Below are 70,247 nucleotides of genomic sequence, written 5' to 3' on the forward strand. Positions count from 1 at the left end.
ATAGCATATTTTAGTAACTACTAGCAAAATTGTTACTAGTATTTTATACCATAACAACTTGGTACTTATGGTCTACCTGAAATTTATCCAGTTTGTGACAGCAATGAATTACTCAAAAGGGCAACCACAAAGTCTTTCTGCAGAATTCGGCTCTAGAAGAAAACCGAAAAGCCATTTACCTTATTAAATAAACTAGTAATCACAGGGACATATTTATATTCCCTATAACCCATTCTACAAAGGAAACATAGTATAGATATTATTTAAATACAGAAGGAATTAACAAAGGCAATTGCAAAGTATAGGCTTCTCTGGTGATGAGCAGTTTTGAGTCACATACCAACTACCAATTCCCTGAAGAAGAAAAATATTAAATGAAATTTTTTTTGTTTCACTTATAACAAGAATTAATATAATGTCTCTTTTTCTTTAATTTTTTTTCACAAAAAACTGTCACCTTATTCTCTATCTTCAAACATATCTGAATACCGTACTTTCAAAATAGCACCAGTATTTCCCAAAGCCTTCGTGCTACAGAGTGTATTCTACTGCCCTCTGCTGGAAGAGGAAGTGAGTTATCATTCATCAACGGGATTGCTGGAGCAAGTGAAGGAAAAAGTTGCTCCCATATCCATTCAACAACTAGTTATTTATCACCTACCAGCCAATGTACCAGATAAGTGATAGATCAATAGATAGACTGATCTATCAATCTACAGATTCAGAATATTATTCAGAGACAAGATTGGTTCTCTGTGCTCTACAACTATGTTAGATCTATTTATAGAACAAAGTTGAACTTCCTCAAACCTGCAAAGTAAAAATAGGACAATATTTTTAAAATAACAAGTGACAAGCATGTAATGAGTGGGGAATATGGAAGGATTAATCCTAACTAATGTGCAGATAATTAATAAAATGAAGCTTCTTAGTAAAGGGAAGGATCTAGGTTAGAAAACAGGAGAATTGGTGTCAGATAAATAAAGAAGGAATAAATGGATAGGTAACTGAAGACCTTATCATAACATTATAATTCTTTATTACATTTCTGTGTCCATTTATGAGCCCTTCTGGACTGTAAAGTCTATGAGAGCACTTAATGCAACGTTCAGTAAATGATTTCACTGCTCTGTGCTGTGGTTCTCTTATCTTTAAAGTAGAAATTTTTCCTCCAACCCTACAAGCATATTGAGGGTGACAAATAAACACTGTGTGTTATTTTGTACGTGTGTGTGTATGTGAATTTTCTTACAGTATGGATGTTATGTTTAATCTCATAACTTTATTTGAATCATGGATTTAATTCAAAGTTTCCAGAAGGTTTATGTGAAATATAATGGCTTAAAATCTTAATTGGTCCCAGTTTGGGAACATGTTGTATCCTTCCTTGCCAGTTACTTTTGACATTCATTTTTGAGTCTAAATGATGCATCTTGACTCACTGAATCTTTATTTGGACTCAAACACACTGGCTCAGCAATGTGGTTTCAATCACTGGGCTAAGAACTAGCATGGGTTTCATATTCAAACAGACTTGGATTCAAATCTCAGCTCTAACAAAATATTTAATAACTGTCAGAGCAAACACTTGCATAACGTGTACCATATATAGCAACCCCATGAGGGAAAAACTGTTATAATTCTCATTTTACAAATGAGAAAACTAAGCCATGGAGATTGTTCAATAACTTTTACATACTTAGTCATATAGTTATTGAGTGGTGGAGTCAGGATTCAGGCCCAGGTCTAAAGGCTCTAGAACTCTTGTTCTTAAACCTTACATTGCGCTGCCTATCTTCCCCGAATCATATTTTCCTAATACATAAAATGATAGCAGAGAAACCAAACTGAATTCAGGGAAGGATTGGGGCAAATGCATATGAAGCATAAAGCAGAGATCCTGGTACACAGAAGGTGCTGAATAAAATTGTTGCTAGTATTTTAAGGCTTAACAACTTGATACTCAAAGACTACCTGACCTTCATCCAATTTCTGACAGCAATGAATTACTCAAAAAGGCAACCACAAAGTCTTTCTGGAGAATTCAGCTCTAGAAGTGAACCAAAAGGCCATCTTTCCCACACTCTTCATTTTAGAGGTAAGAATCATGATGCCCAAAGAACTTCAGAGGTTTACCCAAAGAAGCACCAAAACCGGATCCCGGAGTCCCTCATGGTCAAATGGGTTTGCCATTTCCATCATGCTGTGTTTTCTTCTGATATAGCTTGCCATCTGCTTAGCCTCACTTCTGGAAAGTTTTGTGAGAAATTCTAGACTGCCTTTTATGTGAACTCAGATGATGGTACACCTCATCAAATCACATACATCGCTTGAAAAAGCACAACAGAAAAATAACTATGGTACATCTTCCCTATTAGATTATTAGATATCATGGCAGCACACAGATACAAAATATTTTCAATTTCCTTCCATGACTCATACATGTTTTATTTTTCCTTTGTCCAAGTAATCAACCCTGGATTTCTAGCATGGCCACATTTATTCAAAAGGAAATTTTATACACACACACCACCCCCTACAAAGTTTCACAGGACCACTTGAATCTGAATTTTCTGAAGTCTTTAGTAAAATGAAAATCCCTAGACTCTACTCCTGATTTACAGAATAAACTGAATCAGTATTTCTGAAGGTGGAGACTTAGAAATTGTATTAAATTCATACCCCCCATTAAAGCATCCTAAAGCTTGAAAACTACCACCTTAGGGCAGAAAACTATGGTTGAGCACAGAGGAAAGCACATTATACATCTTAAGCCCACATTCCCAGGACCGAGTTTGATTTTTTGATTTTATTTTCTGCTCCCACTCCCTCCCCGATGCCCATCGTGTGTTTCTCTCTTCCTTTCTCTCTCTCTATCCCTCTCTCTCTCTCTCCATCCCTGCCTCTCTCTCTCTTTCTCTCTCTCTCTGTTTCTTTCTCTTTCTCTTTTGCCTTTTGCCTTCTTGGTAAAAATGGGATCTGTATAGGCTAGAAGATGCTTATGAATTTCAGATCAGTATTTATGGTTATGTATACGTGTGTGCCAAGGACTGTTGGCTTTAATCACATTTCTTAATTTATTTATTGCAGCATATTTAAATTCAATATCAAAATTTATTTCTGACACTGGCAAAAATCTCCATGGAAATAACTAGGCAGTTCACCCCTAAATAACAACTCATTTGGGGTGAGCTAATCACACAGAATAAGGTCGCTTCAGGACTTTGTGGGGCTAGTGGGTTTCAAGGACCTCTCTTTGGCCAGTCTGCTGAGAAAATGAATCAGGGGAGAGAAAGAGGCATGAAAAAGCACACCCACCTCCTTCAGGTAGCTCAAGCACTACCAGAGTCCAGGCTAACCGAAGGATGGAGGGGCAGGAGACCGGAAGGCTAATTGATAGGAAGGTGGAGGCCCATAAAAATGTGACCAGCTGGGAGAAAATGGAGTCCCCATGGAGCTTTGGAAAGGAGAGAAAAATACCCTTTTCTTCACTGAATAACCTTTTCTTTCCCATGGCTTTCCCAGGCTTCTTTTCTCTCGCCTATCCACGGCCAGGTGGGTTTGATGGAGCCCTAAGTTGGCTTCCCCTTTCCCTACTGGACTGATATTGTGTGCACAACTAGAGTGGGTGTTAGGGTGAGATTTTTCTACCTCCCACTCTTACATCTTAAGTAATGGGGCAACCCCATTATCTACATAATTCTGGGCCTAGAATCTACATGTACACAATGCACAGAATAGTTCAAAATGAATATATTCTCATGGATCATTATTTAGAAGCAATATCAGACCCAGAGACCACAGTGTATTACAGTTGTCATTCCTGACTTACAGAGTTTTCTTGGGCAATACAAGATGTCCTCCCTGAAGTTTCAATGGTATTAGGAATGAAGTCTTTTGTTTCCCTCTCCTCAACCCACAGAACGTCTTCAGCCCCTATTAGCCCCTTAACCATTCCATAATGTGACCTCCAGTACAGAATATTTACACCCTTGGTTGCCTCAAAAGCTTGATGTGGTTCCTCCAAAGGATCAAAATATTCTTCAGATCTTTCTTCACGTGTCTGCTGCTTCTACCTGTGTAAGTAAATAGCAAATGGGAAGGTGTCATTACTATACATTACTTATGAGCCACAAAATTCTATAGTTCATTCATAAACCATCTGGTAAAATAGGCTTGTACGACTTTAAGTTGGAACATTTGAGGGGAATTCCAGTTAGCTTCAAGTCAGTTTCCACAGCACTAATTGGTACATTCCAGCTGCATGTGATATCTTAAAAAAAAAAAAAAGCTCTAAGCCTGGCACAGGGCTCACGCCTGTAATCCTAGCACTTTGGGAGGCCAAGGTGGGCGGATCACAAGGTCAGGAGCTCGAGATCAGCATGGCCAATATGGTGAAACCCCATCTCTACTAAAAATACAAAGAAACTAGCTGGGCGTCGGGGCTCGTGCCTGTAGTCCCAGCTACTTGGGAGGCTGAGGAAGGAGAATCACTTGAACCCAGGAGGTGGAGGTTGCAGTGAGCCAAGATTATGCCACTGCACTCCAGCCTGGGCAATAGAGGGAGACTCCATCTCAAAAAAAAAAAAAAAGAAAGAAAGAAAAAAAAGAAAAAGAAAAAAAAAGCACCGAATTCCTACCCCTGTTAATATTTCCATCTAGGAGTTCCACCATCTATCAATAACGATCAATTATTAATGTACATACTGTTGTTAACTATAGTTTGCCATGGTACACTAGAACTTATTCCTTCTATCTAACTGTAAGACACTTTCTTGAAGATATGGGAAAATCAGCTTATATATCTATGGTCTTTTATAATAAAGGGCAAAATTTATTGTCTAGCCTCTAAAGCCCTCATTTAGTTATTTAATAAATATGTATTGAGGACCTAGTAGGTGCCATGCAGTCTTCTAGATACTGGGGATATATCAACAAAAACAACAACATCAGCAAACCTAGACTGTGACCTCACTGAGCTTACATTCTAACTTGTGTTGCTTAACAGGAAGAGAAATAGCTGGGAAAAAAGAAGATTTTGGTTCTAATCTTTATCTTCTAACTTATTTCCTGTTACCCATTTTACTTATTTTGACCTCACAGCTTTCCTTCCTGTTAAATGATTGTTTAAAACGAAAATAGGCTGGATGCAGTGGCTCATGTCTTTAATCCCAGAACTTTGAGAAGCCAAGGTGGGAAGATCACTTGAGACCAGGAGTTCAAGAACAGCCTGGGCAACATAGCAAGACCTTGTCTCTACAAAAAACAAAAATAAAAAATTAGCCAGGTTTGGTGGCCTGCACTTGTAGTCTCAGATACTTGAGAGGCTGAGTCGGGAGGATCAACGGAGCCCAGGAGTTCAAGGCTGCAGTAAGCTACGATCACACTGCTGCAGGGCAGTCCAGGTTCAAAGTTAGGTTTAGCCCATGAGGGTTCTTGGTAGCGGGATGAGGGAGAGTGGGGATGAATGAGGATGGTTAATGGGTGCAAAAATATAGTTTGAATGAATAAGGTCTAGTATTTGATCATGCAAAGGGGTAACTAACTGTAGTCAACAATAATTTATTGCATATTTTAAAATAACTAAGGGAGTGAGATTGAAATGTTCCTCAAACAAAGAAATAAATGCTAGAGGTGACAGACACCCAATTACCCAATATCATTGAATGCCTATACCAAAAATCACATGTACCCCATACATACATATATACACCTAGTATGTGCCCATAATAATTAAAAACCTAAAATTAAAAAAAATACCTTTTACTTGCCTCATTTAGGTGGATTGAAATTTGATAAAGCAGCATAGACACAGAACATCATATACACAAAAGCATGCAAGAGACATCCATGAGATATACTGAGGATGAGCCTCAAAGAAGTCTTAATCTTGCTCAAGGAGATGGCTGTGCTGTGAAACATACAGTGATGATTAATTACCAAGCTGTATGCTGTTGACTCCAGCTTGTAGTCAGAGAAATCAATGAGCACCTGAGTAATGAGAGGGTGATTTAAGAAAAACGTAAAACTTGAACTTATTCCCAAGTAATATTAAGGTTAGGCAGAGTAAGAAAAGTATAGCGATGGGAATTGATACATAACTGGTGTACAATGATGAGGACTGTTTAATAAGAAATGGAAGAAATAATGCACCAAGTAAAAGGCGTGAAAAAACATCTGGGTGGCTTTAAAGTCCTAAGAGAAGTTTTGATGTAACAGAGAGCCAGTGGAGGGCTCAAGCATGAAAGAGAGATGCTGACAGTCCTGTCTTTGGAGAGTGTATACTAGATGCTGATTTTCTGCTATAAATTTCTCTTATGAATAAGCATGTCCTGACATGGTCAGCCTCCTCCAATGATAAGAAGCCTTCCCTTTATAGACCTAGCAAAATCCTAAAGTCTTGGAAGAAGGGGAGAAACGTATGTATGCTCTGAAGAAACCTGTCATCACCACACCACTGGATCCTCCATCTCTACCTATTTGGGAAGACCCTAAAAGTAAAGCAAAACTTTTGATTCAACTTTCCTCTTTCAGGCCAAAGAAGAATAGCTTGGTCTTCAATCATGGTCATTCCATAAAGCAGTCCAAACTCGGAAGACTGGGAAAATACAATTAATATACTTTTGATACCTAAATGTAGTAGGTGGCTGGAGAAACTATCTTACTGTGTTAAGACTCTCAGAGTAATGTCGTCAATGAGTTAAGAATAGGTTTAACGGCCGGGCGCGGTGGCTCACGCCTGTAATCCCAGCACTTTGGGAGGCCGAGGCGGGCGGATCACGAGGTCAGGAGATCGAGACCATCCTGGCTAACACGGTGAAACCCCGTCTCTACTAAAAATACAAAAAATTAGCCGGGCGTAGTGGCGGGCGCCTGTAGTCCCAGCTACTCGGGAGGCTGAGGCAGGAGAATGGCGTGAACCCGGGAGGCGGAGCTTGCAGTGAGCCGAGATCGCGCCACTGCACTCCAGCCTGGGCGACAGAGCGAGACTCCGTCTCAAAAAAAAAAAAAAAAAGAATAGGTTTAACAGGAAATCCAAAATCAAAATGGCTTGCATGAGAAAAAGTTTATTTCTCTCTTATATAAAAGAAGTACAGAAGCAGGCAGTCCAGGGTTGGTGTAGTGACTTCACTCATCAGTAGTCCAGGCCTCTTTCTGTCCTTCAGCTCCACTATCTGAACACAAGCTTCCATCTTTAAGTTTCAATACATGGCATCGTCATGCCTACACTGCAGACAAGAGGAATGAGAAAGAGACAAAGAACTAAATGTACCCGTCTCAGATGAGTTGCTCCCTTTGAACAGCCTTCCTAGAGCCTCACACCACATTGCACTTACAGTTCACTGGTTATGTGACCATATGACCATCAGAGGCTGGAAAAGACAATCTTTCAGCAAGTTTTATTCCTAGTAAAAATGAATTCACTAAGGCTATAAAGAAACTGAATTTCAAAGTCTGAATATAAATTCATTACAAATGGGAACAGAACAAAGTGAAAAATGGTGATAGTGATAGTTAAAGAACAAGATCTAAGTATTTTTCCCAGGATTAGACAAGAAATCAAAACAAGAACCAGCTGTCACAACTGGGTCTTTTCTTTGGCCTTATAAATTGCTGAAGAGTGTGTTAACATACACTTCACTCAGATTCTCTAAATATTAACATTCTACCTAAATTGCTTTATATATCCATTTGAGAATAAATCACAGACATAACACTTCTTTACCCCAAAATATTTCAGTGTGTGTTTCCTAAATTCAAATACATTTTTATATAGCCACACCCTAATTTTCAAAATCAGAAACATAGTATTAATAAAATATTACTTATAATTTACAAACTTGTTTAGATTTCTCCAAATATACCAATAATATATTTTACAGCAAAAGAAAATATCAGATTATATCTTGCATTCAGTTGTCATCTTTTTAATCTCCTTCAATATAGAATAGTTTCTCAGTCCTCCTTTTATGATTATTAACAGGTATTTTGTAGTGTATCTCTGATATTGTATTAGTTCTGTGCTTCCTCCCCACAGAGGAAAAAGAATGACTTTATAATGGAGATACCTAGCAGACACTATGTTAACGAAGCAATCAACATTAATAGCACCAGCAATGGCACAGGTTTACATCATTTGCCTTTGATATGATGCAGTTGACAACACATAATTCCAAGCTATCCCTACCAAAAATGCATAACAGAATCTAATTTCATGTTTATTTCTTGTAATATGCTAAAACTATTCAAGCAAAAACATTTTTTCCTTACACTATTATTGTAATTGAGTGATGAACCATGTGTGTTTCTATTTCAGGCACTAAATTAAACCATCTTATTTACTTCAAGATCTAGATTGTTTGCAAGAAAAAGGTGAGTCCTATTAAGAAAATGATGCCAGGTATTTTTTTTCACTCATTATCATATCCGCATTTCTAGGCTTCCATAATTTCCTCCACTTTTTGTATCTAACCAGTTGTGTTCTCACTCTTTCTTTGTATATAAAAGCGTAAACCCAGAATCTGGTGAGCTAAAGGGGAAACTTAGTTCCCATCCAATGTTCTAGATTTTGAAAGAGAGAACATTGCTCATTATGTTATTTTTTTAACCACCTCCTAAAGTTGCTTTGTGTTTCTTCACTCTAATCAAAAGATAAAAAAAGATTTTAAAGTATTTGTTAAAATTAATCTTGTCTCTTTTCCCATGAATGCCCAAAGTATAGTATTGCCATTATTTGCATAGAGAATGAAAGCTAAAATGTTCCCATGGTCTAATAGCAAACTATGCCAAAATTTAAATTTTCAGAGCCATTCCCCATTCCTCATGAAACCCAAGCTACCTAAGTAATGAAAAGAATCATGTTTTATTTATCACCACTTATTGTTTATCTTCATTCACCATATTTCATTTATCTTGTTTCATTTTATAACAGAGGTTAATCTGGAATGTCTGATTTTAATTACAGATTAACTTTATACAGAACTTTTAAAGTATGATTTTTAATATAATTTCTTACTGACCTCAAATCCCTTGGACAGGAAATGTCAAAAACTTCTAATAATGTTCTTTTAAAGATTACTTTAATAATGATCCAATGAATGGGGCAAGTGAGACCCACTAAAAAAAAAAAATCAAAGAGGTAAAAGCCAAGAGCCAGCATATATCAGTAAGTAAAAATAGAGTCAGGCTTTCTTTCAAAACAGCATAATGTACAAATTATGCCTCTTATTCCGTGGACCCAAAATAGTCTCTTAACCATGCCATTCTTTCTGTTTTCTCTACAAAGCAACAATTACAAGCAAGCCTCTGCTGGATTTGTTCAACTAGATGTAGACCCTCTCCCCAAAACTGTTCTGATTGATCAGTAGAATATATAATATATTATATACATGTTTATTTTAGGTTCCAGGATACATGTGCAGAAAGTGCAGGTTTGTTACATAGGTAAATGTGGGCCATGGGGGTTTGCTCCACCTATCAACCCATCACCTAGGTATTAAGCCCCAAATGCATTAGCTATTTTTCCTAATGCTCCCCCTTCCCCCACATCCTACCCACTGCCAGGCCCCAGTGTGTGTTGTTCCCCTCCCTGTGTCCATGTGTTCTAATTGTTCAGCTCCCACTTCAAAGTGAGAACATGTGGTGTTTGGTTTTCTGTTCCTGTGTTAATTTACTGAGGATAATAGCTTCCAGCTCCATCCATGTCCCTGCAAAGGACATGATCTCATTCCTTTTTATGGCTGCGTGGTATTCTATGATGTATATGTACCACATTTTTTTAATCCAGTCTATCATTGATGGGCATTTGGATTGATTCCATGTCTTTGCTATTGTGAATAGTGCTGCAACAAACATATGCATGAATATGTCTTTGTAATAGAATGATTTATATCCAGTAGTGGAATTGCTGGGTCAAATGGTATTTCTGGTTCTAGATCTTTGAGAAATTGTCACACCATCTTCCACAATGGTTGAATTAATTTACATTCCCACCAGCAGTGTAAAAACATTCCTATTTCTCCACAACCTTTCCAGCATCTATTGTTTCTTTTTTTTTCTTTTTTTTTTTCTGAGACGGAGTTTCACTCTTGTAGCCCAGGCTGGGGTGCAATGGCAGGATCTCGGCTCACTGCAACCTCCACCTCCTGTGTTCAAGCGATTCTCCTGCCTCAGCCTCCTGAGTAGCTGGGATTACAGGCGCCCGCCACCATGCCCAGTTAATTTTTTGTATTTTTATTAGAGACGGGGTTTCACCATGTTGGCCAGGCTGGTCTTGAACTCGTGACCTCAGGTGATCCACCCACCTCGGCCTCCCAAAGTGCTGAGATTACAGGCATGAGCCACTGCGCCTGGCTTATTGTTTCTTGACTTTGTAATAATCACCATGAGATGGCATGAGATGGTATCTCATTGTGGTTTTGATTTGCCTTACTCTAATGACCAGTGATGTTGAGCTTCTTTTCATGTTTGTTGGCTGCATAAATGTCTTCTTTTGAGATGTGTCTGTTCATGTCCTTTGCCTACTTTTTAATGGTGTTTTTTTTTTCTTGTAAATTTAAGTGGTAGAATAATTTTTAACATATCTGTAGTCAACCACATATGAAATTTTTATATCTAGGCTTTAGGATTTTATTACAATTCCTCTAAAACATTATTTTAGAATAATAAACTGATATTAAAACAAAGGTGGTATTATTGCTGCTTTTTTTTTTTTTTTTTTTTGAGACGGAGTCTTGCTCTGTCGCCCAGGCCGGACTGCGGACTGCAGTGGCGCAATCTCGGCTCACTGCAAGCTCCGCTTCCCGGGTTCACGCCATTCTCCTGCCTCAGCCTCCCGAGTAGCTGGGACTACAGGCGCCCGCCACCGCGCCCGGCTAATTTTTTTTTTTTTTTGTATTTTTAGTAGAGACGGGGTTTCACCTTGTTAGCCAGGATGGTCTCGATCTCCTGACCTCATGATCCACCCGCCTCGGCCTCCCAAAGTGCTGGGATTACAGGCGTGAGCCACCGCGCCCAGCCTATTGCTGCTTTTTTATCACCTCACTCTATACATAATATTTGAGTGAGTTGCACCTCTGAACAAGAAATATTTGACTATATCAGTGAGTGAATTAATCTATCATCCTATACACCTTTCCAGTTACCCAGGAAAATAAATAGTGGTTTGTTGTTGTTGTTTTTATCTCCCACCAAATGAAATTGTTGGCTAGCTGAAGAGACAGACTACTACATGCCTTTTGGAAGTGTGAGCTAACTCCTTAGAAGCAGCCTGGAGGGAAAAATAACATTCATTTTCACACTCAGGAAGAACCCCGGATCCTCTGCTTGGATCCCCTCCCAGTTCTGGGAAGCTTCCCTTCTGGCTTGCAGATAAAGGCTTCAGGTATCATGTTAAGGTAGGTCAAGTTGAATTCAATTCACCTTGAGTCATTTAATTAGTTTTAGAACTTTGCCTTAGAATATAACTATGAAAAAATAGCAGTTAAACAAACACATATTACAATATCATTAATATGGTTTCTCAGTTGCAGTTAGAAAAGGGTTCTTTATACTTTCACAATTCCTGACACCCAATCCTCCTGTGCCTCTCTGTTTTCCCTCTCTTCTGCTTCCTTTCAGTTTTAGTTGTACATCTACCTTCTCCCAGAAACCCTCTCTGATTAAAATCATGCTCTTACTAATAGTAGCTTTATCTCCTATTGGTTTTCCTTTTAGGCTTCATCAGACATTTCTATGTACAAGTAGGCATCAGCCTCACATGCATTGCTTCTCTAATTAAATACATATTCTCAAAAGATAGAGGATTTGGCCTTTAGTTTCTTGTCATCTCCAGATCCTACCATGGTTAGTACAGTACATGAGTTAATACACATAACACATACACTTACACCATTGCTTGGCACAGAGAATCACTTAAGTGTTAGCTGTCACTGCCACAATCTGAGGTGCTCAACACAAGCAGTTGGCATCTAATAAATATTTGTATATTAATGCATAGTTCATTCATGTATCTGATTTTAATTTTTGTGCTTTATTTTCCCATGCTTAAGTTACACTGATGAGAAAGACATATTTGAAAACTGCATTAAATTAAGAGAAATGGTGAATTCAAAGTGTTACTACTACTGTGAGTTACAAAGGCTTGGCAACTATCATCATGGCAAAATTATAGTCTGATTTAATCAAATGCAGTACTTTCTTATCATTACCTTTCTTTCCCCAGAAGAAAGAGGGGATATTGTATTAACTATTACAAAACTTTGAAAGGAATCTGTAAGTTGTTATGTCTGAGTGTCAGGGTTTGTGCACGCGTCTTGTGTGCTTTTAACAAATAGACCTGATAAGTTAAAGAAAAAGATGCTTAAGTCATTTCTGATGGTTAGTGTTAGTAGTAAATTGCAGAACCAAGTTTGATAGAGGGAAAGAACTGAGAATTAGAAGGTTGAAGAACTGGGGTTTTGTCTCAACCCAGCCATCTATGGCCTTAGGCAAGTCACTTCATTTTTCTGAGCCCTGACTCCCTCCTTTGTAAAATGACAGGCCTGGTATAATGGTTCCTTATGGTCCTCTCTCTTCCAACACTGGGATTTTGAAGTCCTCACAGAGGAGAGTTAGAACTGATTATTCAACCCCATTCTGCTTCCTTAGAGTTCACTGACATTAAATTGCAATTTATATTGAGTAACATATTCAATTTGTATTAAAAATATGAAGTGTGCCACTCTAAAACTACATTATAGAATTTTTTCTCAGATATTGCAGGGAAACAAAAGAATTTACCAGTACTAAGTCTTCTTTCATATTCTTTTATATCCTAGATGATGAAGATCTCATTTCTCTCTCCAAAATGTCCTTTTTTAATGATTGGTGTTTGCTAGGGGAGGTTGGACAAGCAAACCCTAGACCAGAGTTTCTCAACCTCAGTACTATTGACATACTGATAATTCCTTTTTGTAGAAGCTATTCTATGCATTGCTTAATGTTTATCAGCATTGTTGGCCTCTGCCCACTAAATGCCAGAAGCAGCACCACCTTCCATGCCAACTGAGAATTTAAAAATGTCCCCAGACATTTCCAGATATGCTCAGGGGATCAAGATTACCCACCTGCATGTTGAGTACCACTATTCAGAGAATCAGCAGCCTACTACATGCTGTGTCTGTTTTCTTCTCTTTCTTTAAAATTTTACACTTTCTCTATTCATCTTTCTTTCCTTTCCTCTATTTGATTTCTCTTTCCTCCTTCTTTTATTCTACTTTTTTCTTCTGTCTCTCTTATATGGGATCTGGTTTTGCCATCGTCCAAACCACTGGCCTGTGGAAGTCAAAGTAAAGCTGACTCTGAGCCTTGAAAGTTTACACCGCTAAGGAGTCAGGTTTGCAGTCAAATTTAGGCTCAAATCCTATTTCTGTCATTTAAAAGTTCTATAAAAATTGATGAAATTTACTTAATCCCTTTGGGCTTGGTTTCCTTATCTGAAAAACTCAAGTAAGAGTGCATTTTTCATACACCCTGTGAAGATGAAATTAAGTGAGCAAAGTAAAGTACTGTGCTTCATTTAGGGCAGGAGACATGGTGAGGTCTCAATAGGTGGCAGCTATTAGTTAATACTGTTAGGCTACTAGACAGAAGGAAGCAATTTCGAGAGTAGAAAAGACCATAATAAAAAGTAAAGCAGTGTTGCTGTTGTCAAAACAGGTAGAATCCTAATCAGTGTACATAAAATAAATGTGGAGTAAAGGGCAGAGTTAATGATGGTGGTCCTTTGTGTCTTTCTGCCCAGTTAAATCCACAAATTACTAATTTAATTGAAGTGCCTATAATGTGACCATTTCACATAGGAGTAATTGCATTTATTCTCAAATATAAGTTGATGGTATAGGGTATATTAATATAATAATCACTCCAAAATAAATGGTGTTCTTCTTCCTTTGAAGAAAAAAATAAGTGTTGGTTGGAAATAATAGTTTAAGGCACTAGATAATATTTGGATAAAAGGCTAGAGCTGGTATGCTGCTTCTTTTCAGATCTCATGTGACTTGGAGGGCCCTGGAACTCTGGTCTCTCTTTTTAGCCAAAGTCATTTTTTTTTTCTTTTGAGTTGCTTAGGTACAAGGTCACTTTGGAGCCACTGTCATCACATTCTCTAAAATTGTGTTAATCATTTTCTAGGACCGTCCCTCTAGTTAGAACTGAAATAAAAAGTATTTGCAAAAACAATATCAAGGTCATTAATAAGAAAGACCCGTTGCCCCAAAACACCAGGTTAAGGAGAAACCATAGTCAGACTTCCATTATGGATTTGTGAAAACCAGAAAAGTTGCTTCCAAGTAAAGCTGTATATCCTAGATCATTTCTATCATCTCCAATTACTAGTTGTTGTCTGATCTGCTCTCTCCCTGAGCTGTATTTCCACAGAAGAAAGGCTTAGAAAAGCTGTCATTCAATATGCTTGAACAATCACTCACAACATCTAGCTTCTGGATTCTGAGGTAAAAGACCAGGCAAGTCTAGGTAGTGCGTGGAGTCGAGGCCAAGGCTAGCCTTCACATTGGTTCATAGACCAATGCTCTTTGCTTTCCTTGGACCAAGAGCCAAAACCTAAGAGGTGGTAAAAGATGTGACCCTGGAGATAGGCTTCCATTGGCAAGTGTACAAATCAAGATTTAGAAATGCTCAGAGTGAAACTTCATGGGAGAAAGTCACCACTAGCAGAATATGGAAGAGTTTCTCCTAAGAAATGCAGAATCTCAGAGCCTGAAATGAAGCAAATAGAAACCCCTATTGATATGGTTTGGCTGTGTCCCCACCAAAATCTCATCTTGAATTGCAGCTCCCATAATTCCCACTTGTTGTGAGAGGGCCCAGGTGGGAGATAATTGAGTCATGAGGGTGGTTTCCCTTATACTGTTCTCATGGTGGTGAATAAGTCTCGCAAGTTCTCATGGTTTTGTAAGGGGTTTCCCCTTCCACTTGGTTCTCTTTTCTCTCTTGTCTGCTGCCATGTAAGATGTGCCTTTCACCTTCTGCCATGATTGGGAGGCCTCCCCAGACACGTGGAACTGTGAGTCCATTAAATTTCCTTTTCTTTATAAATTAGTCTCGGATATGTCTTCATCAGCAACATGAAAATGAACTAATCCATACACACACACACACACACACACACACACACACACATATATATGTATTTAATTTACCAATCACTAATCACAATTTTTATTTTTAAAAAACTTTCTGGCCGGTCTCAGTGGCTCACGCCTGTAATCCCAACACTTTGGGAGGCCAAGGCGGGCGGATCACCTGAGGCCGGGAGTTTGAGACTAGCCTGACCAACATGGAGAAACCCCGCCTCTACTAAAAATACAAAATTAGCCAGGCATGGTGGCACATGCCTGTAATCCCAGCTACTCGGGAGGCTGAGGCAGGAGAATTGCTTGAATCCAGGAGGCAGAGGTTACAGTGCATTGTCCAAAATTATCAAGACAGCCAGTAAGAAAGAGCATGAAAAAGTGACTGCCCATGCTTAGTTGGGTCTTAAAATATTTTTTAAATTTAATTTAGGTTGTAATGATGGAGTTAATAAAAATATTTTATAATACAGCAGGAAAAGAACACTCTTCATACTTTCTTTGTAAATACTAGTGAAAGTTTTATAAAGAGTTTTCACATTCCTTTGCAATTAAGGAGGGACTTGGAAAGAATTGCTTCTCTTTACTTGTGTGCTTATGTAAATCACTTAAAGGTTTTTGAAACTCCCTCAAAGGGAGCCTGGCTTTGAGTGTGTTCATTGGAGAAATGTTCTGCAAAGCATTTATTTCTTTTAGGGATCAAACAACTGTTCCTCAAAAATTATTGCAAATAAAGGCCTAAAAGGCCCTTCATCCATACCCTAAATAAATAAATTTGCTTTTCTTCATTCTATAAAGCCACCCACATAAATCCTATTAAATATGGAAAAAAGTGATAATGACAAAAGCAAAACAATCAGACTGACAGACCAATAAAGCTGTTGAGTATAATTACTGTGATGTTGTTTCTACTAATTGATATCAGATAACTTATGCATTACAAGGAAACATGGGCTCAGAAATGTGTACAATTCCCCAATCAGATAATACTTTTACAGATGCAGAAATAATGGAATCTTCCACATGTATCTCTCAATGCCAGTCCTTTACAATGATTAATCTGCTGAACTCACAATGCAATATCAAGCTGAGCACCTGTAGTAGAATCCCAGCATCTTGGTGTTGCAAAGGACCTCCTGCCCAGTGTTATATAGATAGACCTCCTGCCCCAGCATTACCCCATTCTAGACTGAGGTCGTACAAACTCTGCCTGCATCCTACGGAGCCTGACAGTTCACCATAATCAAAGATGCTTTTTCTAGTGCTTGAAATTTTTAGAAATTTTTTTCCCACAGTGAGTTATATCTGCCTCCTAGTAGAATCTCCCTATTGATCTTATTCTGTATCTTTAGAGCAAAAGAGAATTATTTTGCCTAAAATGCTTTGAACACATTTGAGCCAGCCACTTTGCTATACACTGGCAATATAGCAGTGAACGAGACAAATGACAATTTTTTCCTCAGTCTAGTTCTCCTTCCCCAAGACCATCATCAAATATTGAAAGACAGCATTCACATTCCCAAGTTTTCTCTGTGTTAGTGTAAAAATTCAGTTTTCTCAACTCTTTCTCCCTTGGCATGACTTTCAGAACTTTTTAAAATCTGATTGCTTTCTTGTTTTTGTTTTTGTTTTGAGATATGGTCTTATTCTGTCACCCAGGTTGGAGTGCAATGGTGCAATTTTGACTGAGTGCAATGGTGTAATTTTGACTCACTGCAACCTCTACTTCTTGGGATCAAGTGATCCTCCCACCTCAGCCTCCTGAGTAGTTGGAACTACAGGCACAAGCCACCATGCCCAGCTAAGTTTTCTTTATTTTTTGTAGAAAAAAAAGTGTCACTATGTTGCCTAGACTGGTCTTGAACTCCTGGGCTCAAGCAATCCTCCTGCCTCCGACTCCCAAAGTGCTGACATTATAGTCACTGTACCTAGCCTGAGTGCTTTCTGAGACATTTTAGTTTATCAGTGATAGTCATAGCGCAAGCCACTCCAGTTGGACACAAGTCCTGAAATGCAGTTTTACCAACATAAAAAAACTGTAGGATTGCAACTTTTCTGCGCTTAAACCAAGTTTACTAATGCAACCTGGGATCTCACTTACTCTATAGATTTTTCATTCTCAGTAAGTTGTTGGGCATGATGCTGATGTGGTTACTACAGTCCAGAAACCATAAGGGCCCTGAGTGGCAAAAATCTGTGGGTATTTTCATGTCTTCCTCTGTCGGTCTATGAGGCCCCCACTTCTTGCTCATATTTTTGTTATTTTTATCTTTGCTAAATTATAGCTTTTGGGATTTGTTCCAGAGTATTGGCCTGTTAAAATATTTGCGAATCCTCATTCTGTAATCCAGTGTACTATTTTCCCTGATGTTTAGCACCTAGAAAGTAACTAACATGTCTTGTAAATATTCTTCAAGTCTTTTATATTAGCAAGAATGAGACTAAGGACAAAGTCCTGTGGCAAACTAACTATTAAAGCTACTGTCTTAAATTGTTTATTATTAATCAATTAATCTCTTTGGGAGATAATTATTCAAATAACTGCAAATCTGAGATGGAAACAGTAGATACAACACATACTGAGTGGTTTCCTTATACTGGAGGTCATGAAAAGCATTTTATATGTATTATCTCAATTAATCATGATGACTATTCCCACACAATGGCTATTGTCATGCACATATTTCATGTAGGAAATATGTTTAATAAGGAAATATGTATCATACATAGCAATTGAGGCTCAGGGAGGTTAGGTAATTTTCTTTTTTTTTTTCAGATTTTTTTTTTTAGTATTTATTGATCATTCTTGGGTGTTTCTCGCAGAGGGGGATTTGGCAGGGTCATAGGACAATAGTGGAGGGAAAGTCAGCAGATAAACAAGTGAACAAGGGTCTCTGGTTTTCCTAGGCAGAGGACCCTGCGGCCTTCTGCAGTGTTTGTGTCCCTGGGTACTTGAGATTAGGGAGTGGTGATGACGATGAAGCATGCTGCCTTCAAGCATCTGTTTAACAAAGCACATCTTGCACCGCCCTTAATCCATTTAACCCTGAGTGGACACAGCAGATGTTTCAGAGAGCATGGGGTTGGGGGTAAGGTTATAGATTAACAGCATCCCAAGGCAGAAGAATTTTTCTTAGTACAGAACAAAATGGAGTCTCCTATATCTACTTCTTTCTACACAGACACAGCAACCATCTGATTTCTCTATCTTTTCCCCACATTTCCCCCTTTTCTATTCGACGAAACCGCCATCGTCATCATGGCCCGTTCTCAATGAGCTGTTGGGTACACCTCCCAGATGGGGTGGCGGCCGGGCAGAGGGGCTCCTCACTTCCCAGAAGGGGCGGCTGCCAGGCGGAGGGGCTCCTCATTTCTCAGACAGGGTGGCTGCCAGGCAGAGGGGCTCCTCACTTCTCAGATGGGGCGGCCAGGCAGAGATGCTCCTCACCTCCCAAACAGGGTCACGGCCAGGCAGAGGCGCTCCTCACATCCCAGACGGGGTGGTGGGGCAGAGGCACTCCCCACATCTCAGACGATGGGCTGCCGGGCAGAGACGCTCCTCACTTCCTAGACAGGATGGCGGCCGGGAAGAGGCGCTCCTCACTTACCAGACTGGGCAGCCAGGCAGAGGGGCTTCTCACATCCCAGACGATGGGCAGCCAGGCAGAGATGCTACTCACTTCCCAGACGGGATGGCGGCCGGGCAGAGGCTGCAATCTCGGCACTTTGGGAGGCCAAGGCAGGCGGCTGGGAGGTGGAGGTTGTAGGGAGCCGAGATCAGGCCACTGCACTCCAGCCTGGGCAACATTGAGCACTGAGTGAATGAGACTCCGTCTGCAATCCCAGCACCTCGGGAGGCCGAGGCTGGCAGCTCACTCGCAGTTAGGAGCTGGAAACCAGCCCGGCCAACACAGCGAAACCCCATCTCCACCAAAAAAATACGAAAACCAATCAGGCGTGGCAGCGCGCACCTGCAATCCCAGGCACTCGGCAGGCTGAAGCAGGAGAATCAGGCAGGGAGGTTGCAGTGAGCCGAGATGGCGGCAGTACAGTCCAGCTTCGGCTCGGCATCAGAGGGAGACCGTGGAGAGAGAGGCAGGGGCAGGGGCAGGGGCAGGGGCAGGGGCAGGGGCAGAGGCAGAGGCAGAGGCAGAGGCAATTTTCTTAATGTCCAAGATAGTAAGTAGCAGATCTGGAATTCACACACATCTGTCCTACTCCAAAGCTCATATCCTTCATCAGAGAGAAAGACAGTCTCCAAATACCATAACATCACTCAACCCAGATAATGGAGCCAATGAAAAACCTTTGAAATGTCTTCATGAGCTCCAGATACACTGTGTCTCCAATATTCAGTCTAGTGAATTTTTAGCAAAAGGAAATTAGAACATAAGGAATTATCTGTTCTTCCTGAATCCATGCTAGTTCTGAGATCTCTTCATTCCCTTCCAGAATTGACTAACTGCACTTTGACAAACTAAACTATCATTTTCTTAGGGAAACAATAGTATGATTCCCCATCTGTAGTTTCTAGTATCCATCTAGTATCACCGTTTTTTGTTGTTTTTTTTTTAGACCGAGACTCACTCCGTCGCCCAGGCTGGAGTGCTGTGGAATGATCTTGGCTCACTGCAACCCCCACCCCTTGAGTTTGAGCAACTCTCATGCTTCAGCCTCCCAAGTAGCTGGAAAGCTGGAATTACAGGTGGGCACCACCTCACCTGGCTAATTTTTGTATTTTTGTATTTTTAGCAGAAACAGGGTTTCACCATGTTGGTCAAGCTAGTCTCCAACTCCGGACCTCCAACTCCAGACCTCGCCTGCCTCAGCCTCCCACAGTGCTGGAATTATAGGCATAAGCCACTGAGCCTGGCCTTAGTATCGCTCTTTCTGAAGAATGAAGTGTTTTCCAGCCTTTGCTATTGGACATTGGTTTCACTCTGCATACTTTATCAAAGATTACTAACCATAATTGTCAAGATTATAACTGCAAATTCTTTTAGTACATTAGATGTTATTCTTGTAGACATACATCCTTGAATTTTTCAAAGTGCCTATTAAGTACTAGTTATTAAAATAATATTCTCTTCCCTCAAGCTATATCTATGGTCTGAATGTATGTGTCCCTCCAGAATTCATATGTTGAAATCCAACTCTTAATGTGTTGGCATTAAGAAACGAGGCCTTTGGGAGGTGACCAGGTCAGGAGGGCAGAGTCCTGGTGAATGGGATTAGCGCCCTTATAAAAGAAGCCTGAGGGCTAGGTACGGTGGCTCATGCCTGTAATCCCAGCAGTTTGAGAGAGCGAGGCAGGTGGATCACCTAAGGTTGAGAGTTCGAGACCAGCCTGGTGAACATGGTGAAACCCTGTCTCTGCTAAAAAAAAAAAAAAAATATATATATATATATATAAGAAATTAGCTGGGCATAGTGGCAGGCACCTTCAGTCCTGCTAGTCAAGGTGGCTGAGGAGGAGAATCGCTTGAACCCAGGAGGTGAAGGTTGCAGTGAGCTGAGATCGCGCGACCGCACTCCAGCCTGGGTGACAGAGCAAGACTCCATCAAAAAAAAAAAAAAAAAAGCGTGAGAGCTTGTTTGCCCCTTTTGCCTTTCCACCATGTGAGGTAACCATCTATTGGAACAGGCCCTCACCAAACACTGAATCTACTGGTTAACTAATCTTGGTCTTCCCAACCTCTAGAACTGTGAGCAATAAAATGGTGCTGTTTATAAACTACCCATTCTAAGGTATTCTTTTTGGCCATACATAAAAACTTATTTTTATTGCAAACAAACAAAAAAGAAGAAGAGAAAGAGAGAAAATGGTCAGAAATACAACACATAAGATTAGGAATTTAACAGCATCCTACATTCTGTCCTAATGGCAGCATAATTAATAGGAATGAATGGTCATGTTGCTTCCTGCCACAGCTGGGAAGTATTTTTTTTATAGCAGCTCCTACAAATTAAGACACGGTTTTCTTATCCTTTCTTTGTTTGCTTTCTTCTAAGATCGTATTCCTAAAAAATTTTTGTGATTATCATTTACTAAAAGATTGGAACCAATTATTTTAAACTCTCTCACAGAGGGCTCCAGAAAGATGAGGCTTGCTGCAACATGCTCAGAAAGAACACTTTCATTTAAATTTTTTTGGCTGGTCCCAGTGGCTCACATCTGTAATCTCAGTGCTTTGGGAGACTGAGGAAGGATTGCTTGAGGTCAGGAGTTCAAGACAAACCTGGTCAACATAGCAAGACCCCGTTTCTACAAAAATAAAAATAGAAATTAGCTAGGTGTGGTGGCATGCACCTGTAGTCCCAGCTACTGGGGAGGCTGAGGTGGGAGGATTTATTGAGCCCAGGAGGGTGACGCTGCAGTGTTCATGTGATCACGCTACTGCACTCCAGCCTGGACAACAGGGTGAGACCCTGTCTCAAAAGAGTAATATTTAAAATAAAAAAATTAATTAATTACTACTTGATGCTTTTATCAGTTTCATAAAGTCCATTCCTATGGAAGAAGCTTGCATATCACCTAGTAAATTCTCCTTTTTTTTTTTTTTTTGAGACGGAATTTTGTTCTTATCCCCCAGGCTGGAGTGCAATGGCGTGATCTTGGCTCACTGCAACCACCACCTCCTAGATTCAAGCGATTCTCCTGCCTCAGCTTCCCAAGTAGCTGGGATTACAGGCGTGCGCTACCATGCCCATGTAATTTTGTACTTTTAGTAGAGACGGGGTTTCACCATGTTAGCCAGGCTATTCTCAAACTCCTGACCTCAGGTGAAACACCCACCTCAGCCTCCCGAAGTGCTAGGATTGCAGGCATGAGCTTCTGGCCGAATTCTCCTCATTTTATCAACGAGAAAACTGAGATCTGGAAAGGTCAGAGGACTTGCCAAAGGGAATATAACTGGTAAGTGAAAAACTCATCTTATGTCAAAGAAATAAAAAAGAGGCATAAAATGAAGATCCTTCCCTATTTTTATCAGAATGTCAAATCGTGAATTTTAGGAAGTAGTTCCAATATAATGCTAATTTCTCCCAAATGTCCCTTGTATTTATGAGACACTTCAGCTCTGATGCTATACATTGTATGTGTTTATTCATGCTTTAAAGGTTATATTTCTGCTCTACATCTTTCAAAGTCTTTATTTGCAAATTTTTTTCCTCACAGATGTGTACTGGTCTACTGGTTGCATTTTGAAACCAAATTGTTTAGTATTCTCACCCTTCAAGATTTCTCCTTCTTAAAGCAATAATATGGAAAACATCCACAATGATGAAAGTACCTGTCCTCCTGCATTAGTCATGGCAGAGGAGACACACACCTCTCACATTTTGAATGTGAAATGCCCATTGGTGTTGAAAACAATTGTTGCATGGCTGTTTGCATCATTTGCTTCAGCCCCTCATCTTCCTTTCCTTAACCTCTTTACCTCCAAGAGATAGGAATTTCAAAACTGTCCCCTTAGCCACTTCATACCCCCGTAGTTAAACAGAAAAGCTTAAGGGGATCAGGACATCTAAAATCTATAATGAAATTACTATTGCTCCTCAAAAGTCCCAGGGAAAGGGTGAGTTTTCACAGTTACAGTTATTTTTATTCTCACAAGTGATTTCAACTCAGTATCTTTTACAAATTTACAAATGTACCATCAACTAAATATTATGATTAAAGTAAGAAATGCTCTTTCCTGTTTAGTGCTTGCCTCAATCTCGATAATTATGAAGAGTCAGTCTAAAGATAACCCCACCCACATTTCATTTTTTAAAAACACTCCTGTGCAAACATTAGTCCCTCCTATTTTGTTTCCTCATACCAAGTCACTGAAACCTATATGGTATCAAAGCCCTAGAAATCTGAAGGCAGGTGCTTAAATTGTAGTTTCAGACATTCAACAGTATTTTGTTTCCAAATTGATGATAAAAACACCTACTGAATCTTCCCCAAAAATATAATCATGAGAAAGCTTAAGACAGAAACATGGTAGGAAAATTAGGAGCCAGACTGCAACAGTAAAAAATGGAGCTGTCATGTTTTATCATTTTTTAACTTATCAAGATCTGTTATATGGATGTCGTGTCTTATTATTCAACTCAGCAGACAATAATGCTTCTGATGGGTAAGAGGTGGGGCAATATCTGAGGATGCTGAAGTAAGACAGTTTTTCCTTCCTCTCTTCTTTCCTTTGCCTACTTATAAATCCAGGACTATAAAAAATAACCCTGGACATACTCAATGATCCAAAAATACTGTCTTCTTAACTTCAGAAGGAAAGAAGTAAGACAGCATCATGAGACTGTGGGCAAAGCGTTGAGTACACAGTCTGAAGACCTATATTGGGTTTCCCACCTCCACTTTCTAACCAGGAGTTTATTGCAAATCCCTGGTTTTTAGAAGCCTCCACTTTCCTGACCCCCCGCTAAGTGTTTTGAGACAATGATGATAAGTTAAATTGTTTATGAAGCAATAGTACCACATATATTTACCCACAGATACTATTTTAATAAATTTTCACAATCATTTCCATTTTGTAGTTCAGTGCACTGAACCTCAGGCTATTAAATAGCCTGCCCCACCGCCTAGAATGAGAAAGGCCAGGGTGCAAACTTGGCACAATAATTCTAATTCTTGACTTTTCTAATTTTATTATTTTTGTGCGTTGGGTAGATGGAAAGGGGAAACCCAGGGAGACTGTGTAATGGAAAAAGAAAAGGTGGTACAGTGGGCATCTGCAAAGGAAGATAGTTCATGGAGTGTTAACCCACAGGTGCAAAGGTGAGGGCTAGTGGAAGGAAGGAAGTCAAATAAATTTAGATAATTCATAATTAGATTTTTAGAAGAAAGATGAAAGAAGACATGAAAGTGCTCCTAGTTGACCTTGATTTAATAATGATATTTTTCTGTACATTTTTTAAAAAACAGTCCTGAACATACTTCGAAAATCACCAGCAGAGGGCTTCATGCTGGGTGCATTTGCTTTTAATTATAGACTCCGACATTTACTGAATAATATTCCCTCTATATGAGGCTGAAAAAAAAAGAGGGTATGAATAATTCTTTTCTTTGCTGTTTTAAACTGAAATAAATGCAAATGAAAGAGGAAAGTACGAGTGTTAACTATCTGGGATGTCTCAAGTGCGGTTCCACCTAGGAGAGCATGTGCGTAACCTGAAAAAGAAATATGGACATAAGGCAAGATAAAATAACGAGGAAAATGCATATTTTACTCGTTTAATTTCCTTCAAATCCAGAGTTTGTTTTGCCTTTGTGTTTCCATTTACTGAGTTCTTGCGGGAATAGTTTCCCTACGTCATGTGATTGAGTGATAACGCGAAAGGTAATAGAAAGTAAAAGCAAGAGAGGTAGGTTCAAGTTAGGAAAAATTTTCTCCGTAGCGGCTGAGCTTTTATTGTGCGTTTCTTCGGGCGTTTGAACTTTTTAGATGCTGGAACGATCGTTTCTAAAATTAGTAAATATCATAAGAAGTGAACTTTAAAAATGTTCCTCTCAATACCAGGTTTTCAAGAACGGAAAGAAACCTTTGCCGAAAAAGAAATCAAGGAGACTTGCAGGGTTTGCGTCTATAAAATTCCGACAGAGGGCGCTGTTGCCCGTTCAATGACAGGGAACGGTCCGTGGGAACGGTTTACCTTGCAATGTCTAGGACTTTTCGAATAACGCCCACGTTAAAAAAAATAACTAGGATTTTAATTATGGTTATGTATTTTGAAGGTATTTCTCTATATATATGTGTATATTTTTAGGTTTATGCTTCATTCTTAATAAAACCAGATTTGTTATTTTTCAGGTTTCCTAAAGAACTTAAATTTTAACCAAATATCTCAAGATATTTCCACTTTAAAAAATACCTAATACTAGCATAAAATAAAATTACACATAAAAAGTTTGAAATTATTCATATATAAGGCTATAAAATAGTTATACTAACACAATACCTTATATTATTTTAATTTATGTGTAAAATTATCTCTTGCAGGTTTTGTTTTGTTAAATCTCAGAGTTTATTTATTTTAGACTAGGCAATAATATACCAAAAAGATATTAAAAGGTGTTAAAAGCATTTAGAGAAAAAAAGTGAGATTTTTCCAAATGCATTTTATTTGGGTTGTAATGATCTTTAGGTAATAACAATGACAGAATTATTGATTTGAAAGGGAGAAAACAATTATTTCCATTAATTAAATGTCTTGTGCCTGGAGAATCTGAACTTCCAAGTCTATAATATTTATCTTTCAGATTATTGATCTGGCACTGATTTTAGTTCTAGAAGTCAGGGGGTGTGGAACCCGTTTCAAGTCCCACCACACAATAAGATTAAGAAAAATCCCTTCTCATCTCCTAACTAGCTCTGGAAGCAAAGAAGAAAATCTTTGCTGATGCTCCTAGTGAAAAATCTGTATAGATTGTGTATGATTTAAGGTTAACATTTAAAGGGGAAGAAAGGAATGGAGAGAGAAAGGAAGGAACGAAAAGGGAAATGAAGGAAAGAAAAAAGGAAAACAAAAAGGAGGAAGAGGAGAAAAGGAAAGACGAAACATAAAAAATTCAACCGGAAATAAGGGGTTTATTTCTGAAGTTCCTTCTGAAGCACCTTCTTTGTGTTCTTTTCCTTTGACTTATCTTTAAAAATTAAATTAAAAATCTGCAGAATTGTTTATTCTGCAGTTCATGAAGCTTCTCCTTGGTTTTGATTGAATCGACGTCCAACAAGGTTGTCCGGAGCCCTGTACTCAAACAGCGTCCATCCCTGTTCGCGCAGAGCTGCACACAGCAGTCCTGGATTTAAAGACAATCACCCTTTGCAGATTCACTCTCACCAGGCTTAATAACTTCCACCCCAAATTGCCCCATCCCTCCTCGGTCCCTCCTGGCATTTCTTTTCTGTCCCAGGCGCAGAGATCCTCTTCTGGGCGTCTGTTCCGGCTATGAGAAGCTCTCCGCACCCTGAAAGGGAGTAGAAAAACAGAGGGGATGGGAAAGGGGGAACAGGGGAACAGATGAGTATTCATTTCATGATAAAATTCAGAATCCCTGCGCCTTAAATGGTGCCCATTTTCTAAGTCTGGTTAATATTGTTCTTGTTGCTGATGATGTTTTCCTTTTTAAAAACTATATGAATCATCTTATTAAGAAAAATTATACAAAAAAAAGAAGAAACTCCACATGCACTAAAATATTTTTCACTATCTCTTTGAAGACATTCTGCTTAAACCTTTTCAAAGATTCGGGTGGCCCTTTCTTGACTCTCCATGATTAAAACCACTTACAAGTCATACACAACAGATGCAAATATAAAATGTCCTTGGCCTCTGCAAAAAAGGCTCAAAATTAACCTTGTCTGAACGTGTGCGTACGTTGCTTCCAACATCTGAAAAAAACTTGATAAAATGGAGACTCCAGCCAAGAGGAATGGTGCATGGAATCCGTTGAAAATGCATACAAACAACACCTAAAATAACAAGCAGCACAAACTGAGGTGTATTTAAGTTTCCAAAGGTTTTAGGTAAAATGACCAGAAAATATTAGAAATGGTCATCAACGGTGGCTAGCTTTTTTGTTCTATGGTGACAGAGATAAAGTTAAAAAAAAAAAAGTTGTGTAGCCATCAACACAGAGATAGTCCTTAAAATCCCCCATATCCAGCCTTTCAAAATACTCTCTTCCGGAACATACATGAATAGGAGGGAGCTTTTGTGTTTAAAAATCTTGGTAAGTGTCCCCCTTTAAAATCTACATAGAAAATAGGGGACTGATGGCCCCTGGTTTCTCATTATGAATTGCAAAGACTTCAGTTAGTGGCTACAATGATGTGTCATTTTCGATATAGAAGTTATAAAATGTATATATTATATTAATCACCCTGAACAACTCTTTGTTAAATGCACATTTGGAGTCTGCAGACTGTGTGACCCAGAGGTGCTTATATAACTATATGTGGGTGTCTGGGTGTAAATACGGGTTTATGATTTTTATAGTATATATGTCTGTGGGTTGCATCTAACTCCTGTGTGTGCAATAATGTTTTTTCTCTTTGCTGAGGCTTACTTGTCCAGCCTATTGTTTGAGACAACAGATATAAGTTGCGATGGGAGAGGAGCGTCGGATTTGGTGTGTATCCCCCATTTCCAATTATAGATGGATCATTACAGACAGCGGAGTCCTGAGAAGCCAGACATCTGCTCCTCACATGAATGCACTCACCTCCTAGAGACCAGGCTGCCATCATGCTCTGGAAGCTTGTGGAGAATGTCAAGTACGAAGATATCTATGAGGTGAGTCGACACCCCCAGATGCACCTTAGAGCTTTGCAGATAGAGAATTTGAGCTTCTTGATACCCCAAATGATATATATTTTTAAGCTATTTACTCGTAGATTTCCGGTCGGTTTTCTCAGCTTTTTTTAACTTTTAGAAAAGCTGGCTAGGGAAGACTTCGCTGCTCTGAAAAGGGACTTTAAGGCTGAAATCTGACAACTTTAATTTAGGAATGTTTTTATTTATTTTATTTTTCTTTCCCTTTTCCTCGCCTCCCCCCACCCCACCCCACCCTTTTAAGCTCTGATGGGGAATGTGGTGCTACTGAATGTGGGCACGCTCTCAGAGAAAATCGAGATTCTGATAAAGTCAGGGGCTTTTCTCGTTTTAAGTGTGGAAGAGAATTGGGTTTTCAAGCCTCATTTGTAACAGACTCGGGCTTTTAATTTTTATTTTCAATAAAATTTCTGAAATTGATAACAAATGGTTCCAAGTAGAGGACAGAGAATTAGCGGGAAAGAAGTAGATGGCTGGAGATATGGATGGATAGAGCAAAATAGAAGTCGTAGCAGTTTATTAGTTTCTGTTTTCTTGTGTTTTGCTTCCTTGAGGGTCACTGCGTCCGAACAGAAATCGCAGCCGCCTCCTGTGTGGGCATCTTTCACGGAAATTTCTGCCCACGTTCAATGCGTACGGGTCTCTAGCACTGAGGCTAGCTCAACTCTTCGGGGCAGGAGAAGTTGCGCCCAGCCAGGAGGACGCCAGCCGCCTCCGGGGCCCGGACCGCGCTCGCCAAAGCCCTTTTCCGGCTCGGGCGAGGGCTGACGCGGCCAGACGGCTCCGCTACTCGCGGGCGAGGCGGACTAGGCGGACGAGGCGGCCGAGGCGGGCGAGGTGGGAGAGGCGGGCGAGGTGGGAGAGGCGGCCGAGGCGGGCGAGGCGCGGGGCGCGCGGCGGGCCAGGCTGGGGACCGGGAAGCCCGCGGAGCCTCGCTTTTAAGCGGAATGGTCTGGGACAGCCCCAGGTGGTTGCCAGGGGAAGGGAGGAAGGGAAGGTTCTGCTGAGACGTCGAGGTTGGAAATAAAAACTTCGGAAAGGCGAAGCGGATTTAGAAAAGGAGGGAAGTCGAGGCGGGCGAAGCGGGCCATGGAGATTGCTAAGAGGAAAAGTTGGAGAGAAAAGGAAGGAAGAGAAGCAGACTCCCGGGTGGCGGGCGCGGGCCGCTAGGTCAGACGAAAGGTGGAGGGATGCAGAGGCTCCCCAAAGAGCCGAGAAAGACACGCGACCCCTCCGGATCGGGACAGCTCCTGAAAGCCCGGCGCAGAGCCGCCTCGAAGATCCTAAGAGTGGGCGACTCACAGGCGCGGCCGGCAAGCTCCTGGGGGACTCGGGCTCGGACGAGCGCCCACAGGCAGCGCCTGGCGCCCACACCTCCTGCCCCCCCCCGAATCCTAATGTTGGGGTGTGTGTATGTGTGGAGGTATGTAGGAGAGAGGAGGAGGAGATAAGAGAGGAGAGGGAGAAAAGCAGGAGAGAGCGCGAGAGAGCAGAGAGGAGAGAGATTGGTCTTGTTGCTGAATGATGCTTGGGGTTTTCCTTTTCTCTTTGTGGTTGTGTATCGACTGTAACGAAGAGCCGCGCCTACGCGCCTGGTGGGGATTGTTTCGGTTCGGCCTCCTTTTCTTTCCTTAACAGGCGGGATAATGGTAAAGTCCAAGGCGCTAGAACTGTCCTAAAGAATATTAGCGCCCAAAGTGGGCATGACATTAGCAAGCACGGGGCCATGGTGAAAACAGCTCAAGCTATATGCATGCAGAGGCATTTCAGTGGGTTCTAAAAAGTAACCAGGGTAACATTCGTTCTTTACAGAAAGTAAAGTAGCTAAATGGAAAAGGAAGGAGGGAGAGAAGAAAGGAGGGAGGGAGAGAGGAAGAGGGAGGGGTGGAGTGGAAGGGAGGGAAGAGAGAAGAGAAAAGAGGGGAGGGAGAGAGAGAAAGAGAAATAAACAGGGAGAGAGAGGGAATATTACAGGTGGTCCTATCTGCCTAAATTTTCTGCTCAAAAAACAGAATCCGCAGCTCGGTGGAAGGAGCCTATTTAAGTCTGGACTAAGGTTGAACTTTAACAGAAATGGCAGTCAGGCCAGTTGAACGGGTTCCTGAAACATCCAAAAAGGTTTTCTGTTGCCCCTGGCTTTGCCTGGAAAGGATAAGTTTAGTGTATTTGAAGATTGATGGCGTATGTTTTAAATTGAGGTAAAAATCGCAAACTATGTGAGCACTAAACAGGAAAAGGCTGCACAGGAATGAAAAGCCTCCATCTCGCTTCTGTCCTTTAACAAATGAGCATAATCTTCCACATTTAGCAAAAGTCTGCAAAAGTCACTGTAAATAACCAGGCCCACCAATTTGCCTTTCTCTCGCCTCCAAATGATGAAGCAACCCTTTTTATTTTGTTTTTGTAATCCTCACACAAAGCACCCAAGGCGACCAAGTCCTCCGGATTAGGGAAGTCTCTCTCCAGGTAGGAGGACACCTCCATTCTATACAACCTCCCAGCACTGTTCTCCCTCACTGCCTTATCCAAAGGAGCAGGGGCTGCTTTACTCGTGTCCCCGGCACAGTTAATTGAAGTTCTGCCTCTTTCCTGCTAAACTTTTTCCCCAGTCTGCCTTTGCCAGCCCCCTCGTCTGATTACATCTAGTAATTCTCCACTGAATGAACGTCATTTACAATAGTAGGGGAGCTCTGCGCTCGCTGCTGCTTCACGCTCCATTTGTCCTCTATTCTCCCTTTAAAGTACTCGTGTAATATTAATAGTCATGAATATCAATTATTATGAGGCGGTGTAGGCAAGCGGAGGGAGGAAGGGGCGGCCGAGCAGTCTGAGCCCAGCTTCGGGTGAAAGAGGACTGCATCTGGAGCCCCGAAGAACGGCAGAAGAAAAGAGGCCAAAAAGACAGCAAAGAGACAGATGAATAGTTCTGTCTGTGTGTGACAGGCATCGCCAATCTTGTTGGGGTGGGGGGCGGGTGTAATTTTTTTTTTTTTTTTTTGATGGCTTGTCCTGGAAACACATCAAGCTCAGCTCCTGTGTCCAGCTCGCTTCTCTGCTGGACTCCTTGATTTTTTTTTTAATCATTGTTTGATTTTGAGCAGTAACCAGGCTTTTTTTTCCAGATGTTAGTCCACACCTATTCATCCATGGTGAGTTTGGATTCACGTGTTACCAGAATTGCATGCTCCCTCCTCTCACTGTCTCTCTGTCTCTGCGTCTCTGTGTGTGTGTGTGTCTCACACTCTCTGTCTCTCTCTGTCTTCCTTTGAGCGCCTTTGGCTTGGTAATTTAGCACCATAATTGGACGAGGCTGCAGCTGCTTCTCTCTGCATTGTGTGTTCTCCGTCTGAGCTCCATGAGTCAGCTGGGAGGGGAGAGGCCGAAAAGAAAAACTTTTTATTTGCCATTGCTGTTTGGAAATTTAGGTGACTATTTCTGCAAAAAGAACCATGGGGAGTTTACCATGATGTTTCCAGAGAAGAGAGGGAGAAACAAAGTCCACCTCCCTCATATACACACCTCCCCCTTCTTCTTTCACTTAGTTCACACTCCAGATAGGACCAGGAATAAGTTGTCTGGGCTTTTATTTCCCCCCACCCCAACTTTAGTTCCTTCATTTTCACATCCTGAGTATAACAGCATTAGATATAGAAAAACAGTCTTAGAAATAACTCCTATGAACCACAACTCAACTTAATTCATCATTGGCTTAGGATATGATTTCGAATGAGATCCATTTCAATGAAACACTATTTAAGTTATTTAATTTCTCCTGGAGAGGGAGGAGTGACTGGGAACTCAGACCAGGTGGATTCCTTGGAGCTCTTGGAATGATCAGGTTGTGTGGAAAGCTCCTCCTAATCAGCCAGCTGCATTTCCAGCGAAGGCAGAAGTTGGTTTTTAATCAGGGGGAGCAGCACAGCAAATACTATGAAGTTTTATTTGTTGTGATTTGTACCTCTGGAAGAGTTAGAAAAAAGTAGTTAAAAACACCCAGAGGAGCAAACACCATATGTAAGACTCCTACAATTTTAATTAAGGCATTTAGAATCTCCCTCCATACACACTGTTCCTGTACCCCTGCCTTTTGCCTGCTTTGCACTCCCCAAAAAGCGGCTAAAATGTTATAGTTAAGTGGGTGATTCCTTTCCCATTTTCTCCCCAAGCCTGGGGTTTGAAATTGCTGAAATCATGTGGCCCTCTGAGTCAACTTGGGGGTCTAAGTTTCAGATCCTTGCTTCCCTTGTCCCGGGAAGAGCGTACAAAAGCCGGGCTTCTCCATTTGTCACTTGTATTTTTTTTCTTCCTCTCTGTACTCTCTGTCTCTCTCTGCCTCTATCTCTCTTTCTCTGTCTCCTTCTCTGGCTCTCTTCCCCTTCCTCTCTCCGCTCCCAGGACCGGCACGATGGTGTCCCGAGCCACAGCTCGCGGCTCTCCCAGCTGGGCTCGGTGTCCCAAGGACCCTACTCGAGCGCCCCGCCGCTGTCCCACACCCCGTCGTCGGACTTCCAGCCGCCCTACTTCCCACCCCCCTACCAGCCGCTCCCCTACCACCAGAGCCAGGACCCCTACTCCCACGTCAACGACCCCTACTCCCTGAACCCACTGCACCAGCCCCAGCAACATCCCTGGGGGCAACGGCAGCGGCAAGAAGTGGGTTCGGAAGCCGGCTCTCTCCTGCCCCAGCCTCGGGCCGCCTTGCCCCAGCTCTCGGGCCTTGACCCCCGGAGGGACTACCACTCGGTCCGCCGGCCGGACGTGCTGCTGCATTCGGCGCACCACGGCCTGGACGCGGGCATGGGTGACAGCCTCTCGCTGCACGGCCTCGGCCATCCCGGAATGGAAGACGTCCAGGTAACCACAAACAAACAAACAAACAAACAAAAAAGACCACGAATAAGGAATGCTTCTGGAGGGGGGGAGGTCAGGAGAGGGCAGCTCTGTCTCTTTTTGGGGAGTTTGTTCCCATGTTTAGAACAGGACTAGACAGTCATATAGAACTGTTTATGTGTGTCTGTATGTATGGCTCTATAGTGGCGATTTCCAGAGGTCTAATTATGATCATCCAAACCACGAGAAATTAAATCTTGAAGAAGAAAAATATGTATTTGCTTTGATACCTTAAGATTATTAGAATAAAGGCGAATGCTTTTGTCCTGCCTCAGCTACCATCTCCTGCATATTCTCTAGTGCTTTGTGGAAGCCAGCTTGGTACCCCTTCTTTACCAACACACACACCCCATAGTGGGGCTGTCCTGCTGACTTGGCAGGTGAAGACCTGGCTGCCTAGAGGCTAGAGCTTCAGAATGAAGTTCCAGGGGCCTCTGTATGCTCCAGAGGTTGCTGCTGAATTTGCAAAGATTTTGCTAAGCATGACAATGAGCTCTGATCATCTAAGCCAGGTCTTGCTTTGAATGTCTCATAAGCCACAGAGCTTTTTTCCAAGAGATAGTTGCAGTCCTCATCTGAGAAATAGAATATATGTGAAGGAGAAACTCAGAACGCCATAATTCAGGAGTCCATGATGGTAGATACCATTTTGGAAATTCTTTTCACTTTTTGGTTCATTAAGTGACTGTAGTGTAATATTCTCCACCTCCCTCTCCTGGCCTCCGCCTATATTAACACTCTTCTCTCCCCACTGCCATCATCCCAGTTGAGAGGCATCACGTGTTTATTTCTTAAAACAAAAGGCTCAAAACACTCCCCCTACCCACCCACTATCCCATCTGCAGTCTACACAATGGAGCCTGATTTGGTTGAGAATACTTGGTTAAACTAAACAAAGAAACATCAAAGAAATGATTCCTAAAAACTGTTTGGGTGATTCTGAGCAGGTCTGCTTTTTCACCCTAAGTTAAATAGTTGGCAGAAAAGATAAATATAGTTTACAGGTATGTAATTGACACTTCAGTTTCATTGGCATAGTTGTATTTATTATGCATCCTTTGACATACCTCTGAAGCAAAGGAAAATAAAATGGGAAAGAGAAGAGGGTGCAAGAGTCATTCTTCTGTACCTTGCTGAAAAAAAATAGTTTTAAACAGTTAAAATGTGGTGACAGCATCAAATGCTGTCTGTGTGTGGTCTATGATTGTTTATTGTTTTAAAAGAAATTCAGTTATTTATTTTTTTAAAAAAGACGGAATTACCTGATTTGTGCCTGGATTTACTGATAGTAATAAGAGTGATGATGGTTTTGTTGATTTAACTGAGCTTGACTGTTCCTGGCTAGAGATATTGCTCATTTCTGAATATCATATGAAAAAGGAAGTATTTAATAGTTTTTTTTTTAATGCATTGGGGTAATATGTGTCTCGAGGGGAAAAGTTTTTAAATTAACCTTTCTGAGTATGGTTCAAAGTGCTGGATAATGAAAGTGGATCAACTCATCACCATTACTGTTGATGATGCTAATGCCGGCCCTGTTACCACCACCCTACAGGCCAAGTGACTCTAGCGAAGGAACTCAGAAATTTTTCCCCCAAAAGAAGGAGCAGTTTTCTTTAGTTAAATGTTTTTAAAGAAATAATTGAGAGAGGTCTTTTTGTGTTTGGTGAAATTCAAAGTCTGAGAGAAAAACAGGGCCAGATCAGTGCACATTTGGGAGAATAGTCTTGTCAAAGCGTCGGAAAGGATTTAGTGTTTATGTGAACGGAGCACCTCGGGGCCAAGTTGTTGCTGTCGGGAATACAGACCACAGAGGTAGAGAGCTGAAAGGAGAAAAGCAGCAGGCAGCACACCGGAGCCACTTGCAGGCTCTCCACTCACCCAACCCCCACCCTGTTCCTCCCCTGCTTTATCTCATTTCGTCACCTGCCGGGAGGCCCACGGGACCTTCTTGGGACGACCCCTATAGTGCAAGGGACACACCCTGCTCCTGTCCCTAGAGGGAAACAGCAAAGACAGGGACGGTCTCTGCCTCCGCGGTGATGACAGACCTCCCAAGGCCAGGGTGAAGTTGACTGATGCAGGGCAGGTGACAAAGACCAGGGGTTATGTTTCCAGGACCACAGCCTCGAATCCGAAGGCTTCCAATCATCTGCTCAACACAGAAGGATCCACTTCCGAGTTAGGAAGCTGGGGTGCGGGGGCTAAAGTTACACAAGCAGGTTGGGATTTCAACGCTCTCCCTACAGCTATCGAATGGGTGGCCTGCACTGGTCCAGTCTTTAAAAGGGCCTGCACTGGTCCAGTCTTTAAAAGGACCAGAGAGTGCCTAGGCCTGGACCTTAAAGTCACTTGTTCCGATCTCAAGGACCTCGTGTGTGTTCCAGATCCCCTTGAGCCAGGGAGCTGGCAGACACTGAGGGTGCTGCCCTGCCTATGGGTCGAGGGTTTTGTTGTGTGACCCAGATGCACCACACTCAGGGCCACAGCCCCCACCATGAGAGAAGAGAAAGAGGAGAGCTAATTCACCAAATGCTTCTAATATTTTTTTAAATGAAACTATAAAACCCTGTCAATTTCTATTTCAATTTACTCACAGGGGCTATTAAACTAGCAAATCGCTGTTTGGGTTCTGGGTATGCTACATTTCACCCATTGTGCATGAGCGCGCGCGCGCGCGCGCGCGTGTGTGTGTGTGTCTAGTTGGGGAGGGGGCTACAAGTGTTAAAAACTCAGGAAAACACCTACAGAGAGAGAGACAGAGGGAGTGAAAGGACACCTAGTTTGGGATTTGTTTAGTTGTCATGTACACCTCTTTTCTTCTTCCCACCTTTGCTCTCTTACCTCCCATCACCTCTACCACCCATGAATATAAACATATAAGGATGTTAAGCCAACTCCCCCCAAACACATACACACACTCAAACACACCCGAGTGTCTTAAAGCAACCCCTGGTATCACTTTTAACTAAAGAAGTCTAGTAATTACGAGTCTGAGTTGTTTTTCTGCGCTTCCGCATGCAGTCCTAATTAAATCTTTACGATCCTCCCTGTGACGATTAAGCGCCAGCATGCTGCGTGAATATCCTGTACAAAAACCCAGCAGGCGGCCGTAATTAGATAGAAAATCAGACAAGAGCCTTCTCATTAACTACCACAACTACCCCACGTCGCTGATGAGGCGTTTATACATATTTACGTACAAGAGTGAGGGTAAGGTGTGAGGGCTCCCGGGTCCAGGCCAGTGTAAGTCAGGGTCTGGCTGCCCAAGGCACAGGAGAATATTTCTGTCCTGCCTGGACACATTGTCACTGTATACACATGATCATAGAAAGGTGTGAATCGTGTGTGTTTGTGTGTGGCAGGGTCCCCTGAGGAGTTATGAACAAGTTACATGAAATATTTTTAAAACACCTTTTTACTATTTCCTAAGATGTGCATGGCATGTTGCAGCAAGGATAACAATTCCTATGGAGAATAACAATTTTGCTCACTTTTCTGAGAACAAAAGAGTGACTATTAAAAATGAAAAGAAACAAATTAACATGCCCCCTGTACGATTAGATCATCTCATTTCTAAAGTTTTGCTTGTTTGGGGTAGACAGTCTTTTTCTTGTGATGAACTCACACTGTGAGGATGCAGCATGAGTCGGTGTGAGTGCTGTGAAAACAGCTCCTCACTCTCAAGCCCTTTGCTTTTTACTTCTCTATAAAGTGGGTAACAATTTGGTCCCAACTTAGGTTTTGAAGGGTCAAGAAAGTAGTTGTAGATTTTAGAAAGACCTAGCATTTATTTTCTTGGTAGGGAGAGAAAGGGAATCTACTGCTTTTGGACGCCCTGGGATGCACAGCCAGAACTGTTCATGTGTATTCTGACAGTAAGAAACTTGCTCCAACAGCTATTTCCTCTCAGAAGTGCTACCAGTGCTCAGAGTTGAAACTTTCCTTCTCTGGAATGAAACTGTGGCACAGAAGATGAACATTCCTTGCGATTACCTAGGTGCTGACTGGGAGGATCTAGACCTTTGTGTGTGTCTGCTTGTCTGTAGTTACTGCCTTCCTAACAGGTGTGCTCCTTGCTGGGAAGCAGCATCAGCAGGACTGGGAGGGAGGGTAAATTGTGAAGGTTCCTCCAAGAGACTGTCATTGTGCAGCAAGAAGCTCATAGTTTACAGGAACGTGTATGGGCTGTAATGGGTGTGCAGTCCTAGAGGCTTGCAAACATGTTCCTATGTGTTGCTGTTTGCATTCCATTCCAAATTGCTCAGACTTTAATTAAAATCCCATAATGTAAACTATTATGTATTTGTAAAATGGCTCTGGGGTTAAGATGCACTGGGATAGAATGGAAAACACAAATTGCTCTTACTAATATTGGTGAAAATCTGTCAGCTGTTGCCAAATTTTTACAATTCATAAGAGCAAATAATATAAAGGTTTATCTGTCTAATATCTATGTTTTATATAATAACTAAACCAATGTTGCATCCCAGATGTCTCTCAAAGTTTTCTTTCTCCACTTCTTCCATTGGAAAAATTTATAATTTGAGTAAATTTCATTTCTATGTCTATTTGGAGGTAATAATAATAATAAAACAGCCCTTTGTGAATTAATATAAATGGAAATAACAGAAACTCCAGTTTGGAATAACATGATTTATGTGTGCAATTCTTTAATATCCTGTCAATTTGAATAGTGATGTTTTTATATTCACAGTCAGTTGAAGATGCCAATAACAGCGGCATGAATCTATTGGACCAGTCTGTCATTAAAAAAGGTATGGATAATTCCCCCCAAAAAGTAAGCAAAGTTCTCTCATGCATTAACGTCTTTATGATGAATTTTCACTTTGGGGGAATTCATTATTTGACAAGACATAAATGTTTGTTCACAATTATAGGACAATGGCTGTCAGATTAGGGGAAAGGGCATGTTGGGAAGATGGAAGTTGGGCAAGGGAGAATGAAAACATCAGACACAAATTCAGATGAGTGAGACAGACTGTTGCAATTTTTCTCATGGCATATTTGGTAGCCATTCTTGATACATCTTAAATAATTGAGCTATCATCATGTGTGGAATTGGCTGGTAAACACTGGTTTCAAGAAGGTGCTACAATTATTTCAATGATAACTGGAGTTTGCTGAGTTAAAGCTTATGTTATTGAGATAGCTCTTTCTTCGTTTTGTATTTGATTTTTTTGGTGATAATTTTGTTCCCAGTTCTCTATGTTTTATGAGTTGTTTTTATTTATTTATTTTTTCATTGTGCCAAATTTGTTGCTAAATATGCGCATCCTGAGAAGCTGAGACAGCCTATGCACATTTCTAAATCTTCCTACATATGCATTCATGATTTAGTGTGACTGTGGAATCACCCCATACTGTTAAAGGGCATGTGATATTAACAAATGTTTGCAGTCTCTTGTACAGCTGTAAGCAAAATAATTAACTAATTAAACTAATTAAATGTAATTACAATAACTCATTTTGGGTGTATTGCAGCTGCTTAATTTTTTCTGCTTTTCTCTGACAGTCACTGAGAGAATGCCTGGCGATTAGTGTAGCTGCTAAAAGGCCTGAATGTCACTCAAATGCCACAAATTTAGGAGTTTAAATGTGTAAACAGTGCAATCTTTAATTATCACAGGAACTGGCATTTGACGATACAATTTTAATACTGTAACCCTTTCTCATGGATGTCGAAGAAATTCTGTCTCTATATTTAGTGTCAACAATCCTCAGCTTTCAATCATTTATGATTCACTTGAGCCACTTGACATTCAACAAAAACAATTAAAAGAAAAAATTCTTTGGGAAGTAATTCATCCAGACTCAAATGGGATAGTAGGAGGGTTGTGGAATAAGGATTCCAAACAGGGTGAGGTATTCTAAATTGTCTTCTTTTACAAAGTCAGGAAGAGTAGCTTTGAAAGGTGGGTGGGGGAAGCTGTACTTGCAATGATGCCATTTGGCCTTGGAATGAATATCCTAAAGTATAGTAAGGTTTGGGGCATAACTATTTATTTTAGTGGTTGCTTCAAACATCTCTCTCTCTCTCTCTCTCATCTTCAAATAATATTGTTTTGGCTTTTAATGCCAGCTTTTGGGTTTGCTAGGATACCCAGGCTCGGTGCTTAAATTTGCAACTGTGCTGACTGACAGCTCACTTTTCCTGTTTTCTCTTGGGTCTCCTCTTTCGGTTAATTGCTGGTTGATTAGGGTGGGGTCGGGGAGGAGCTTCTCCATTGGCTTTTTTCAGTTTGTTTTAGTTCCTCCTCCCTTTTCATGGAAAGCTAGAACCACTTAGCTCAGGGTTCTGTATCCTAGCAACATCATTTGGGCTGGCAGGGGAACATGCCCAACAGATGACCAATCAGAAATGTTATTAATAGCCAGTCCAATAAAAATATTTGTAACTTAGCTTGCCTAGCAAAACAGAGCTGAAGATTTTCTTAGATGTGGGATGCTTTGGTTTCAGAGCTTGTATATGTTTGTCAGTGAAATGTGAATATTTATGTGCAAGGTTGTCTCCAGGAATAAGAAAAAGAGAATAATGACTAAAGTTGATGGTTCTGTTTTTGGAAACAGAAGAGTACATTTTATGTCCCCCCAAATGTACAGCTTTTTAAAAAATGTGCAGCTTAAAATATTTAAGTAGCATCCCAGTTACTTTAATTGATTCAGAGGGTGTGGTATGAATATGATGAAATGGTAGGTCAGTTGCATTATTTAATATTTGACATATTTGCTTTATTACATGAAGAAAAGATCCTATGTCTTTTTTCTTTAGAGAGCCATAGGCAAAATAAGAATACGAGGTTGATTTACTTTTCTAACTCAGTATAAGCCACTTAAAGTTGTGGTGAGTTCATTAGCCCCTTCCCCTGCACCCTAGTCTCTTTGCTCACCATCTCCCCAATTATGAGAGATGTTTCCAAGAGATGAATTTTGTAAAAGAGGTGAGAAAGTCTTGTGAACTAAATATTCTAAATTTCAACACCTAGAAGAAGGCTTAGTTTCTTAATATATTTTCTAATGGGCTTTTAGGCAGATAAAAAAAAATTCTACCTCATTAGTAACAGATTGGCAAGTGGTCTAGGTTTGGGGGTCTCTGAGTCTGTGTTTATGAAGCTAGAAGACTTAGGCATAAATGATGCATGTCTCTATCTCTATGTCTCTTTCTCCAGTTATGGTAAGGCCCCTTCTAAAATTTAACCAATCTAATTTTTCACCTGTGTTTATGTCACCCCATAGATTATGGGCTCCCTCTCTTGTTATGTTTGCTATCTGGGCTTAGCTGACATTTCTGAAGTAATTTAGTTAAGAGGAAATGAGTTGTTCCCAGTAGAGAGAGCAAACGAGTGGAGTGAAGGTAGCCAGCGTGATAAATGGCTCTTTCATTTGAAGATCTCCAGAGCTCGTTTACGGCTAATTTTCTGTATTGGCCCCCTTTGAGCTATTAATGCAATCTGCAGGGACCGTGGCCCCTCTCCTCTTAGCTGCCCCATTAGAGCTCCCATTAAGCTGCCTAGTCTCAACTCCATGGCGGGAGTGGGCGGGGGGAGTAATGAAAGGTGCTTTTTAAACTCTCCTAATCTAAACCGGCAGAGGGTGGTTAATACGATTTGAAGGGGGCTGGTCAATGAGCAATCAATAAAGTAATAATGAGAAGGATTCGGTACATTAACAGTCTAAAAATCCAACGAGACATTAAAAAATCATTCTTAACTCTCAGTTCCATTAAGATTAGAAATCTGGGGGGAGGAAGAGGGTGTACCCAGCTAATAAAAATGATCACTGCCACCATCATGTTGCTTAACTCAAAAAAAGGCTCACCTAAACTTTAAGAAAAAGTTTTTGGTGCAATAAGAAGCCAATATGCAATCTGTTTAACACCTTAGACAGCAGAAAATATTCTGGGATTTCTTGGAAAGGCTAGCGTGGCTGGAATCCAAGGTTCAAATGTTGTGACTGTGGGGCATTTTCATTGGTCTTAGGGATATCCTGTTTGGTTAGTTTCAGTTCATCCTCCATTCTCTCCCACTTTCTTTCCCGTTAGTTCTGGCCCCTTCCCCACATAAACACTTTGACTGGTGTGGATTTTCTTTCATGGGAAATAAAGAAATTGCCAAATTTCTATTACAATTGATTCTGTTGGGATTCTTCTGACCTAGAAGGTAAAATGCTCTGAGAGTCTGTCAGAGTCTCTGAACGGTATGAGTTTCCTCTCAAAAGGAAGAAGTTCCCATTTCCAGGTTGGACTTGGATCCCAATAGCTATTTATCAACTAGAGACCCTGAGAAACACTGCAGCCACTCTTTCAAAGTCAGGTAGGTTAGACATTCTTCTTCAACACTCCAAGTGCTGAAACTGAGAGAGACAATAAATGACTTTCTCAAGGTCCTATACACCATGTAAGTGATGAGACTCAACTCAGTTTCCAGCCTTTTAGCCTTCTAGACTCTGTCCCTATAAGATGCCAATACTGGATGTTTGAGTTTTTTAATATCCCTGCTTTATTTGTGGAAATTATTTTTTTCCCCACAATTTCAGTCCCCACACTTATACATGCACTATAGTTGTGGAATAAAATTTTACACTCAGGTACATGAGGAAGTGTTTAGATCTGAGGAAAGGGTGCTTTGCTGGTGAGAAAAAGAGTGCTAACTTTTAGGGGCCACTTTGAGTCAGTGCTAAGCCTCCTGGTTGTTTCCCAATGTCATTTACATCTTTAGGTCAAGAGTGCCTTTCGAAGGTACTTACCTTATGAATCTATAAGATAGGTTCATTTCTTCCCTTCTCCTCACCAGCAGATAGAATCAAATACAAAGTTCTCAAAACTATAATTTCACACTTAAGTTTAAAGAGTAGAGATTAAAAACTAGCCTATTAACACTTTAGCTCTTCTATAGTCAACTAATGAATAGTATTTTCTCTAATCATTTTTCTTTCCTCTCTTTTAAATAAAACTCCAGCCATGTTAATGAAATATTGATCTGTTTTTAGCCTTTTTTTACTTCTCCCCAGCATAATGCAGCAAAAAAGGGAGGGGAATGAGTTTTGTGGGTGTTACATCCAGAACTTGGCCTTGACACCCAACTGGGAACTGAAGAGGAAAAAAATACTTCTAATGTATGCACAGAAAATTGTAAACATGTAAAGAACTGAAAGCTTCATGCTGAGTTTTGCCATGCCCCATTTCCTTACTATTTCCTGCTGTCGCTTTAAACCTATCTCAGTCATCTCTGGGTTCCATGAGCAGGAACAGTGTGCTCATAATTACTAACAAATCAACCAGGCCCTGTTGAGCTCTGGGTTTATTGATAAACTGGAAGAAAGCAGAAGGGAAAAGACAAAGAAAGTAAAATATGGGGTTAATCAGGTGAACTAAGCAGGTGTGAAAGTGGAAGGGAAAGTAGATTATGATGGAGTTATGGATCTAAAGGAAAGTTGGGACAAGAAATGTGTCAGATCTGGTCTAGGGGACCAATACTAAGGAGAGAGGTTTAGAACATGAGGATAGGAGGCTGGGAACACAATTGTGATACTTAAATTAGAAAATGGAAATATAGTCCAAAGCACATCTTCTGACATTGTCCTTGCTTTGACTGGAAGGGGAAAAAACAAAAACAAAAACAAAAACAAAAACCTTCCCAGAGAGGGCAGTGTACTGACAGAAGCTGATTGGATTGGGGGTATGCAGGTGATAATGTATATGCAGAAAGGTACTCAACCCATGGCAGGGAGCAATATACATTCCCCAAAGGAAATAGCTCTTGTCGGGTGAATCAGGCAATTAACAATAGTGAAATTACAGGGTGGTTTATAACATTTCTTTAAAGGCCCGGCTTTTCCAGAGGTTTAGCTTCTGGGACAGGGAGAAGCAGGTAAGATTCCAATACTCAGTGGGTATTTGGTTATCCACTGTGGGAAGCAGGAAGTGAATTTAGTACTTTCAGCTTAGTGGAGTTGGTTGTTATTTAAAAAAATATTCTAAATAGTATTTAGAGATAAATATGTTGCTAAGTATAGAGGTGAGATTTTTATCTAATTTATTTCTATAATTCATATCATGTTAAAATTACAAAGGGCCATCTATATTTTGGAAAATAAGTTTTTCCAAGTTTTCATAATGCCAACTCCCATGATTGTCAATTATTTGTTTTTAATGCCTTCACTATGAGTCTGAATTATGGAAATCAGCACTGTTGTGAAGAGTAAGATAGACTGAAATAGATGCCCCCACCAATCACCTGTCTATTAAGTGACTTTAACTTCACATCTCACTCAAATCTGATTAACATTCACACTTCAACTTTTCATTGATTCATTCTTAAATGGGAAGCAGATTCACTGATGAGAAAATGAGGGAAATCAAAAAGAAGGAACACCTCTCTATATCCCCTGTCCCCGCCCCATGACAGGGCAGAATATTTACTCTGTTGCCAACATCAATTCATCCATCTGGGACAAGGTCTTGGGCTCTGTGGACAGATCCATAGATCCTAAAATGCCTACTGGGTAGTAGCAGAAGGGAATGTTTTAGTCTCCTCATCCACTCTTGTAATAAAGCTCTTTTCCACAAGGTGTTTGTAAAGGATCTAATGAAATTCATAGTAAATAAAAGATTTGGGAGCAACCTGGCTTCTAGGAGTCTCTAAACAACTATGGAGGTTTGTATACTGGAATCTGTGGTAGAGAGAATAAACTGTTAGAGAAATACACAGTATTGGTTAGTCTGTTCCATAGAAGGGATGTTATGCATCTTGTTTGATATATAGGGTTCTAGGCTCCAGACGACAGAAACAGCCTATCTTTTCCCCACACAATTACAAAGTGAGATAGACTTTATCAAATAGGTAGGGTTGGAAACCTCTTTTTTCACACCAGATGCATGTTTCCAAAGATTTTTTGGACTGGTGATCGACAAATACCATGAAGATTTGGAGGCCTCATATCCCAGTGGAAGAAGCAAAGTTACAGGGAAAGTCAGGAGGTATAGCCACCTGTTTAGGGGCCTGTAAAACCTACATAAAGAAAATGGGCTTAAGCAGTGAAGTCCAAGGGAAAATACTGCCAGGGAACTGGGAGATGGACTGTTCCTCATTCCCAGCCTTCTGGTTCCACTGAGCCTAGCCTCTTTCTGACATGCAGATGACACTGAAACACAATTAAGCAGAAATACAGGCTGGAGAGGCTGAATGCACCAGGGTAGCAGTGGCAACCAGCTGTCAACTCTTATTAACTTCTGCATAAAACATACCTTGAGTGCGGTTTGTTATCAATTACTTGCCGAAAAGAAACAACTGGGGCAAGGCAAGACCGCCGCTCATATGAATTAGAGTGATTGGTTGATTGATCAGGGCACCTGTTGTAAATCATAACTGTTCCAAACAATCACTAGCCGGTGCTTTAATTTGTAAACAAAATTCATGTCACTGCAGAATTGCTTTCACTGAAGATGAGCATTTGGGTTCCTTTCTAAATGAATCTGTTGTTATTATGTAGGGAAGAATGGGGCCCACTTTAAAGAGATGAGCAGCTGTTTTGGGCCCAGCTCCCCAGCTCAATGGTATTATTTGTCTGTTCTTGGGCATAGTATCTGATGGGGTCCACCCTCCTTATCCTTTCTAGTGATGACCATAGATCTGGGTCCAATAGGAAAGGAGGAAGGGGTTTCCATTGGAATTACCATTTTATATCACCGCATGGTGATAATCACCGTCAGGCTTCAGCACCAAATGAGATAGGCATTATTATCCTCAGGAGACAGATAAGGAAACTGAGGAGGTTCAGACAGAGTCAGTCAGGTGTCTAAGGTCACAGAGTTAGCACACGATGGAATAAGATTTGCCTGGTTCCCAGCACAGTCCAAACTCTGGGTTGTTTGATTTCTTGATTTGGGTAGTGAGCAGGACTGTAGCAAATGACACTCATATGTCTACACACGAAGTAAGTTTCCAGAGGAGGTATGGCTTTGCCATCTGTTTGTTTACAGCTCTCTGAACGCACTGCAGCCCCACTGGAATAAACACTTCCTCCCTCAGCTTTCCACTTGGTGTCTGTCCTGTGGCCTCACACAGAGACACATTCTATCAGCCGGTCATCAGGATCGAAACTTGGTCACCTTTATGGCAATTTTTTCTCTCTTTCTAGTTCCAGTTCCTCCCAAATCGGTGACTTCTCTAATGATGAATAAAGACGGCTTCCTGGGAGGCATGTCTGTCAACACCGGCGAGGTGTTTTGCTCCGTCCCAGGCCGTTTGTCTCTGCTCAGTTCAACTTCGAAGTACAAAGTAACTGTGGGAGAAGTTCAGAGACGGCTGTCGCCCCCTGAATGCCTCAATGCATCTCTCCTCGGCGGAGTCCTCAGAAGGTAACCCCACCACGAAAAACAAAAACAAAAACAAAAAAACAAACAAAAACCCACCAGTTTTTATTTATTGGACAGTGAGGAGAAGGTTCCAGCAAAACCCAATCTGCAGTCTGACGCAGTTGCCTAGCAACCGGGTGGCCGGAGCATTGCTTTCGCGCAGCGCTTGGGAGGATCCGCGGCCGCCACCTGCTCGCCCACAAACTCTAGTGTCCTTGCATCCAGGCCTGCCCGCGCCGCGCAAGTCCTACCGCAGATTTTGCCGCCCTGGGAACCTTTCACTTTCCTGGCCCTGCGCCTGGCGCCTCTCTTCCTGTCACCCCTAGGACATCTCAGGGGGCATTCTCCAGCCTGAGTACAACGCGGAACTAACAGCCCCCCAGCCCCCCCACAAAAAACCCCATAAGTTTCATGAAGCAACTCTCTTCATACCTTCAGTGTACTCTTTCTCTTTTATTGCATGTTTTAAATGCAGTTGGCACCCAGTGAAATTGGTCTTTCAACCTGCTGATGCACTGTAACCCAGTTTGATAAACTCTTTTTCTAAATTTGTGACATCCCTCTTTCAATAACACCACCACCAATAATAGCAATAATATCACTTTAGAAGTATTTATAGGTATTCCTGGGAGCCATTCAGGTGCTTCACAGTATTCCACAGCCCAGAGACTGACTCCTCCTCGTGGAAATGTGAGAGAATGTGGATTTTATCTTAAGATGTAATGCCTCCCTTGAAGTCCCTGCCAATGCCTGAACACTTTGGCAGTGTCCCTGATATGAAAGTGACTTTGTCTGAGACAAAACTTTCCAAGATGACCCCTTCTGGGGGTTGACAGTCCTTTTCTTTCCTAAAAGTGACTGTATGAATAGTACAGCAAAAGAGATTACAGTAACTGAGGATTTTTACTTGTACTTTTGTCCATACTTTAGCACATACAAGGAGAATCTTGGGAGAAATTAAGGGTGTGACCCAGGAACTTTCTCATTTTGAATCCTCTTCCTCTGCCCTCCTTTGATTCAGTTTTCAAGTGAGTGCTTTGAGCCTCAGAGTGTGGAAGTTTTCAATCACCCCCTGAACATTAAGCCTGTATATATAAATTTGCAGAGATGAAGTAAAATAATCAATATAAAGTGCTTATCACATAACTACACTTCCAAAAGTGTTAGTTTTACTGTTATTATGATCATCACCATTTCGATTTCAGTCTGCCCTCTCCTTTTAACATAACACCATATACAGCAACTCTTGACCCCTTCCTCACAAAGCCCACCTGTTGCAGCAAGTGCGCTCTCCTCTCTAAGCCACCTGGCTCTTATCCTCTTTTCAGCAAGGTTGTGCTTGCCCAGTTTCTGCTCACCTCACTAACTCCATGACAAGGAAGGAACATGCACGTGCATGTGCAGCTTCTACCTTCTCTAGACCCATAACCTACACCTAATTATTCCCATCTGGTATCCTTTTTTTTTCTTTTCTCACAAGATAAAAAAAGAACACTCAGTTAAAAAAAATTCTCTGTATTGCAGAAATTAAGCAAACCTCAGCAAACTATCAGCAAATAACCAAAAGGAAGGGGGAAAAATGTGCTAACCTCAAGTTAAAACCTCTTCAAGCTCCACTGGGCTTTAGATTGCTAAGTCTAAACTTTGTTTCAGGAACACTCTAAGGTTAATCAGAATGTTAATTCTTGCAATTTCAGAGCCAAATCGAAAAATGGGGGGAGATCTTTGCGAGAAAGGCTAGAAAAAATCGGTTTGAATTTACCCGCGGGCAGGCGCAAAGCAGCAAATGTCACGTTACTCACCTCCCTGGTGGAAGGTAAGCAAGACGTGTGGCCATTTCACGAAGTGGCTGAGCTTAACTGTCGGCTGGAGGCTGACATTTTACACATTTCATGATTAACTGGAAATCGTTGTGATTGTTGTGCTCTTATGAGCTGGATGTCAAGCGGCTTCTTGAGAGAGGTTCAAAGGTCCTTTTACTTAGAGGAAGCCAGCAGTTGTAGACAGGGCAAGGGAAGTATTTGAGAGTTCCTGTGCTCTGAAAAGTGCTCAGGTCCAGCCTCCAAGACAAAGCAGGGGTCACTCCTGCTGTCACGTGCAGGACATCCTCTATGTGAACTCTTGCAAGAGTAACTCTTTAAGCAATAATTCATTCTATACCCCTTCACCTTGCCAGATTTGAATTGTCAGTAGTAGAAAACACATTGCATTCATGACCCCTAATGGTTATTTTAAAACTTTTGTCACTCCTAGGGCCAAATCTGCAGATTACCTGGGACATGTTGTTATTGAAATATTGATAGCTTAGTAAGGCCAATGATAGCTAGGGGAAGATTGGGGAGGAGGGGTGAAGAAATATGTAGGGGAGTCAGGTATTATCTTCAATGTAGATTCATCAATTGTGAATTATAGGGTGATAATTGCAATAAGCACCTTATAATTTGCTCATCAGTTTGGGTTTGGGGATGATATTTATGGTATGTAATAAACAAAATCATCTACACAGTCCAGAACAAGAGGATCTGCAGTTGAATTTGTGGGAAATAATATGAAATACAGTCAGATGGTCCTAATGGAGGAAGATGCAGAATTTTCTCTAGCATCTAGCTTGTAGGTCTTGTGTTTTAATTCCATTTGTATGGGTGTAATATTATGATGCTCCTGTAGAGAGTTGGTTTTAGAAGATGGAATATTAAAATATTTAGGCAGCAACCATTAATCATCACAGTTACAGGCCTTATACTTGGCCATTTTTAAGGCAAAGTTGCTTGGCCTGAACACCCTCCAGAGGCAGGAATCACTGAAATTTCCAGACCACACTTACTAGTGGTTGACTCTTAGCCTGGAAGTTTCACATTTTACCCTTCAGGGAATTGCTAATATCATAGTCCTCATTTTGGAAAGCAATCAAGGTAACCTTAGCTCAAGACAGGGATTTCAGGGGAGAAGGGAGGAAACTGGAAACCCCACTAAAATTCCAATATTTGTTTGGCAGTTTTTGGTTTTGTGACTCCTTGTAAGCACCATGCCTGAAGTCTTTTGTTGTTATGATAATAATGATTAAAAGTAAGTCATCCTCCTTAAAAATAATGTAGCTATGGGGTATTTCAACATATCTGTTTTTCATGTATGGGATCTGTCCTTGAACCCCAAAAGGCTGTGTTTAAAGGGTAATAATGCTTTACTTGAAAGGGGCTTTCACATAAGCTGAGTAATACCTTAGATACTCCAGTTTTCTGTAGCTGCTGTGTCATCTTTGTGCAGTGAAAAGTCCTGAAGTAGGAGGATGATGACAGGAACCTCTGAAGGGGAGAAACCTGAAACTTGACTAGCAGGAAAAGTGACAAGGAGAATTATTATTTCATTGCAGATAGAAATACTCTTTCCATATACATTTTACATATAGTGTTTAATATATGTGGACATATATACACATGGGCTTGTTTTTATATATTTGTTGGAATACAGTTGTAGCAAGATGATGGTCACTTTTAAATTTTATTTAAAGCAAGTGTGACAGATGCTTTAAAAAGAAAGAGGAATCTGGCTTAAATGTCCAGCCAAATGTCCAAATTCAATTATAAGGTGGCTCTTGACAAAAAGATTAGGGTGTAGGAGACCCCGTAGCTATTCAGGGGATGTCTAGCTAGGAGTTGGCTCAGGGAGAGGCAGGAAAAAGAGACAGGAGCAAAGTTGGTCCCACCAATTTTAATTATAGCTTGAGAATCATTTTTCCTTTAGGCATCTCTCACCTTTGCTTTTGGCTCCAACAGCTGGCCTTCTCTGGAAATACTAACAAAGCTGACAAGGGAATGTCTCCGCCCTGGGATATTTAGGGCCTGGGTGCTGATTATTACCTTTACTGCTGTCTTTTTCAGGAGAAGCTGTTCACTTAGCTAGGGATTTTGGGTACATTTGCGAAACGGAGTTTCCCGCCAAAGCCGTCTCTGAGTATTTGAACCGGCAGCACACAGACCCGAGTGACCTGCACTCCCGAAAGAATATGCTGTTGGCCACCAAGTGAGTTTATTAGACTCTGGGCCCTCATCTCACTCCCAGCTGGCTAGGCCACCCGACTTTGGAGTAGGTGGTGGGGAGGGGCAGAGAAAGAAGCCAGAGGGTTGTCTAGAAGTAGCATTTGCAGCCTCTGGCAAGCAAGGTAGGCAGAGTTGATGGGCTACAGGTTTGTCTCAGGTGTCCTCTCTGGGGAAAATGGCTTTGTTAATCCGAATCCAGCCTTCTTACAATTCTCTTCTATCACTCTGGGGATGTCAGGCAGATCTTTTCTGAGGGAGTTCTTGTTCCAGCTCTTCCCTGGATCCGAAGGTGCATATTTCTGCTTGGGTTTCACATCTATCTCTCTGTCGTAGCCACATAGCCATGTGTGCTCGCTCAGGGAGTCTATAAAACCCACGTGTACCCATCTCTACCCACAGCTCTAATTACTCCGTTTCCAACGTTGCTGTTTGTCATCTTCCACAGACTTGTAAAATTTACTACAACTCCAGAGGGGAAAATAGTAAATCTCTGGCTAAATTTAGGTCTAGAGCTCATTTGAACTTTTACAGTGGGTTTTCTATTTATTTGATTTACTCCTGTCTTTGGCTTCGGTGTCATATTGTTGGTGTTTTATGGCCGGCTCAGGCCTGCAGTGGGCGGCGCTGCGTGCGCCCGCACGTTTCTCTTGCAGGCGCGGCCCAAACAGCCGCGCTCATTTATTTAGTGTTGGAGGACGCGGTTTGTCCCGTTGACAGCGTAATTTAAAGAAATATATGGAAGGCTGAAAAATCATTTGCTCAAATTTGTCCAGATGTTTTTGAGACGTGATTGGAATTTGATTGCCCCTTTCCGCAGGGTCAAAAAATATTAATGTCCCAGAACTTTAATTGCTTACAGACCCTGGTTTGGGCTTTGAAGATTTAAAATGTTTGACTCTAAGCATTTGTTCTCCCCAGTTCAGAATGTCTTTTTTGGCACTTTGGTAATGAGTACAAACTTAAGGAAAGACTTTACCCATCTCTCCCAATGATCAAAACCTGGCATCCACCCTCTTTCTTGAAGGTTTTCATCTGCTGTATCAACCAGCAGTAAAATAGGTATTTGTCAGTAGATTGCCCTCCTGCCCCTTGCGCTGGTGTCTGGTGAGGCACGGGGTGTGTGTGTGGGGGGGATCAGTTGTGCTTTATAAAAGAGGAAGGGTACTTTAGGGAAAAAAATAAAACCAAACTGTATAAATCAGATAGGACCCACAAATGACTCTCATTTCTCTAAGGTATGCATCTAACTACCCACTGTCCAAGCACTGTGGCTTCTCTTAGGCCAGCACTTCTGAACCTAGGGTATCAGAATCAGCTGGTGAGCTTTTTCAAGATATTTCTGTATGGGGCTATCCTCAAATCTTCTAAATTGGAATTACTGGAGGTGGGGGCCTGGGAGTGTGTGTTTGAACCCCACAGGTGTTTCTAAGGTGTACCTCTTAAGAGCTTAAAAACTGCCCCACTTTGGTCAGAACCCTTATCTATTTCTTCCTGGTTGTGAGGATGTATGTGTGTACTTCAAAGGGAGAATCGAGGGTGCCTGTTAGTGTTCTCTATCCACCCATCTTAAAACCAGCAACAGTTTAGCTTCTGTGACTGGGTGGTATTCCTCATCAGATTTAGCCACTATCCCAAAGTGGCAGCACCCTAGGAAAGGATGCCCCAGGATTCTTTGAGTCCAATCACCTGCCCTGTTTACCTGTTGGCTAGGCCAGGTGTGGCCAGGTATCTGTGAGTCGGGCCAACCCATTGTGGGTCTAGGACTGGAGTGCTGTAGGTTTATTTTTTTCCTAAACCCCACAGACCCATAGGCTGGGTACAGGCAGGTGGACATGAGAAATCTGCCCATCTGTGAAAAGCTGTGGCCTTTGGGATGCTGTGTGTCTGCCTGCCAGCCATTTGACCTTCAGGGCTAGAACCATCCCATCCAGCTCCTATATTAAAATTTCTCAAATAAGCTCAATCCATAGGTAGGCACGCAGGATTTCTAAGGCTGGGAGATTCCTCTAAATTGTAGGTGGCTTGAGGAAATAAAAACCTTCAACAAATAAAAATCTATCCTCCCTAGTGTCTTAACAGCCTACCTTTAGGTTTTATTTAAACTATATGGGAATCCTTTTATATTGACAACAGTCTGGTTATACAAAGATTTTCAGTGCCCTACACTTGGAAGAAAGAAAGGAGGGAAAGGCAGAAACTAGCTCCCTCCCCCAATACTGCAGGTAAACAGGTTTTTGCTTTGAATGGAATCAGCATTCTCTAGAATAAACAGTTTCTTGCCCTGGGCCATGGAAGGCTCCAGCAATCTGCTTCAGTGCCAGGGACAGGCTTGTGGCCGAGGGGCCTAAATCTTTCAGGGCTTTTTGCGCCTGATCACCAAGAGGTTGGAGAGGTGGGAGGGGCGCGGGGGAAACAGCTCAAAAGAAATGCCAGGTAAGAGCTCAATATTATGAAGTATTAAAAATCAACTGCTAAAGCCTAGCGAATGTCCCAAAGCGAGTCCAGGCGGTCCTGGAATGGAGGGGAGAAAGGCTGAAGTCGGGGGAAGGCAAGGCTTTGGGGTGGAAGGGGTGCATTACCTCCCCACCCCCGCTTTCCTTTCAGTCCCAGCTGCTCGAGAAGGGAGGGCGCTGGGAAAGGAAACAGAGCGGAATCGCCCACATTAGCCTCGCTCTTCGGTGACCCGGCGCCTCTGGGCTTGTGTGAGCGTCTCCTTTCTAATGCCAATGACAACGACACTGAGGGTGATTTTCTGTGCCTCGCCCACCCCTTTGCAGGCAACTTTGTAAAGAATTTACGGATCTACTGGCGCAGGACCGGACACCGATAGGGAACAGCCGACCCAGCCCCATCCTGGAGCCGGGGATCCAGAGCTGCCTCACGCACTTCAGCCTCATCACGCACGGCTTCGGCGCCCCGGCCATTTGCGCCGCGCTCACGGCCCTGCAGAACTATCTCACCGAGGCGCTCAAAGGCATGGACAAGATGTTCTTGAACAACACCACCACTAACAGGCACACGTCTGGGGAAGGCCCAGGTAGTAAAACTGGCGACAAGGAGGAGAAACACAGGAAATGAAAAATTTTTAAAAAAAGAAGGAAAAATGTTTTAAATACAAAAGGAAAAACAGACAAAAATTTAATTTTAGCTTTAAAATATTGGATTGGCTTTGGAAGAATTATATTAGGTAGAATACACATACAATCAAAATTTTAAAAAAAAAAGCTAAATAACTTAAAAAAAAACTGAGGCGTACAACGGAGCAACAATATCGGTTCTCAGTGTCTATTTCAAGATACATTTGGAGACAACCGTCCGGATTTTCCACTTCGGTTCTTTCGAGTTTAGTAATACTGATAATAAAAGAAAACCATGATTTCCCCTTCCCTTTGGAAAATAAACATAAGACTAAACATGAGAAAAACGCTAACTTATTGGAAGAAAATCGGAGAAACGTTGGTGTCAATGCTTTGAGAGCTGGTTGACTGAGACGCACGAACTTTTTAATTTTAAATATATTTTTAGGAAACTCTCGCAGTCCCCGCCCTCCATCTCACCTCACCCGTCTCCCAACCACCCTTTTCCATGTTACCCTCCCTTCCTCACATTGTTACGGGAATCTTCTGGGATGAAAATGAGTGTGGTTGGCCCTTTTGCGTTGTTTCAGTCCTCTCGGTACCTCCCCGCCCAGCCCTGCGATCTTAACTCACCGGGCCCGGCTCCCCGGCCGCTTGCATAATTAGGGAGGGCGAGGGCGGGGCGGGAGGCCTGTGGAGACCAGGCGGAGGCTGCAATTTTTGGTGCCGGCCGGCAGAGCAGGTTCTGGCGGCTGAGGAAAATCCGGACCAATAAGTTGATTCAAACATCATCAGTTCCTTTCAGAAATGTTACTAGCTCCCAGCCTTGCCAGCATCTGCATAGAGAGAATCTCACATTTATTATATTTGTGTCATCTACTAATTTTATGAACTATAGTAAAAAAAAAAAAACACACACACACACAATATGAATACGTTGATTAGTATGTAATTCCTTCGGAGGGGTATGTACCATTTCATTCTCTTCTGTTTTCCAAAGCTTTGCCCGCATGGTTTATGAGCTTCTTCAAAGAGGACTTGGGCTTCCTACACAATCTATAAGGTACAGAGAAAAAAAAATCCGATCCCTTTTTAATCAAAGCCTGTGTGTCAGAATTCTGCAGGTGCACTTCTTTAAAGAAGCTCAAAGGGAATAATTTAGAAAGTGGCCAATATGATGGAAGCAGCTTTGAATCTACATGCTAACATTCCTCAACACTCCAATTCCGGTGGAGGTGGCAGGGGAGGGGGTCTGCAAAATGAATTTTAAGGGAAAAGAGTAAGGATTCTTAGAGCCCTATATTCTAATAGTATTGCCCTGCATTTAAAATTGATTTGATTTCCCTGGGTTCTTTGGTGATTGCTGTTTAAGCAAGGAAAGAAGCAGCTTTACGAGTGGACGTGGGGAGGAGGGCGGCACAAGCACCCACATTTCTGTAACAATTGCTTTCTTACAAGATGCTTTATGAATGAGGCATTTTTCCCTCCCAGACGTGCACTTGTTTTGGCATATAATGGCAAAATAATGCAAAGTGAAGGGAGATGTATTTCAGCTTTGATTTTTACCGTCTGGATACATCGGGACTATTCCCAGTGGATAAAGTTTCATGCATTTAATATTTCTCACTTCTGGCAGCCCAGCTCCTTTCTTGGGCTCCATCTTAGCATTATCATGAAATAAGATCTGGAATCCATTGTCTGCACCTCCGCAAAAGCAGTGAGAAATTATCCCGGGATAAGGGTGAATGAGAGAGGTCTCTAAATATAGTGTTGATACACTCACCTATTTAACAAAGTAGACGAGATCTTTGCAATACCCCTTAAAGATAACGACATAGATGTTGTTCTGCAGGATTTATAGTTAGGACCCACTCAATTCTCCAGGACTCCCGGTTTTGCCCCCCTCCCGCTTTGCCTTGGTGGGGGTGGGGATTGGGGGAGTGGGGATTGCGTTGGGGTTTTAGGAATCTGCTGAGAGCTTTGCCCATTTTTATTAAAAGAGGAAAGGGAAGTTAGGAAGCTCGTCTCAGGTCACCAAAAGGGCCCAAGCAACTGTTAGGGCCACACTGCAGCCCATCTCCAACCCCTAGCTTCGTTTAGCACTTCTGATCTTCATGGCCCAGCCCTAGAACTGTTGAGAGGAATGCAATGGCCAAGAGCTAGACGTTACGGAGAGTGTAGTCACTCTCTTTTCCCAGCTCAGAGGCCTGCGCCTTCGTCCGAGAGCTCGGCCGATCGCATTAGATGTGTTCTGATTGCACAAGGCCAGGAGAGACCACACTGAAAACGATCGTCTCCTTTCCTTGCAGGGCAACGCGCCCCACGCGTGTGACGTGCGAGAGACGCGATGGACGCGCCTTGCTCTTACTGTGCAGGTCCTGAGAGCGTGTGGGCCACAGGCGCCCAGTCGTGTTGAGGACATAGAATCAGCCGCTGGAGGGGCTGCCGACTGCGCGGGCCCTTCCCGCTCTCGGTCTCACCCTAAGGGCTAAGGCGACCGAGAAAGCCCCATTCTCCAGTAGGTAATGGGGCGGCGCCCGGTGGGCTGCAGGTGGGGAGGGCTCCCAGCGCCGCCAGCGGCCACCCGGGGCGCCGGCTCCTGGAGGGAGAGTGGCCTAGAAATATCCAAGGAATCCGAAGCTTCCCCTCCTCCACCTCTGCCAGTACGGAAACACCCCACCGTCACAATCCTAAAGCGGGGAGATGGGATGGGAATTGTCTTACTTGGCAAGGCAGGGTACCTTCATTGCCAGACGCCCTCATTTGTGTGTTCCTCCTTGCTCCAGCGAGATAGAACCTTTTGCGCCCCCAACCCCGTTTCGTGGAGTGAGCCCACTACCCCTTCTCCCTCCCTCACTTCTCCTTTCATGTAGGACCCCCGCCCCCTTGCTTTCCTTAGCCAGGCCCGCTACATTTATCTGATAATTGAGTTATTAAAAGATTTGGTTTCCTTGGGCCTATAAATCAATAAACAGTAGGATTAACGCAATAGTTTGCCTTTTAAGTCAAGGGAGACGTTTAAGGCAAGCCCCTTTGAGCTTTGTTTTCAAACCAAACAGGTGAGTTGCAGCTCTCCCCCCGGCCCCTGCACTCTTCAGACATTTGGTCCCTGCCCACTCCTAAACGCTCAGTCCCAAAACAAAATAGCGAAAGACAGGAGGAGTCAGGATGTGGCAGTGCTGCCTTCACACTTTCCACTTCGCAAGTTCTTTTAAAGGTTCCAAAGATCTCCAGACCATTCTCTGCCAAACCCTGCCGCCTCCTGCACGTATTGCAGGTCTCTGGGGAGCAAGAAATGTCCTGTTTGGGTGAGGATTCCGTCACCTAAAAAGATCTTTAACTTCTCCCCCAAAGTGGGAAGGTAACTTTCTCCCCCTTTTCCCCACCACCTTCACTCCTACACCCCCAATTACCTTGCATTTTCTTTCCTTCCTTCTGGCCTCCACACCCATAGCTTTCCTCCATCCCCACTTAAAGAACCGAAGAGGCTTTTAAAGACCTGGCTGCTTTGTTTTCCTTGGCCAAGGAAGCCACTTTCTCTCAAGCAATTATTTCATATCCTACGAAAACTTTGGTCGAATGGAAAACTCGAAACCTCGAGCTTATCTACACACTGTTCCTCTGCTACAATGCTTTCCTAGTTAAGAGTGTTTATAGAGAATTTGTCATCACATCTGATATCCTGTACTTGTAATACATTATGTGGAAAGGAAATAACCTTAAACCGTCTGATGTTGCCTCAAGAGCCCAAACGGCGTTTCCCCACCTTTGACGATGTATGTGAAATTACTGGCTTAAAAAAAAAAGTATCAATTTTTTTTTAACGGAATGAACACTATCCTTCTTTAAATGCCAAAATCGACTCCACCTTTGAGTTGGTCTCTAATTCTCTAACATTGTTTTTGCCACACAATCAAGAAATATCAATCTATTGACTCTTCACGAGAAGAGCTCTGGAGGGTATTCATGTTAAGTTTGTATATATTTATTTATGCTTAATTTAATGGGAATGTGTAAATATGGCGAGCAAGTAGTTTGGGATTATTTATCTGTGAATCTATACCTCTGTGAATGGGTGGTTAAAAAACCTCTTGACCCTAGATAGAATCCTATCTGAATTTTTCTGTTCTTTATAAACAAGCTGTTATGGTAATGGGTAGAAATTGGTTTATTGTCCAGTGTTAATCTGATTTACATAAATAAAAAGATTGTTGTGTTTTCATCTTCAGTTTCTTAAATGTGGACAATGTTTTTAATTCTACCGACAGAGGAAAAGTGTAAGAAGCTTTTTACTTTTTGTCCTCCCCCATCGAAGCACCCACAGCGTTTTCATTACAACAGAAATATAATAAATTTTGCTTCTCAGAAAAATGAACTTTTTTTCACTAGGAGAAGTGTTTTTGATTTTTTTAAATTCCAAATTTACATTCTTCTCTCCTATTTCTAACCAGATTTGCAATAAAAGCTAATGTTAACTGAATCTTTTGGTTTCTTCTGCCCTTTACAAATCGAGGAGTCAAATTTACTTCCCAGGTAACTAGAGGACTCTGGGTTGCTGTCAGAGATGATGCTCCCTTCCCACTGCTCGTGGGTTGGCATTCTGGCATAGTGTTCTAAGAAGGAGATGGTGCACGGTGCAGGAGAAGTCTTCAGGGCTGGGTGTGGGCTCCTGCACCCCTCAACTTGGGATATGAAGGAGTTAACCCCCATTTCAGAATTGAACCCGACCCTGACCTCATTAGCAGTGCAAGGCCCTCCATAAACAATGGAGGAAAAAGCTCCCTCAACTGAGAAGAGGAAAAAAGTGTACATGTCTTAGGAAGTTGGGGGGCTCCTACCCTAGGCTCAGAGGCTGCCTAGAGAAGCCAGAGCTTTTCACACCTGGGTTAATAGGCTTCAGCTGGGCCCTAATGGGCTGCAGTGATCAAACATCGTCTCAATCTGTATTTTATTCCAAGGCTTAGGTGTCTTCCTTGAGGCCAGGAAAGCAAAATCACCCACGATGTTAAACAGTTTGGATGAGTCACTGCTCCTTTTTGCGCCTCAAGGTCTTTATCTGTAAAAATAAATATGGACCTCCTAAGGTCCTTTACTTCATCAATATTGCCTATAGTTTAATTATAAAAAGCAGAAACAGCAACCTGTATATGAGTTTAAGGAGAATTGGAAACTTTAAATCATGATGATCCCAGATTTATATATCAGTGCTTAGCATATAGTTTGTTTTCAGTTAATAATATGCCTCCCATACCAATTTTCTGTTTTTAAACGTGAATCTTTTTCAATTGGACTTCCTTATAGGGAAAGGCAGAAGGAACAATGGAATCTGCTTTATGTGAGATTTCCCCCTTCCTGTCCTATTAATTAAAAGCGGGAAGATCATGGCTAGAACTATAAATAGTGGAATCAAAGAAAAGCAAAACAAACAAACAAACAAAAAAAAACAAAAAACAAAAAATGGGGGGGGGAATAAAAGGAAACAAGGAAGCAGAGAAAACCAAGGGATGTGTGCTTATGAGGACATACATTTATCTAGAAAAAAATAGATATGTCTTATTCTCTGGTTCAATTGTTACACTGAGTGTTCCTTTCATTTGCTTTACAGAGGATGGGAGTTGGTTACCACTGGGATTATACAAAGCAGGTGGTGGGTAATTTCCATATCGTATGGCAATTTTTCCTGCTCAAGGTTAGCACGAGCCCTTGATAAACCGACCTGCAATCTATTATCCCACAGGTAAGCTCCAGGCTACTCCTACCCACCACCGCCACTTGGCAAAAAGAGGGTCTGAAACAATCACCTTTAGTAAGTAAAACCCAAGATTTTGAGGAGCCTGAAAATAACTGAAGGAAAGACCTGGCAAGAATAACCAAAAAGGGAAAGAAAAGGGGTTGGAAGCTGGAGACAGCCTTGACTAAGACAGCCCTGGGCTGCGTGTCACAGCTCCCCGGCCCCTTTGTTACAGTGTTAGCAGGCTGTAGAGGGAGTAAGGAAAGAGCAGTAGCTAGAACCTCTAGGTCGTTGACCGGCCCAGCGCAGGGACCCTGAGACCGCCAGATCCGGTGGGCGGCTTACAGTGGCCCAGAACGCACCCGCCGGCTCGTGTTAGCGGGTTAAGGGCTTGATTAAAAATAGTGCTGGAAGGAAGACCCGATTATTTTTTTATGAAGCCACATTCCTTTTCTTCATTTGCAAATAACAGTTCCGTAGGGTCCCTTCCCAGGGACCCTGGGCGCCGAAGTTAGGGGCCACCTGAGAGTTGTTGGCCCGGTGGGAAGTGTCCCTTCCTGAGGGCGCTCTCGGCTTCTCAGGGCAAGCTGCCTTCCACGCTTGGACTTTGAGGGCGGTTGTCTGTCATGTTGAAGCCTCAGAAATTAAACGTGCAGCTCACAAGTCCATTAATTTGAGCTTCCCATTAATCTATTTATAAGTGAGCCAGCGCTTGCTCTATAAATACAGTCCTATAAAATTGAACTCCTTCCCATAAATCTTCCAAGCTGTTTATTTACATGTATTCCCTGGCTCTCTAACGATCCTGGTGTAAACTTGGGGAAGACTCGGGCAGACCCGACCCACGACGGGGTGGGGTGTGGGGCGGGGGGGCGCGCTCTCCTCCCGTTCCTCTCCGCCGGGATCGCGGTATCCTAGGGGAGGGAGGAACTGCGCGCGGTCGGAGGGAGTGGATAAAAAAGACAGGGCGAAAACTCATTTTTCCTTCTTGACTTTGTTTCCTTGTTTCTATCCTAAACTCGCAGTCTCCATATTTCCCATCACACGCTCCACGGTGATTTATATAGTCATAAACAGCATTCTTGCGACTGTAGCTCCTCTCATAGCTTGAGGTGAGCTCCTTTTTCACTTTCCTGGCAGCCACTACTTTAAATCAGGCCTCATAAATAACCCCATGGGCTTACTCAGGATGAGGTCAGTCAAACATCTCCCCGGGTCTACTTTCCCGGCTTGGGTCCCGCCATGCCCCTCCCCTGGGTCACATGCCGGCGCACTCCCACTGTCTTTCCTTCAGGTTTCCAGAGCTCAATCACCGACACCAGTTGGGAGACTGGGTAATAACACACGCTCCGGGCACAGGGACCGCGGGCCAACGAACCGCGCGTGCGCCGCGCCAGCCTGCGTCGAGCCGTCGCACACGGCTCCGGGAGCCCGCGTCTAGGCACGCTCTCCAGGTTGCCAAGCAGGGTGTCAACAAGTGCGCACGCGCGGACGCCCACGCAGGCGCACGCGCCGTGGCGCCCCCGGGCGTAACCCCAGCTGCTGTGACGGGCCAGGGCTCGCAGCTCGCCTGCTAGAGTTTGTGGCGCGCCCTCGGGATCAGGGCACTGGGGTTTGAAGGGGCTGCAGCGTGGGAAGCCTTCAATTTTTTTTTTTTGTAAGCTGCGTGTGCTCAGATTGAGGAAGCAGTTTTGTCACACATGTTCAACACGTTCCACGCTGGTCACAAGCTAGCAAGGTCAGGTAGTTTTTCGCCCACTTGTTCGAAAACCTATTAGTTCCTGCCCACCCTGCTCTTCGCTTTTCCTCCTCTCTCCTAAGGGCTGCAGCCTTCTGGAGCTGACTCAGGCGAGAGGCGTCCAGAGCCCAAATAGGGGTCACACCTGCTGTCGAGAGAGTCCTCTGCATAAAAATGCTCTTTAAAATTTTTAAAATCAGCATAATGGCCAATGGACTTAACAAAGCGTGACTTGCCCAGGCTGCACGGAGGGCAACTCTGGCAGTCATCTGTAACTCGACCAGTTAACGTCCCGAACGTGCCTGTTCGCGGAGATATTAGCAAACGTTTCAAGGATGTGGCTGTCAGATGTCATTAGCCAACGCTTGCTCACCCAACCATTTGCCTAACTGGGAGGAGGGCATGGCCACGGCGTATAGGCGTAGAATTTGGGGGGAGGGAGGGGTGCCACAGTTTGTTCCCTGTAATAGCCACATGTCCCGAATTGTGCAGACATTTATCAAATGACTAGAGAAAAGCTGGCACATGAATGCTGGGGTACAGAGACGTGGAAAGGGGAGCTTCTCTGAGACTGAGACTGAACATGCAAGTCATTCAAGTCTTCTCTAGTGTGGAAACTCCCCAAACCAGACAGGTCTACTGCGCAGAATAGGGTGGAGGATCGAGTCCAGTCACTGAGCCCTAGCACTTGCCATGTGAACCATAAGGCCCTGAACACTGGAAATTCAGCGTCCGGACTCTCGATCAGATGCCCTAGAGCTCAGAAGCACCTGATTGCGCGGAAGGCTGGTGGTGGTTACTTGGGCAAAGAGAGTGCGACTCGAAACTCGAGTTTCTCGGATTTAGGAAATCCGATCTTTAGACAGTTTCTACACAGCGTTGGATTTTACTTCTAAACGGTCAGCTGCTTGTTCTAAGTTTGAAAAGGGTCAGGTAGGTTTTGTACAGAATGGCTGAGAAAGTACTAGGCAACGCAACGAAAACAACTATAAAACCAAATCAAACCTCAGTGCTCCATTAGCTAGTCCTCGCCAAACAAATAAAAAACATACAAAAAATGCCAGTACTAACTTTTGAGATTAAAGCATCAATCTTGGGAAGACTTTTGGGTAAATGTTATTCTCTCTGATACATGGTTTGCCAAGTGACTAGGTGAAAGGCCCTTTTGGGGGACTGTAGTTAGGGCTACTTACTCACATACACACCATATCACAATATGGGAACTCCCCAATATTAGGACTAAATAAAACTCAACCACAACAAAGTAGTGTTTGCCAATGTGAATTTTATGAGAGACGCATATGTTAAGCAGAAGGAATTTTTGTTGTTGTTGTTGTTTTTCTCATTGCTTAGGTTTTAAGGCTCTTGCTTCTCTTGCTTTCAATATAGAATTCTTTTGGCCAGGGATTCCTAAAGATGGGGAACTATCAAGATTGAGGCAAAAGCAAGGCTTTTTAAAAATAGGTTGTTTCACATGCTTTTCCTTTTGCTATGTTTAGGGAGGCAGGAGAGGGGGCCACAGGCATGAGCCCTCCCAGTGAAATGAGACCCCTGAATGATGCGTTCACTTTTATGTTCAATCTAAATATTCTTTTCTTCTTCAAAGATGAAGACCATTCAAGACAATGGGGCCAAATAATCTAAAGAAGGATCAAGCTGATCTTGGTCCCTGTGACCTTTTACCCTTCCTTTAATTCTCAGGAGTGAACATCTGTGTTTGGAGCCAATGTCTGAAAGTAATAAAGACAATTAGAGCATTTTATTTTTTCTTGGGAGGGGGAGTTGGGTGCCAGTGTGCAGAGGTTAAATCTTTGTCTATGACACTGCTTTTCAGGATGAAACTAATGGAATAACATCAACTAAGCCTTCCTGCTTCTCAGGCCCTGAGGAATGGAGTGTACTAATTATGTACTCTGAAGCTATAGGTAATTCATGTGTTTCTTCCCCATCTTTATTAGTCTGTGGGCATTTAAAAAACGATCCTATCATATGTCACCTATACACAGGAGCAGAAGACAGTCTGCCTCTCTTCAACCTTGTTTGGGGTTTACTTTCAGATGTGAGGACTATTAAATTAGGTTCCGGAATACATTTTCACTCTCTCGTCAGTTTTGTGAAGGCACTTCCCTCTTTCATCCACCTAAAAACAAATTAAGTCAAACCAAACCCCAACCTTGACAAAACACTAATACTCACTACATGTTTGTCAATTTTTTGAAAAGTGCTTCAACCTTTAGTGTGTAAAACTGCAAAGTCTACTAATCTCAAGCCCATTTGAAAGGGTCAAACATCTGAAAGAATAAGATATTCCAGAGATAACCAACTAGAGAAATGTATCTCCAAAACAGTGAAATAAGACATTTTCTTGGTACATGTTGTCCTTATGGCACTCTGTTGTGGGTTTTTGATGATCCAAAGCTTGTCTCTTGGAAAGGATATACCTGCGATCTTGAATGAGCAAACCTATTACATATGCATGCAGAAAACTCCATAACAACTTAAAACTTTTGGGTGAAGTTAAGGTTGAAAAGTGACAAAATATCTCTCTATATCTCTATCTCTCTGTATGTATCTCCTGGAATCACAATTGCAGTGAAACTTTTTTCCTAATGGATGTCATTTGGAAAAGCCATCCTATTTTTAATGTTCTAAAATTTGTAGAAGGGGATATGTCTAGTAACCAGAGTCTGAAACCTTAAAATGAGGGTAGAGTTTTCCTGTCAACTGCATACTGGATAGCTTCCCTGCATGTCATCACTCTAACATGGACACAGAAACATGAGTTTGCAGTTGAATCATTCTACATTTAATCACATATGTGCACACGTAGAAGACTGTTATCACTCATCATTTCTCCTTGATGTTAAACATGTGTTGGGAATTTTGGAACTCTGACTTCTCCAGGTCATATTTGTGACTTTGTTCTTACACATGCAGTTTAGAAACCTACAAGGTGGTAACTAGGTTATTCTTCCTCTGTCCCGTTTTTTTTGTTGTTGTTGTTTTTTGTTTTTTTTTGTTTTTGCTGTTAATAACTCTGTCCTTCCTTTCCTCTCCCTCACTGACTTCCCCCTCCCCAGCATTCTGTCAAGCAATAGGCTGTAAAATAGTTATCCAGACCAGCAGCCAGGCAAGTGCCGTTTGAGAGTAATTTCTGCCCCAAGCATTTAGCCCAGGGCAAAGCAAGCGTGCTCTCTAACTGATCAACCTGGATATTTCATTATTCATTAATTTACTGTTTAACCAAATCCCACTCATTATCAGAGGCAACGCTTGGCAGAGCCCAGCGAACAGTAGCAGTTGGTGTCAGGCGTGGAGAATTGGCCCATTTGATCCTGGGCTGTTTTATTATTCAACACCACTGACTGAGAAAAAGGTCCATGAATAATAAAGAGCCAAAGCGTGTTTGAACTGAGAAGCATGACACAGCCTTACAAAACAGCAGTTAGAAAATTAAAGGCAAGGTGGCCCAGACTTTGCATTTTTTATCTTGGCTGTGGTCGCAGACATTTATATCCCTACATTGTTTTCAATGATTTTTTTTTTCAAGTCTTTAAGACAGAGACATTTGTTTCAGTTGCACCCTTTCAAAACAGGCCATTGAAGAACTCAGGAGCAAACTTACACAGCAAGAAACAAACATGCCTCCAGATGGGAACTTGAAAATGTAATTTCTAACCTTATAATCAGTTAGGTCCTTTGTGGCCCTTCTCAGCTATAGGGAAGATTTGGGTGATTTTGATTCTCCTTTGGACTTGCCATCATCCATACCCTGGGTTGTTTTAATAATATAATTCATCATGCCAATCAAACACGTTATATTCCTTTTCTATCCAGCTGATTCCTTGACAAGTCTTTGGGTCGGTAAGCACCTGGCCACACAGGGCATATAGCAAGGGGTTTATGGGGCCCTATAGGTAATATTTAAGGTCTCATTAATACGAAAGAAGGGCTTATGAAATATATATGGATGGAGGGAGTAGAAGCACCTTTTCTGAATCTACACAGACAACAGTGGTCATGAGTTCTCAGGCTCTGGTTAGGTCTGTAAGTGTACAGTTGAATTGAATACACTTGTTGGATCTATTAGTGGCAGGCCTGAAAGTATGGTGTCTCTAGGACTGATCTGTTCTGTCATTTATTCTAGTCATGCATCTTTTTAATCCATTGCTTTGTAGTCCTTGAATAAGTAAGATGGAACTTAAAACTGTAATGATAACAGTACCCTTTTAATGTTTCCTTCTACTGCCTAGTAACATTTTATCCACACACAGCCTTACTTAGGCAGAAAAAATAGAGTGCAGGAGCTATGGCTCTTTTATTTAGATAAGCAATAGCTGTGTAAGAAAAAGTTTCTGACTACCAACAAAGTCCACATGGGCTACCTATACCCATCAAAAGTAATATATAGCTGGGCATGGTGACACACACTTGTAATCCTAGCTACTCTGGATTCTGGAGGCTGAGGCAGGAGGGATGCTTGAGCCCAAGACTGCAGGACCAGCCTGGGCAATGTAGTAATACCCCTGTCTCAAAAAAAAAAAAAAAAAAGATAATATATATAATCTTCATAACTCGGCCAGGTAGAATGGCCAGGGTGCTAAATACTTAGAATGAGATGTAAAACTCCTGTTCAAAGGTGGTAATGGTGAAACCAAATTTCAAGTGATTTTTAATATTGGCATCTGTAAACCAATGCCGAAAACACTAGAGGGATGTTAACTTTTTTACCTTAGGACATTCACTTGCTTGCCAATATGGTTTGGCTGTGTCCCCACCACCCAAATCTCACCTTGAATTATAACAATCCACACATGTCAAGGGCAGGGCCAGGTAGAGAAAACTGAATCATGGGGGCAGTTTTCCCCATACTGTTCTGGTTCTGGTGGTAGTGAATAAGTCTCACAAGATCTGATGATCTTATAAATGGGAATCCCCCTGCACAGGCTCTCTTGCCTGTGTCATGTAAGACATGCCTTTGCTTCTCCTTTGCCTTCTGCCATGATTGTGAGGTCTCCCCAGCCATGCTGAACTGAATCCGTTATACCTCTTTCCTTTATAAATTACTCAGTCTTGGGTATGTCTTTATTAGCAGTTTGAGAACAGACTAATACACTTGCCTTGTATGCATTTGGAAACTGTTGTTAATAAGTTGAATTTAAAATAGGATGCAACATTAGCTTGGAAAGAGTTCTTTTAACATCATAAGATGTTAAAGAATGGCTTGTCCAACCTCAGGCATGTAACTCTCGACAGAACTGCAAATATAACTTTGGTGTCAAAGTGCTCTTCCCTCTACAATAGATGTTAGAGCTTAGGTTTCTATTTTAGATATTAGTGTCAATTTTTTTCTACATATCTTTCTATGGCTTTGAAGGAAGAGAGCTTAAAAAAATTCTGATCCAATTGGACTGGAGTACAATATTTTTAAACTTATAACTTTTTACTTTTATTTTTTATTTTTAAAATTTCAACTTTTATTTTAGATTATGAGTTACATGCGCAGGTTTTTTACATGGGTATATTGCAAGATGCTGAGGTTTGGGGTATGACTGAACCCATCATCCAGGTAGTAAGCATAGTTCCCAGTAGGTAGTTTTTCAACCTTTACCTCCCCACTCCATTTTATTTATTTATTTATTTATTTATTTGATTTGCAGTGTCACTCTGTCACCCAGGCTAGAGTGCGGTGGTGTGATCTCAGCTCACTGCAACCTCTGTCTCCTTGGTTCAAGCAATTCCACTGCTTGAGCCTCCCGAGTAGTGGAGATTATAGGCGCCCTCCTCCATGCTTGGCTAATTTTTGTATTTTTTGTAGAGGCAGGCTTCCACATGTTGGCTAGGCTGGTCTCAAACTCCTGACCTCAAGTGATCCACCTTATACTCATCAAAAGTAACATATAGCCGGGAGCCACTGTGCCCGGCCTTCCCTGCCTCCCCCGTCTTCTTGTCCACAGTGTTTATTGTTCTCATGTTTATGTAAATGTATACCCAATGTTTAGCTCTCACTTGTGAGAATATGAAGTATATTTGGTTTTCTGTTTCTGTATTAATTCAATTGAATAATGGCCTCCAGGTGCATCCATGTTGATGCAAAGGACATGATTTTGTTCCTTTTTATGGTGGCATAGTATTCCACAGTGTATATGTACCACATTTTCTTTATTCAATTCACTGTTGATGGGCATCTAGGTTGATTCCATGTCTTTGCTATTGTGACTAATGCTTCATTGAACATACAGGGGCATGTGTATTTTTCATAGAATGATTTATTTTTCTTTTGGGTACATATATCCAGTAATGAGATTGCTTGGTCAAATGGTAGTTCTGTTTTTAGTTCTTTTTTGTTGTTGTCACAGATTTATTGAAAATAATACAGCATTGCAGAAAAGATTCAAACAGGTCCCCGAGGCATTTTGAAATTCATCCCAACTGTAGGCTGAGTGACCTGCAGGTTAGACAGACCACCAAAGTCCAAAAGCTTCAGCATTTCTTTAGTGTCAGGATCTACTTCAATGATCTCCTGATCCAGGGCTGAGATCTCAGGAACATAATTGTCTCTCCTTTCTCTCACCTCCTCCTGCAGCTTGATGGAGATACCTCTTACTGGGCCTCTCTGAATCTGCTTCATCAGATGGGTGACATAACCTGCTGTCTTGTTGTGGAGCTTCTTGCTGGGGATAATGGCAATCTCCTTGCACATGTGCTTGTTTGTGTGGAAGTCGTTGCCCAGGTGCATGTAGTACTTTTCTATGATGACCCAGGCAGCCTTCTTCATGGTTTTGGTGCAAACGTGGCCCATGTTGGTGAGTCCTTGGTAAAAGAGGTAGTTCTTTGAGAAATCTCCAAACTGCTTTCCACAGAGGCTGAACTAATTTAAATTCTCACCAACAGTGTATAAGTGTTTCCTTTTCTCCATGGCCTCACCAACATCTGTTATTGTTTGACTTTTTCATAACAGCCATTCTGACTGGTATGAGATGATATCTCATCTTGGTTTTGATTTGCGTGTCCCTGATGATTAGTGCTTTCGAGCATTTTTTTCATATGTTCATTGACTGCTTGTATGTCTTCTTTGAGAAGTGTCTGTTCATGTCCTTTGCTCACTTTTTAATGAGGTTATCTGTTTTTTGCTTATTAAATTGTTTAAGTTCCTCATAGATTCTGAATATTGGAACTTTGTTGGATATTTGTGAATATTTTATCCCATTCTGTAGATTGTCTATTTACTCCTGAGTAATTATTTTTAAAAACAGATCCTTTACAATGGATACTCTTTTGGTGCACAATTTTTGGCATTACTTGCAAGAAGAGGGAAAAATTTTTCCTCCAACTTCGTTGGTATTGGAAAGTCAGAGTAATAAGAAAAAGAACCCTGTTGTTTCCCTTCTCAATATGGGGTCCAAGTCATTCGCCTATTATTATAAATAAAAGTGACTGTAAATTATTATAACTAAGTATGAACATGATTGAAACTTATGACAGATAAAGATAATGCTTTGACTTCTCAAGTCATACTAGCCCTGATTAAATCCACATCCTTGGGTTTGCCCACATGTGAAGAACTCTTGAAGTGAAGAAAATTAGATAAATATCAAACATTCATCCACTTGAGAATCACAAGGTCCTTGTTCTCCTTTTGTTTTCCTAACCTTGCTCTAGGTTGAATTGAATCTTTATCAATTCAGTGTCTTGAATTGATCCAGATATTGAATCTTTTTCCGAAGTGAGATGTGGTCTAGGACTTTTAAGATTCTTGGGTACCACTTTAAGTCTTTGGGATTTAGAACTTCAAAGAGTTGGGAAGAGCAGTGCATGGGAGGTACTCGTCTTCATAATCTGTTTCTCTTCTAGGAGAAGATCTGTTGAAAATTTGGAAGGAGAAAAATTTGGCATTTTTTCTGGACTTCATGAATCATAAAGACAAACAGACTTAGTATAAATATTACTTCACCTGAGAAAATGTCCTTTCCTAACTCCTCTACCTGTTATAATTACTCCTTTTTAACTTTTCTGTCAACTAATCTCTTGCTGGCTGCACATTAGAATCACCTAATTTTTTTAAAAAAATACTAGTGCCTGGCTGGGTGCGGTGGCTCACACCTGTAATCTCAACACTTTGGGAAGCCGAGGCAGGCAGATCACGAGGTCAGAAGATCAAGAACATCCTGGCTCACATGGTGAAACCCCGTCTCTACTAAAAATACAAAAAATTAGCTAGGTGTAGTGGCGGGCGCCTGTAGACGCAGCTACTCAGGAGGCTGAGGCAGGCGAATGGCGTCAACCCGGGAGGTGGAGTTTGCAGTGAGCTGAAATCGCGCCACTGCACTCCAGCCTGGGTGACAGAGCGAGACTTCATCTCCAAAAAAAAAAAAAAAAAAAAAAAATACTAGTATCCTAGTGCCCAAGCCCCATCCTTTGTTTTAATTGATCTGGAACACTGATAGTGCTTCAAAAAATCCCTAGATGATTTTAATGTGCAACCGGCATAGCAAAACAGTGCTGTATGTTCCCAGAGCACTTTATTTCATAACTTGACACTTACTCTTTTGTCCCATAGTTCTATAAAATTCTGTCTCCCTGGTCACTTCATATGATAAACTGAGTATAAAGACCACATCTTAGTCAACTTACATAAGACATAACCTCTAGGAGCTGCTTGCTCATTAAGTGAGTTCTCCTCCTCCTCTTCCTCCTCCTCCCTCCCAACCTCCTCCTCCTCCCCCCCACCTCATCCTCCTCCTCTCCTTCTCCTTCTCCTTCTCCTTCTTCTTGTGATGGAGTCTCACTCTGTCGTCCAGGCTGGAGTGCAGTGGCATGATCTTGGCTCACTGCAACCTCCACCTCCCAGGTTCAAGCAATCCTCCTGCCTCAGCGCCCCCTAGTATCTGGGATTACAGGCACATGTCACCATTCCCAGCTAATTTTTGTATTTTTAGTAGACACGGGGTTTCGCCATGTTCTCCAGGCTGGTCTTGAACTCCTGGCCTCAGGTGATCCACCTGCCTCGGCCTCCCAAAGTGCTGAGATTACGGACATGAGTCACTGCGCCCGGCCTAAATAAGTTCTTCTTTTTAAAAATCCCCAACACCAAGTGGTGGTGTAGAACAATCACCAAGTTCTACAATCTGGGGCTACATCAGAAAATAAGACAGACCTAGTCCTTTACCTTATGAAATTTACAGTTATTTTGTCCTTGAGGGCACATATATTGTCCTTGCATTTGCAAATCTATCTAGGGTTTGCTAATAGCTCACCAAGAGGCATCATAGTAGAACAAATAATTGTTAAGTGTGTGCTAGCCACTGTGCTAGGTGTTGGCTACAAGAGGGCAGATGAACCAAGCTACAGAGGTCTTGATTTGGACATACTGTTTTATCGGCCCTTAGGACTGACCCATTCTGTGTTTTCTAAAACTTGTGTGTTTGTGAGATTTTCATTTAAACTCCGCTTACTTGACACATTAAATCGCAAAGATTTTTAAAATCTAAAATATTCCTACAAATTGCTAAAAAAAAATCTTATGGTTTCAATGCCTGCCCCTGCACTCTAAATGGTAAATAGAATGAATAGATGTTTGTAGATTGCTTCAATTTCCGTTTTACCCCAAGTGGGACACAGTACACTTTTTGGTAATAATGAACATAAAATATATATCTGGTTATTTCAATATGATATGTGTCATCTTCATTTCCTTCTAAATCAAAGATAAGTATCCATTGCAGAGAAAATAATGAGAACATATTTGCCTTTCACTTTATGAAGTACTTTCATTACTTTAAATAACATCATCTGATCCTTGCACCAAGTCTGAGATGTAGGGTGGTTACCATAGCACTTCTCTTGATTTTACAGGTGAGGAAACCTAGGCTCAAGTTGACACTCAAGCTCACCTTGCAAGATAGTGGCAGAGCTGATAAGGTCAGTGCTCTGTCATCCTATACTGCTATAAATATAAGTATGCATCCACAGGCATCACATAAATATGCAAATACCAAATTTCGCTAAAATACTTGAAATGCAAAAGCAAAAAATCTAGTATATTAATGTATTATAGCATAATATATGTTTTAGCAGCTTATTAATTTGCATTAGCTAGAGAAAGATGTGCTTCTCACATTTGTGGGAAATTTGAACTATGGAATATTTTTAAAAGGATGAAAATTTATCTCTTTCAAGTATATGAAAGAAGTGGACCTGCAATAACTAAAGATTCCTTTTAGAGGTCCTTAGAGTGCCTACTTTGGTTAATACTTAAGAATGCTTTGCAATTATACTCTCAATTATCTGTGTGTAAATGGGTGTTCCTGAAGTACTTGAGGATGGTAACAACAGTGTATTCTCTTAGTCTACATATGCTCCCTATAAACTTTATTTACACTACAGATTTGTTCAGCAAGACTTTTGTCCATTGATATGGTAAAGAAAAACTTCTGCTTAGCCAGACTTTCAGTAGATCAGAAATTCCAATTTAAGTGAGTCTGAATTAATGAGGTTTTACTTTATTTGCAATTTAATAGGTGTTACCCCATATATCTATCTTTACATACATGTATAACTTTATTAATATACATGTTTTTATACATTTTAACAGTACTCTGCAGAGCTACTGACTTGATTTATCAATGAACCTAAGACATTTCAAATTATTTTATAGCTTCTTAGCATAGATTTGCCTTAGTCCATCTGTAGCTGTGGAGGAAAAATTCTGTTTCCTTAAGTCCTTTTATGAGGGTGCCAAAAGGTATAAAAATATGAAGCCATTTAATAGCCAGGCTCTTTCAAACTACCAAGCACACACAGTGTGGGTGCTAAGTTTAATCACAGTGATGGATTTACATGTAATGTCTCAATTCCAGACTCCCTCATTAGTGCAGTCAATCTTGAAGTTCTCCCCAGTGAGAAGGGTGAAGGTGACTTCAACACCC

General features: G+C 41.7%; 1 protein-coding gene, 2 long non-coding RNA genes and 1 pseudogene across 8 annotated transcripts, besides 7 other annotated features; 2 read left to right on the top strand and 2 right to left on the bottom strand.

Annotated features, from left to right (window-relative positions):
• Positions 1 to 6,391: 6,391 nt before the first annotated feature.
• LOC105375084 (uncharacterized) lies at positions 6,392 to 11,307 on the top strand. The gene is made up of 3 exons (XR_926867.2): positions 6,392 to 6,497; positions 8,318 to 8,373; positions 11,211 to 11,307. It is a non-coding gene; the product is annotated as an uncharacterized LOC105375084 (long non-coding RNA).
• On the bottom strand, positions 25,704 to 27,485 carry LOC124901490 (uncharacterized). The gene is made up of 2 exons (XR_007059923.1): positions 27,361 to 27,485; positions 25,704 to 26,103 (listed from the first exon to the last, which is right to left on the bottom strand). It is a non-coding gene; the product is annotated as an uncharacterized LOC124901490 (long non-coding RNA).
• On the top strand, positions 26,814 to 56,078 carry TFAP2B (transcription factor AP-2 beta). 6 transcript variants are annotated; one of them, XM_017011233.2, is made up of 10 exons: positions 26,814 to 26,868; positions 27,295 to 27,431; positions 29,891 to 29,936; positions 30,593 to 30,619; positions 31,866 to 32,324; positions 37,078 to 37,138; positions 44,520 to 44,739; positions 46,434 to 46,552; positions 48,615 to 48,756; positions 51,551 to 56,078. In XM_017011233.2, exons 1-10 carry the CDS (start codon positions 26,833 to 26,835, stop codon positions 51,849 to 51,851), a joined length of 1,548 nt encoding a protein of 515 aa, XP_016866722.1. In that variant the 5' UTR covers positions 26,814 to 26,832; the 3' UTR covers positions 51,852 to 56,078. The 6 variants fall into 6 exon arrangements, 5 of the variants coding, with proteins under 5 accessions (XP_016866722.1, XP_016866723.1, XP_011513139.1 ...); XM_017011234.2 differs by lacking the exon at positions 26,814 to 26,868 and adding an exon at positions 26,947 to 27,075; XR_007059334.1 differs by lacking the exons at positions 26,814 to 26,868; positions 29,891 to 29,936; positions 30,593 to 30,619 and having other exon boundaries at positions 27,330 to 27,431; positions 51,551 to 52,913; positions 54,160 to 56,078.
• Positions 32,131 to 32,658: an enhancer, noted in NCBI's record as "H3K27ac-H3K4me1 hESC enhancer chr6:50791385-50791912 (GRCh37/hg19 assembly coordinates)". NCBI's record gives its function as "activates a minimal SCP1, AML or CMV promoter by ChIP-STARR-seq in naive H9 embryonic stem cells {active_cell/tissue: H9 hESC(naive)}" and the evidence as "EXISTENCE:reporter gene assay evidence [ECO:0000049][PMID:30033119]".
• Positions 32,724 to 32,853: a silencer, noted in NCBI's record as "fragment chr6:50791978-50792107 (GRCh37/hg19 assembly coordinates)". NCBI's record gives its function as "represses an EF-1alpha promoter that drives an FKBP-Casp9 reporter gene in an ReSE screen in phorbol 12-myristate 13-acetate-treated (for megakaryocytic differentiation) K562 erythroleukemia cells {active_cell/tissue: K562(+PMA)}" and the evidence as "EXISTENCE:reporter gene assay evidence [ECO:0000049][PMID:32094911]".
• Positions 33,810 to 34,310: an enhancer, noted in NCBI's record as "H3K4me1 hESC enhancer chr6:50793064-50793564 (GRCh37/hg19 assembly coordinates)". NCBI's record gives its function as "activates a minimal SCP1, AML or CMV promoter by ChIP-STARR-seq in naive H9 embryonic stem cells {active_cell/tissue: H9 hESC(naive)}" and the evidence as "EXISTENCE:reporter gene assay evidence [ECO:0000049][PMID:30033119]".
• Positions 34,311 to 34,811: an enhancer, noted in NCBI's record as "H3K4me1 hESC enhancer chr6:50793565-50794065 (GRCh37/hg19 assembly coordinates)". NCBI's record gives its function as "activates a minimal SCP1, AML or CMV promoter by ChIP-STARR-seq in naive H9 embryonic stem cells {active_cell/tissue: H9 hESC(naive)}" and the evidence as "EXISTENCE:reporter gene assay evidence [ECO:0000049][PMID:30033119]".
• Positions 51,013 to 51,518: an enhancer, noted in NCBI's record as "NANOG-H3K27ac-H3K4me1 hESC enhancer chr6:50810267-50810772 (GRCh37/hg19 assembly coordinates)". NCBI's record gives its function as "activates a minimal SCP1, AML or CMV promoter by ChIP-STARR-seq in naive H9 embryonic stem cells {active_cell/tissue: H9 hESC(naive)}" and the evidence as "EXISTENCE:reporter gene assay evidence [ECO:0000049][PMID:30033119]".
• Positions 57,479 to 57,980: an enhancer, noted in NCBI's record as "H3K4me1 hESC enhancer chr6:50816733-50817234 (GRCh37/hg19 assembly coordinates)". NCBI's record gives its function as "activates a minimal SCP1, AML or CMV promoter by ChIP-STARR-seq in primed H9 embryonic stem cells {active_cell/tissue: H9 hESC(primed)}" and the evidence as "EXISTENCE:reporter gene assay evidence [ECO:0000049][PMID:30033119]".
• Positions 57,981 to 58,480: an enhancer, noted in NCBI's record as "H3K4me1 hESC enhancer chr6:50817235-50817734 (GRCh37/hg19 assembly coordinates)". NCBI's record gives its function as "activates a minimal SCP1, AML or CMV promoter by ChIP-STARR-seq in primed H9 embryonic stem cells {active_cell/tissue: H9 hESC(primed)}" and the evidence as "EXISTENCE:reporter gene assay evidence [ECO:0000049][PMID:30033119]".
• RPS17P5 (ribosomal protein S17 pseudogene 5) lies at positions 65,668 to 66,146 on the bottom strand (annotated as a pseudogene).

This window comes from Homo sapiens, chromosome 6 (assembly GCF_000001405.40).
Source record: "Homo sapiens chromosome 6, GRCh38.p14 Primary Assembly".
NCBI lineage: Eukaryota > Metazoa > Chordata > Mammalia > Primates > Hominidae > Homo > Homo sapiens.

Bases quoted from the DNA above. Each gene is read 5' to 3' on its own strand.
- TFAP2B (XM_017011233.2), top strand. From the start codon at position 26,833: ATGAATAGGAGGGAGCTTTTGTGTTTAAAAATCTTG. The intron at 26,869-27,294 runs GTAAGTGTCCCC...TTCCAATTATAG, and splicing joins TTTTGTGTTTAAAAATCTTG to ATGGATCATTACAGACAGCG. The intron at 46,553-48,614 runs GTAAGCAAGACG...TGTCTTTTTCAG, and splicing joins ACTCACCTCCCTGGTGGAAG to GAGAAGCTGTTCACTTAGCT.